The sequence below is a fragment of the Solanum dulcamara genome, chromosome 9, assembly GCF_947179165.1.
Source record: "Solanum dulcamara chromosome 9, daSolDulc1.2, whole genome shotgun sequence".
NCBI classification, from domain to species: Eukaryota; Viridiplantae; Streptophyta; class Magnoliopsida; order Solanales; family Solanaceae; genus Solanum; species Solanum dulcamara.
The window spans coordinates 61,421,319-61,493,407 of record NC_077245.1 but is presented as its reverse complement, the minus strand read 5'-3'; the positions used below and the strand labels follow the sequence as shown (position 1 = coordinate 61,493,407).

The 72,089-nt window shown below is 36.4% G+C and overlaps 1 protein-coding gene across 2 annotated transcripts; it reads right to left on the bottom strand.

Moving 5' to 3' along the window:
- Positions 1-29,626: 29,626 nt before the first annotated feature.
- LOC129904153 (probable glutamate carboxypeptidase AMP1) lies at positions 29,627-55,766 on the bottom strand. Of its 2 annotated transcripts, none has more exons than XM_055979696.1 (10): positions 54,660-55,766; positions 43,197-43,382; positions 42,570-42,722; positions 42,407-42,475; positions 41,490-41,577; positions 41,282-41,365; positions 40,960-41,048; positions 39,660-39,776; positions 30,550-30,684; positions 29,627-29,927 (listed from the first exon to the last, which is right to left on the bottom strand). In XM_055979696.1, exons 1-10 carry the CDS (start codon positions 55,575-55,577, stop codon positions 29,745-29,747), a joined length of 2,022 nt encoding a protein of 673 aa, XP_055835671.1. In that variant the 5' UTR covers positions 55,578-55,766; the 3' UTR covers positions 29,627-29,744. The 2 variants fall into 2 exon arrangements, with proteins under 2 accessions (XP_055835671.1, XP_055835670.1); XM_055979695.1 differs by having other exon boundaries at positions 43,197-43,439; positions 54,660-55,765.
- Positions 55,767-72,089: the final 16,323 nt, after the last annotated feature.

Below are 72,089 nucleotides of genomic sequence, written 5' to 3'. Positions count from 1 at the left end.
ACAACTCATAATAACAAATTAACCAGATAATTCAAGCAGTACAGATATCAATGCAATGCAATATGATGATGAACTGATGTGGTGATACAGTGGAATCAAGATTTTCGCACACCCTGTCGTATATACATGTCGATTTGTGCTACCAAGCAGGACCCATAGGGTTATCGCTGATCATATAACTCAATCATAATACCTCATCATCCTTTCCACCTCCTCATGCTCAAAGAATCACAGTGTATCCACTACCCTGCCGTAAAACTGGCTTGGCCAGGAACTCAAAATACAAAGGTTTAAAGGTGTTTCATTTTCTTTCTCAAAAAGAATTTCAATATTTCTCAACTTCCCATGTTTCATGACATGATGAATGAGTATGAATGCATCAAAACATGTATGGCATGGAAGTAATATTCAACTCACATGTAGTACAAGGTTCAAATTTCTCAAAACTTAACCTACATATGATATTCACCCTTAATAAATTGTAATGGAAAGGAAATACTTCAATTTAAATATTCACCCTTTTCTAAATAATATTTCAATAATCAGGAAGGCTCAAAAACCCCAACTTAACCCCTCAGGCAGGACTAACAGGTCAAATAATATACTCAAGCCTCTCTCATAAGCAAATCATGAATCATATGCTCTCAAAGCAAATAAGATAATAAATAAGCATCCACACGGGATATGTAATACAAATAAACTTCCCACACGGTAACACATTAATAAATAAGCCCCCACACGAGCATCACAATATATATAACATTCTCAACTCATAATAAAACCCCATCCCAAAGTCTATAATATATGAATAAATAATTACCCTATCTCAGTCTCAAAGAAGAATAGTAAAACCTACCTCATTTGCCAAAAACGCACCCGAATACCTCCGCAGAACAAGAAACTCTTGAATTCAACGCCTAGAATGACAATCCACTATCAATAATGAAACATATACATCATCAAGAGTCCAATGACATCCATATTGATAGGTTTTAGAACCGGGGGTAAAATGGATCAAAAATGAATTATTTCAGAAAAGGTTCAAATGTGGAAATTTATTAAACGATCACATTCTACTGGTAATAAGGAACTCATGGTAGAAAAACCCATAAAAATAGAGCTCAAAACGAGTTAGAAATTAATATTTTTCTTAAATTTGGATTAGAAAAGAAACAAATATTTTTGGGGTTTGAAACTAAGATTTAGGAGTTAAAATCATCAAATACTTAATGAAAAAAAGGAAGGTTTAGGTCAAAAATCACTTACCCAACACTTTACCTCAAAAATCTCTTCTCAAATCGCCTCAAGGAGTTCAAGAACTCAAACAAATGGTAAAAAAATATTGAAATGGAAAGAAAGGGGCATTTTTTGCCCAAAAAGTTACTATTCACGCATGTTGACTGTTGATCGTGCATTGATTGCGTTCAACTTACACCACCATCATTCAAAACATATTTTTGACCCTCAAAACTCATTCAGAACTCTATAAATATGAACCAATAGTGCAAATTGATCAAAAAACACATTTTGGAGCTAATGGAACTAGCAGAATCACCATCCGACACTTGCAACTCAATTTGTTGACCAAAGTGAAATAGTTTCTTAAAATCAAAATTTTTAACTCAAGACCTCAAATCCATTTATTAACCCCAAATGTGATTTCGAAAACTCTTTTAAACCAATTTCCACAATTTGGAGCTGATGCATCTGAAAAAACCCGTTTTGAGACCCGTAGCTCCGGTTGGTACCGAAAACCATATTTTAACACTTGAAGCTTATGAAAACTCAAAAATTCACACAATTCACAACCTATTAAAATTTTAATAAACAAAACAATACAAACCGATCAAATAACATCTGGGGGCACTAAAGATAGGGGTAAAATGGTAATTTTATAAAAATTTCCAAAAATGACCCTCAAGTTCATTACAATATCCACCACTAGCAAGGATGTTCTTCCTCAAACATAAGATAAAATAAAGTACCTGGTCTCAAAAAACTGAGGGTACAAGGTCTGCATCTCAGACTCTAACTCCCAAGTCGCCTCATCAACGGGTGGATGCTGCCACTACACCTTGACCAAAGCGACCTCCTTGGTCTTGAGTCTACGAAGCTACCTATCTAAGATAGTTGTCAGCTCCTCCTCATAAGTCAAATCCAGACCCAACTCTACTGTATCATAAGAAATCACATGAGACTCATTCGGTATGCACTTGGAAGCATAGAAACATGAAACACAGATGGACAGTTGACAATTTAGGGGGTAAGGCCAACTTATACGCCACCCCACCTACTCTCCTCAAGATTTCAAACAAGCCAACAAATCTCGGGCTAAGCTTGCCCTTCTTCCCGAACCTTATCACACCTTTCATGGACGATATTTTAAGCCATACACAATCATCCACCATAAACTCAAAGGGACGAACCCTCTTGTCAGCATTACTCTTCTAACGACTCTAAGTTGTCAACAATTGAACCTGAATTAAATGTACCGAGTCCATAGCATCCTTGAGTAAGTCAGTATCCAATGCATCAACCGGAATAAAATCAAACCACCTAATGGGTGATCTGCACCTATGACCATATAATGCCTCAAATGGTGCCATCGAAATGCTGGAGTGATAACTGTTATTATAGGCAAACTCCACTAATGGTAAGTGTTAGTCCCATCGGGCACCAAAATCAATCACACAGGCCCTAAATATATCCTCCAACACCTAAATAGTCTGCTCGGACTGACCATCGATTTGGGGATGAAATGCAGAACTTATCCCTAGCCGCGTACCCAAACCATGCTACAAGACCTCTCAAAAGTGATAGGTGAACACTAAACCTCAATCTGACAAAATAGAGATATACATCCCATGCAGCCTAACAATCTCATGAAGATAGATTCTAGCTAACTAATCCGCATTGTAGCTAGTCTTCACCAAAAGGAAATGGGCTAATTTTGTCATTCGATCCACAATCACCAAAATCGAGTCATACTTACCCAATTCCATGGGTAATTCATACACAAAGTCCATAGTGATACGCTCTCATTTCCACTCGAAAATGGGTATCCTTTGCATAGGACCACCCAATTTCTGATGCTCATACTTCACTTGTTAGAAATTTAGACACTTAGCCACAAAATCAACAATGTCTCCCTTCATGACACACCACCAATAGTTTTGTTTCAATTTATGAAACATCTTGCCCACTTCTGGGTGAATCAAATACTTGGAACAATGAGCCTCCTTTAATATCATATGTACCCATTCACCAACCTTGGGCCCACAAATGCGACCATTAATCCTCAAAACTCTTTTCGGATCAAGTGAGGCTAATTTTACTTCACCACTCAACACTTTGTCTCGAATAGCCCTCAACTTGTCATCTTTAAATTGGTGTGTGTGAATCTGGTCCATCAAAGTAGACCTAGCCTTCACAAAAGCCAAAATATCATGATGTGTAGAAATATCAAGTTGGACCAACTATATAGCCCAATGAATGAACCTCTATTGCCAAAGGCCTCTCATCAGCCTTAAGGAAGGCCAAACTACCCACACTAGATGCTTTGCAACTCAGGGAATCTGCTACCATATTAGCTTTGCTCGAATGATAAAGAATGGTGATGTCATAGTCTTTCAATAACTCTAACCATCTACACTACCGCATGTTCAGATTTAACTACGAAAAGATATACTTAAATCAACGGTGGTTAGGATAGACCTCACAATGCACTCCATAGAGAGAGTGCCTCCATAACTTCAGAACAAACACCACCACCGCCAACTCTAAGTCATGGGTAGGATAGTTCTTCTCATATACCTTTAACTATCAAGAAGCATAAGCTATAACTGTACCTCTTTGCATCAACACACCACCCAAGCCAACTCCCAAAGCATCACAAAATGCAATAAAGGCCATGCCCTCATCGGGTAAGGCTAGAATAGGTGTTGAAGTCAATAATTCCTTAAGCTTTTGAAAGCTCGCCTAACACTCATCACTCTACTAAAATGCCATAGTTTTTTGAGTTAGCCTAGTCAATGGGGATGCAATAGAAGAGAATCCCTGAACAAATCAACGATAATAGTCTGCCAACCCAATAAAACTCCAAATCTCGGTAATCGAAGTAGGCCTAACCCAATCATGAACCGCTGCAACTTTGGTCGAATCAACCATAATACCATCCTTGGTCACTATATGACCCAAGAATGTCACATACTCAAGCAAAACTTGTATTTGGAGAATTGTGCATACAACTTCTCTTCTCTCAATCTCTGAAGGACTGTCCTCAAGTGCCTAACATGATCCTCCTTTGGAATAAACCAAGATGTCATCAATAAACACATCACAAATGAGTCCAAATAAGGTCGAAATACATAGTTCATCAACTCCATAAAAATAGTCGGGGCATTAGTCAATCCGAAAGACATAAACACAAACTTATAATGCCCATAATGAGTCATGAATGAAGTCTTTGGAATATCAGATTCCCAAATCCTCAACTGATGGTAACCCAACCTCAAATCAATCTTTGAGAACACTGACGCACCCTGAAGCTAGTCAAATAAATCATCAATTCAAGGGAGAGAATACTTATTCTTAACGGTGACTTTATTCAACTATCGATAGTCAATACACATCTTCATAGTACCATTTTTCTTCTTTACAAATAAAATTGGTGCACCCCACGGTGATACACTAGGTCTAATAAACCCCTTTTTCAATAAATCTTCTAATTATTTGTTCAACTCCTTCAATTCTGTCGGTGCCATCCAATAAGTAAAAATAGAGATGGGTTTAGTTTCAGGCTCTAAATTAATCAAAAAATTGATATCACGGTCAAGAGTAACTCTAGGCAAGTCTGTAGGAAATACATCCATAAATTATCTCACCACCCTCGTAGTCTCTACAGAAGATGACTCCGTAGTGAGATCATGTACATGATCCAAATAAGATAAACAACCCGTATCCTTAAGAGACGAGCATGAATATAAGATATCACCTTCTTAGGATATGACCTCGGATTACCCTTCCACACCAAGCTAGGTAAACCGGATAAGCTAAGATCATGGTCTTTGCATAAAAATATAGTATAGCATGAGAAGGAGATAACCAGTCCATACCAAGTATCACCTCAAAATCAAGCATGTCTAATAAAATCAAGTATATAGGGGTCTCTCTACCCAAAAATATCACCAAACATCCCCTGTATACCCTATCCACCACTAAAGATTCACCTACCGGGGTAGAAAAAGTAATAGGCATAGCAAGGGACTCACTAACATAATCAGTACCCATATCGAAATAAGTCAACACATAAGAATAGGTAGACCCTGGGTCAAATAATACTGAAGCAGAACGATGGCAAACTGGAATAATACATGTAATAATTGCATCAGAGGACTCTGCCTCATATATACCTAGTATAGCATAGCATAAATGACAGTCACCCTTAGCCTGCGAACCACCACGAGCACTACCTCATGTTCCACCCTTACCACCATGGGTGCCATCTCCTATATTTTGCGAAGAGCCTCAAATACCTAGAGTATTTGTAGAATGAACAACTGGTGCTCTGGATCTCTAGTAGATTGAGCATGTTTGGGGCAATTTTGGGCCTTATGCCCAAACTCATCACATAGATAATAACCTCGAGGAACTAAACCCCATGAGGGATAACCAAAAGTGTTGACAAGGCCTCTAGAGACCAAAGAACCCTAAATAGCTATCTGGACTTGTCTACCCTGATAACTATGGGTTCCTGAACCCGAATATTCTTTTCCCTTAGAGGAATGACCATTGAACTGACCCTGCTGAGGGAACCTGTTGGCCTCGACCTGTCTAGCACATCAGATACTCTCTATCATCCTAGAATGATCAATAATACTTTGAAATATATCCCCAGATAATACAAGAGAGGTTGTAGCCTCTTGGAGATAACCGGCGAATCCCTTCACCAACTTGTGAATCCGCTCAAACTTGGTGGGAATACTTGACATAGCATAATGAGACAACTCATGAAAGTGAGCCTCGTACTTAGAAACAGATAGGGAGCCTTGCTCCAATCTGTCAAACTCATCCCTGCACTGATCACGGAGGCTATAAAGCATAAATCTCATAAAGAACACATCAATAAACTATTCCTAACTCATCATAGAAGAACTAATAGGTCTACGACCAAGAACCAACCTCCACCACTCCTTGGTGGCCACTCCCGCAAACTGATATGAAGTGTACGCTACTCCATGTGCCTCTAAAATACCTAGGTTGAACAACCTATCTTGGAACTCAGTCAAAAAGTCATAGGCTTTCTCTCCGACTGTACCATCAAACCTAGGAGGCTCCAATTGAAAAAACCTCTCAAAGCTCTTCTACTCATCTACAGACATGGAACCACTAGCAGAAACTAGTGGAGCTACAAATCTCGAAGGTGCAATAGAAGGAACTGAAGAAGAACCAGTAGTATAAAATCCTAAACTAGGCTCCTGAAATGGCGGTGTAGCATCAACTATGATAGGAGAACATATAGTACCTGGAAGAATACCAGGGGTAGGAGTACCATCCAGACTAGTCAATAATCGAACCAGTAGCTCCTAAAACATCAGAGCACTATCGAGAACCACAGGAGGTTGGGATGGCCTTTTCTCTTCAGTCTTCTACTCCAAGCCATCCTCATGCTCATACATAGGCTCGGGTGATGGCTCTCTAGCTCATCCATGAGCAGGTGCTTCTACCCTCACTCGGCCTAATCCCATGACTCCACCACTTTCTCTATCTTATCCGCATACTGGGCTCAGGAAGTAGGTAAAGCCTCACCCTCAATAACTATATCTCTAGTCCTCACCATCTGTGCAAAAGGAATAAGCAACTTAAGAGCCTTCCCAGAAACTTAAGAAGCTTAATAAGCATTCCAAGGTACAAAAGTACGTGGTGTAACATCTTTCCCCCCTTTAGAACATTCGTCTTCGAATGTGAAACAAAACCTTCCTCAAATCTTATACCGACTATATGTAGAGTTTCTTTATCCCGTTGCCATAACATATACTCTTATCGAGTAATCAATATTAGAGTTCCAAAGGTTAGGATTACTTGTAGACGTAGAAAATAGGTACGGATAGTTGTGTTTCATTTCCTCTTTCACTTCCCACGGGGTCACCCATACTAGTACTACTCTTGTCCAAGCATGCTTAACTTCAGAGTTCTGATAAGATCTGGTGTGTTAGTACTGGTATGATCGTGTCCATCCCTTAAGGTCTCCACCAATGGTTCCTCACACGATCTCAGATACCGCGGCTTATATATGTTTATTGCTGGCCTCGAGATCCATCCATTCCTTATGGGATCTCGTTTGAAGTTTAAGCATTCCCACATATGATAGTGTTAGTTGATTTTCCCTTACGCTTGTACTTCTCTTATCCACTTCCCTCCTTTTAGGGTGTACCCATGTCATTCTCTATTTATTTTCAACTATTCATGCACAAATGATTCTATTCCAACATATTTAACATGTTGCACCATGTCCACACCCTCTGTTAGATCATCCATACTTTAAGTTGCCCCATAAGAAACCCTAGTACAACCATAGGGTGCTTCGTATTCTCGATAGATAGTACATAATTTAGTCCAAGTACTGGTACTCAAGTCATACAACTTAATGTAGTAGTTTAGCCGAAACCACATTCCATTCATCTCAATCAGTACGTCACTAGTGCTTATAATCGTGTCCGATTCTCCATTCGGGGGCACTTATAATCTGATGACACGTATTTCACGTTTTGTTATCACCCTGTTTTATCCAAAGGATACCACTTGACCTTTTATTCTGAACCTTCCCTATAAATCTGTGTAAGTCTTTCTCATTCATTTTGCTTTCCTGTTCTCCACAAACCTCATCATATTCTTTAGTTACTTCCTTACTAGGCTTTGCTTATTTTCATAACAATCCTCATTATATTCACGTGATATCCTGTTCGCATTCAGTTCCATAGTATAACACTTCTTAACCTTTTTCACAATTCCTATTATGGGTTAATTAGGCTCGGTGAGGTAAATGTACTTAAACTTTGTCTAAATTATCCCTTAGTCTTACCAGTCTTTTCTAGATTCTTTTTTCATACCAATATTGACCTCCTCATTACTATTACCATCACTTCAGTCATTAACTTATTTCTCAAGGTCAGTCATACTCGTAGTTTTGTCACATCTCATTCTTATTATGGGCACGACCTTTCAAGACATATTACAACCCTATATCTCATTCTCTTTTTTTTTCTAGGAAAATTTAGGCAGAATTTCCTCTATATTCCTTACTATCCCAAACCTGCACTCAGAAAATACCAACAATGCCTCATAGAGCCAACATATATTTATTCATATCACAGCCACACAGGGCTTTCAATATCAATAACCGTATGAAAATAATGGACTTACCTCATGTGTCCAACTCAAACTGTATTTGTTACACTTTCCTGTCTACATTTCTTTCACCTTTCAACCTTACATGTCAATCGTATTTTCATACCTCACCTGATATATCTCCTTCGTGCCTTTGTTTACCTGTATGCCCTATAACCTCTAATATCGTCAGTTACTTTCTTCTATCGCTGTTTCTTTTCTGCTGAAAGCACAGGTTAGTATAAGAAATTTCATTCCCTATGATTCGACTCTATCGCATGATCTTAGATATGAAAAAAAGGTAACATCCTAAATGTCCTATCGCCTCATGTTTATAGATGTGGTGCACAACACACCGATAAACAAGACTCTACTAGATATGGTATATAGACACTCCAAGGACGAACTGCTCAGATACCACTTCTGTAACGAGCCAACCACATGGGTCACGACTAGAGTACGACCTGGACCCCCATATACATATCTATCAACTATAGTCAAATTGAACCGTGTGTGATGTGATACTATACACAAAAACCCCAATAGGTCAAAACTTTTTCAGGTACATATAGCCCCTTTCATTTGTATCATGTCATGAAAGGGCATGCAAGCCGACAAGGCTACTATAATATAAAAATATTTACAACGCGACATACAAGCATAGCTGAGACAAACTTATAAACCACCCACATACACATGTCTATAAACCTCTAACAGTTATGAACAGTGATATATGGAGGGACAGGGCCCCCACCATACACTTGAATAAACAAATGTCGACGTCAAATGACCAGCACCAAAAGCTAGGCTCCAGAACAGTGGAGCCCTTCCAGCATAGCTGAGCAGAAATCCTAAGCTGGCGGATCTCCAAAATGAATATTTGTACCTGCGAGCATGAAATGCAGCCCCCGAAGAAAGGGGGTCAGTACAGATAACATACCAAGTATGTAAAGCATGGACTGTAATAAGTAAATCCATTACTAGAACAGAAGGTGCAAAAATGAAAAAAAATCCAAAATACCAAAATGCTTTCCATAACCACAGATAATGTATGCAAAAAACTTATGCCATATCCATCCCTATTATGGGACTCGGTGAACAAATTTGGTCGTCGCCCCGTCACTAGCGCCACAGCACATCATAACTCCAAAGTAGGGAATATCTCTGTAACAGATCATATCATATCAAATGGTCATAACATATCATATGTGTACATGGCATATCATAACTCCACAAATCCCATGTACAGGTCGTACCTACCCCCTCATGTCGGGGCACGACGAATAATGAAAAGAAGTATGCATGATAACAAATCCTGTCCCGGGATCAATGAAAGAAGCATTAAGGCATTCATGAGTGGAGTAGTGAGAAACTAAATGCAATATAAAATACAAAACATTTCCAGAGACTCGATAGCGTAAATCTGATGCCAAGTCATATAGGAGAAATTGAGTGATAATCATAGTGCATGTCTTTCAGATGTCACGATGTTCTATGTCAAAATAGTCTTTCTGAAATCTTTTCCATATTTCAAAATATATTATGAGGCTCAATGGAATAATTAAAATAAGCTATTGTTCAAAATTAAGACAAGAATCATATCAAGTACCTTTTGAAAGTCACTATGGATTACATCAAAATGAAACTTCTGGAATTATATACTCGCATCAAAGCGTAATAAAATATCCTTTGGAAATCAAGAAATTGGTCATCCTAGTGGCTCTAGAAATAGGAACTTCCTTGGAACCATAAAAAATTCATTTATTTGTTTCATAAAGACCATGCCAAAAGAAAGATTAGCTTTTCATACTTATGTTAAAACATGCCAAGAGAAAGAATAAGCTTTACATACTTATGCCAAAAACATGCCAAAAGAACAAAATGTTAGCTTTACATACCTCTTACGGATTACTCTTAACACGTTCTCCTCGTCATCTCTTGAACCTATTTAACATGAAAGTAATTCTAAGGTTAGTGACTGTTACACCCCATACTTTTAAACTCGGAATGTCTCTTAAGTTCCTTAGACATTATCATGTGAGCCGGATAAGCTATGACACTATCAAACGACTCTAAGAAAGGGAGAATGTGATACCCCGTGAGAGGGAAGGTTAGAAATAGAGTCGTGAGAATCCAGAATGAGTTGGAGGCCAAGAAATGAATCATAGGACTTGATTTACCAACGTAAGCTACTAAGTTAGAAGTCTTATACACGTGAGTTACTTAAAGACGTACCAAGCTTATGTAGCATGGATTACACAGGTTCTTAAAGTAAGAGGAGATTATAAACACATGCGGAAGAGAGGAGAAGGACATGTGGCAGCTACTTAGGGATGGGCCCCACCAAGGACATGTGGCATCCCCTCATTGGTTGCATAGTTGAGGTGGCCCAATAAGGGCTTGACACGTGTCACCCTTAGGGGATGACATATGTCACTTCCTAAGGGAAAGTATATCTATTCTAGTTGATGACTAAATCATCATATTAAACATTTCCAATTAGAATATGAGAGAAAACCAAAGAGAGAAAACGTTAGAGCAAAAGGAGGCAGCCATGGTTTAAGAGAAAACTAAGGTAAGTTTCTAAGTTTCCTCCCGTGAATTACTTACCTACAGTGTTCCTTAACCACGTGGAGGTGTATATATGTATCTTAGGATGCCTACGGAATCATGTTTTCAGATTTACACTTGGAACAAACAAGAAAAAGTTGAAGGAAAGCTTAGAAAGCCAAAAAGAGAGGGTTACGAGTTTGTCCATAGAAAAGGTAAGGCCCAATTTCATTCCGTGAATTAATTATTTAAGGTATAGAACAGTTTTATAATGATGTTTTATAGCAATAAATTCTGATTTGGGGCAGCGGAGAAGTGGCACAAACAGTCCGCAACTTTCAGCACGTTAAGGGGGTTTCCAGAAGTTAATTTTCAGCAAGTTTGGTAAGTCGTTGGTTAAGGTATGGTTTGGTTCTATTCTCCCATGTTTTGGTAAGGGTTTGTACATTATATGAAGGTGTTAATAATTAAAAATCATGGCTTGGAGCAGCACCAAATGGATAACAAGCAGTCCGTGCGATTTCAGCAAGTTTGAAAAGTTTCCGAGTTGCAATTTGGCAGTTTGGCCAATTTCGGGTGAGGTAAGGTTTCTCCTTTCAATTTGGAGAAACTGCTGCAGGTGTGTGGGATTTGTTGCAGGGCCTAAATGTGTTCTAAAAGAGGTGTGGGTTCTACTAGTTTCAGCCACACGACCCCTCGTTTTATATAATTAACGGCCTTGTGAAATAAAGACTAGAAACCTATTTTGGTATTGTAATTTTCAGCAAGTTGGTTGGAGTTTATATTGTGTAATGTCGCCATGTTTTACTTGTAGATAAGCTGCAGGTTGTTGTTGTTGGTTGGCTGTAGTAATTAGGTATGTAATTGGGAATTCGGATAGGGCATATTACAGGGGAGATGTTGCCCGATTTTCGTTAACTCTTTAACTAGTTAAGGAACTAGTGGAGAAACAGAGCTAAGGGTTGAGTTCTATGAATACTTATGGGTAGCCTAAGGTGCTGGAAAGACAAGGGTTTTTAATACTCGTATTTCTTTTATGTTACTTAGGTTTAAAGGATGACGAGACGAACGGGATAAGAAGTAACCCGTAACAGGTATGTGAAGCTTCTCTTGGCATGTTTTTGGTATAGGTATGTAAATCCTATTCTTTCTCCTCTTCAGGCATGTCTTAGTTGTAAGTTAAATATGATATGAGTTTTGGGGTAACTCCATCCTTAAACATCTGTTATTTACTTTTGAACATCGAACTCTTATAATAGTTAAACTAGTTCCCTAAAAACTTATATATGTTAAAGAAATAATAACTATACAGGCTTCTAGTCTGAGAGACTAAATGACAACAAGTGCTTCTAAATTCATAAGCGGTTAGCATTACTGTAGTACATGTCTAGGATCCCTGAGATCCTAACTAATATAGCCCCGAGTGACAGTTAGAGGGCACTTGACAATTACATTCCTACCCTGATCTCCAGGTGATAGTTCACTTGATGACTTCATTGAGTCTCAGATAATGATTTAAATTGTGTTTCATTTTTTACTACTCTACTTGTGTATACTGTAACACTTCTTTCATCGCGCCCGGGTCGAGAATAGTAATCATGCACAATTCCACTGTATTGTTCATCGCGCCCTCACTAGAGGGCCAAGTACGTATATGTATGTATGATGGTGTGATGATGTATTGTAATAAGGAGGTGATGGTACTATAGATATGATTCACCGGATCCCTAATAGGGCTGGCTATATTGAAAATTTGATCATGCATGATTTTACTTTTCCAAGTATAGATTTCTGATTTGATATTTTATCCCCTGCTTCTCTATTTCAGATATGCCTCTAGTCGTATTGTGTTATGTTTTACATACTCAGTACATATATCGTACTGACCCCTCCTTTTCTCGGAGGGAGGAGGGAGGGGCTGCATTCATACCCACAAGTACAGATACAGGTTTTGGAGTTCGTCAGCTTAGAATTCTGCTCAGCTCAACTGGACGAGGCTCCATTGTATCGGAGCCTAGATTTTGGTACTGACCACTGATGTATAGAACTGTTTTATCTATTCAGGGGTACGGCGGGGGCCCTATCCCACCATATGTTGTCATTGATATTGTTAGAGGTCTGCAGATATGTATATGTGGGTTGTGTATGTCAGTTTGATTTAGTTTGGTCTACGTGATGTATGATATATGTTATTATGTTATGGCAGCTTTGTCGGCTTGCATGCCCTTTCATGAGGTGATACAAATGAAAGAGGCTACAGTTTATAAAAGTGTTATCGCCCAATAGGGCTCTGATGCATGGCATTGTGTTGTTTGTAGTCCGATTCAACTACACTTGATTTATATGCATTGCATGTCTATAGTTTGACTTGACCACAGCTGATAGACTTTTGTACAGGGGTTTAGATCGAACCCCAGTCGTAGCCTATGGGACTGGGTTGTGACAGTGACCTTCAACTTTACAGCTTGTAATTTTACCACCAATTACCCATAGGAACCAATCCCTTATCCATTCCCTTAGACTAGTTCATTACTAGTTCTGAAGTTAGCAGAAAGGCAGCATTTCTCCTATAACTTGCCATATCCAAACTTTCATTTTAACCTCCAAACCTTAGAAGCCAACCAAAAACAACAATCAGAAGCATATATACAAGTAATCCACTTCAACATTACACAACACAAACTCCAAACAACTCGCTTAAAACTACGATACCAAAATAGGGTTTTTAATCTCTATTTCGTAAAACCTTTAACCACACGAACCGGGGTATTATGTGGCTGAAACCAAAAGCATATACATTCATTTTTAGTAATTTTCCATCCCTCCAATACTACAAAACAATGCCCAACTCAATACCACAATAACAACGACTCTAGCCAAACTTTAACCCGTTAAAATTGTGTCAAACCAGCCACTACATGACCTGCAACGTTCTTTAGTCATAACATGTATATTTTCATGTTTTCAATCCGTATTTATACCTTCATAAAATTTCCAAACCCTTACCAAAACATGGGATAAGAGAGCCAAGCCATACCTTGCTAGAACTGGCTAAAACTTGCCTCGGAAGTTCTCTTAACATGCTGAAAATTGACGGGCTATTTGCGTCCCTTTTTAGCTGCCCCAAATAGTAATTTTACGTTATTAAACACCATCATGTATCCGTGGAATACCTTAAATAATTAATTCATGGAACGAAAGTCAGAGGCTTACCTCAAATTGGCCAAATTCGTGGATGTCTTCTCTCCTTTCTCATATTTTTTTCTCTTCTTTGTTGCTAATTTTTGGATGAAAATGACTTAATAGTCATATCAACATGTATATATATGTGTCCTTAAGAGGGGACGCATGTCATCCCCTAGGGGTGACATGTGGCAGTCTCCTAGGGCGCCACCTCATTCATGCCCCCACTCACATGCTGCCATATGGCAGTGTGGGGTCCAACCCAAGCAGGTGAGTCACCTACTTGGTCCAAGTAGGTACATCACCTACTTATTTCACATAGGCACGTGTTCTCCTTATTTCTCTTCTGTGGGTTTGTAATCTCATCTCACTTCAAGAGTCTATGTATTCCTTGTTACTTGAGCTCAACATGTACTCAAGTAGCTTAAGTACATAAGACATCCAAGTTGGTAGCTTACGCAAGTAAGTCGAGTCCCATGACTTGTTATTTTGCCCTCCCCACCCAACTCGTTTCAAATCATTATAACCCTATTTCCAATCTTCTCTCTTATGGAGTATCTCCTTCTCCTTTCCTTAGGATTATTTGATAGCATTATAGATTATCCGACTCACATGACGACTTCTAAGAAACTTAAGAGCCTTCCCAAAAACTTAAGAAGCATTACAAGGTACAAAAGTATGGGGTGTAACAGATTGCATGGGGTGCAAATATCTATCATTTAAGACCATCGTACTCAGTTCACTTCGTACTTCTAGGTCTATTCAGAAAGATTTAGGCATCTGAGTCTAGCTCAGCACAGCTTTCCACCCAGAATAATTGCCAGTTAGAAAGAACTATTCAGGTCTTGGAGGACATGCTATCGGCCTGTGTTATCGATTTTAGAGGTCAGTGGGATCATCCCTTGACCTTAGCAGAGTTTGCCTATAATAACAGCTACCATTCGAGCATCGAGATAGCACCTTTTGAGGCATTATATGGTAGAAAATCACGTTCCCTAGTTGGTTGGTTTGATGCCTTTGAGGTTAGGCCTTAGGGAACTAATTTGCTGCATGAGTCTATTGACAGAGTTTGTATAATTCAGGAGAGATTTCGTACATCACAGTGTAGGTAGAAGAGTTATACTGATCGAAGGGTGTGGCCTTTGAAATTCATGGTTGGAGATTAGGTAAACCTGCGAGTGTCACCCATAAAGGGCGTGATGAGATTCGAGATGAGGGGTAAGCTTAGCCCCAAGTTTATTAGCCTTTTTGAGATCTTGAGATGGGTAGGGGAGGTAGCTTATAAGATGGCCTTACCCCCAACACTATTAGTTGTTCACCTTGTATTCTATGTTTTTATGCTACGGCGGTACATCCTTGATGAGTCTCCCGTGCTTCAGTGGGATTCGATTCAGCTTGATGAGTCCTTGGCCTTTGAGGAGGAGCCTATAGCTATTTTTGACAGGCAGGTTAGGAAGTTAAGGTCTAAAGATATTCCACCAGTAAAAGTCCAGTGGAGGCATCGTTCGATCGAGGAGGCCACTTGGGAGACCGAGTAGGACATATGGACCCAATATCCTCACCTTTTTGAGGCACCAGGTACTTTTCTTCCTTGACTTTTGAGGATGAAAGTCCTTTTAGTAGTGGATGTTGTAATGATCTCCAAGGTCATTTTCGTACTTTTGGGATTTTGTTACCTTTTTATCCCTTCCCGTAGCTTCTTTATATCTTATATGTGATGTCAAGATGGGTGGATCACTTCCCAAGGTGTCCAGTTGAGTTTTGAGATGATTTGGCCATTTTTTAGGCTGAATGTTTGGAAGAGTTGACTTTAGTCAACATCTAAAGATTTGTCCATCGTATGAGAATTTCGATGGTTCCATCAGCTCCGAAAGGACCATTTTAGTCTAGTAGAAAGGTTGGTTTAGGTTTTGGAGTCTTCATTTTGAGTTTAGGTAGTTTTGCCGTTTTAACTTTAAGGTTTAGCCTAGTTTGACTTTGGACAACATTTTGAGTTAACGCACTTGAATGAAAATTTTGTTAGAGCGGTTAGCTTTGAAATGCCAAGTTTAGTGTAGAACAACCTTTGGTTCGGTTCCTAAGGTGAACGAAAAGAGTTTTTGGCCGTTTGTGCATTTTAAGTATTTTTCTTTGAAATTTTTTGAGTTTGGTGAACATTCAATCGAAACAACCTCCGTTTGGAAATCCATCAATTCTATTGAGTCCAAAATGTCATTTTCAATTGGGTAGCATAGTTCATTTGTGTCGATGGGATTTTAAACGAGTTCCGAGCCCCATTGAGTGACTTGTTTCCCTTGGTGAAAATGCACTAGCACAGTTGCTAGTGCACCTCAAATTTACTCTCCGCATTTCACAGGCCCCTGGCTGTGTTCACAGAGGTCTAACCTTTTTTTCCCCGCCTTCGCGGGCTTTAGGCTGCATTCGCAGAGGTATGGATGGTTGTATTTCGCGTTCGCGGAGAGTCAGCTTGCTGACTTCCGCATTCACAAAGAACATTGAGGGGCCTGGCAGTCAAATCTTTTAAGATCTGATGCCAGCCCTTTTCTCTCCATTTCCAACATTTCAAAACACGATTGTTGTAGCAAATCTTGATCATTTTTTATCATTCTTATTCTGGTGCATTAGGGATTATTGTGGAAATGTTTTGAGACCTTTTTCCATCCTAAAAGCCTTGTACGTTTCGCGTAAATTTCATTATTTCTTGCATTTTAATGTTATTCTAGGCTTGAAATTGGTTGGGTTGTTTGAGCTCTTCTGCTGCTCAGAATGTGCCCATTTTTGGGGTACAAGTTCCTTGAGTTATTTGGGACCTTATGACAGAGTTGGTTTTTTGTTTTTGTGTGCGGGTCCTAATGCCAAATTTTGATTCAATTTTAGTTCCGTTTGTAATTATAGCAATATGGGTATCATTGACATTTTTTATATATTCGATAATTTGATAGAGTGGCATCGTTTGGAGTAAATCTTGATCATTTTCGATCACTTTTATTCCGATGCATTGGGGATTCTTTTGGAAACGTTTCAAGACCTTTTTTCATCCTAAAAGCCTTGTAAGTTTCGCGTAAATTTTATTATATCATGCATTTTAACACTATTCTAGGGCTTGAAATTAATTGGGTTGTTTGAGCTCTTTTGATGTTCGAAATGTGCCTATTTTGGGGGCACAAGTTCCTTGAGTTATTTGGGACCTTGTAACGGAGTTGGTTTTTCAATTTCATGTGCGGGTCCCAATGCCAAATTTTGACCCGATTTTAGCTCCATTTGTAATTATAGCAATATAGGTATCGTTGGCCTTATTTTTTATGTTCTTCGATAATTTGATAGAGTGGCATCATTTGGAGGTGGACCTAAAAGGGAAGACTCAAATTTAGCAGTTCGGGTGCGGTTTCATCTTTGAGGTAGGCTATGGCTTACTCTTTTTAGACTTGTCTTGGCTAGAATTGATATATTTTGAGTAGTAATACATGATTAGGTTTGTGATTGAGGTATTGATAGTCCATTGAGAATTTTGGAGTCGATGATCATCGTTAGTGATTAGTTGGGGCTTTAGTCGTTGAACCTTATTCTAGGTGATTTCTTGGCTTGTTTATATCGCTTAAAATCCTTAGAAATTGCTCCTAGGTGATTTGAACATAGGATGCCATTTGTTTGACTTGTTTGATTTTGGTTGACGGTTGGTGTGATTTAGGTGTATGCCTATATCTTGCTAGCTTTTAATATTAAAATATTAGGCTTGAGGCCATAGTTTTGATACACTGGATTCTCAGGTTAGTGATTTAGCACCTCTGACGGAATTTTTACTCAACTCGAGTGACATATGATTTTGACTTACTACTTTTATTGATTTGTCTTGCCGGTGTTAAAAAACCTTTCTTTAAAAGAATAAAATAAAAATTTCAAGATTTTTGATTTATAAATAAGTGTAATGATTTAAAGGAAATATCGGTGATATTTTAATTATGGCAATCCTATTGAGAAGCTTGAGCCGTGAATTTTGGGCGATCCATTGATACATAATTTGGGTTGTTATTGTTATTGTTATTGTTGTTGTTGTTGTTGTTACTGTTGTTGTTGTTGCTGCTGGTGTTGCTGTTGTTGTTGTTGTTACTGTTGTTGTTGCTGCTGCTGTTGTTGTTGTTGCTGCTACTGGTACTACTGGTGGTGGTAGTGGTGTTGTTGTTGTTGTTGCTGTTGTTGGTGGTGTTATTACTGCTGCTGCTGTTGTTGCTGTTGTTGTTGTTGTTGTTGCTGGTGGTGGTGGTGGTGGTGTTATTGTTATTGTTGTTGTTGTTGTTGTTGTTATTATTATTACTATTATTATTGAGAAACTCAAGGTGGCCCGTTATTGAGAAACTCGAGGTGTGAATTTGGGGTGGCCCGTTGATACATATTTTGGGTTCTTATTATTACTACTATTATTAAGAAGCTCGAGGTGGAATTCTGGGCGGCCCATGATACAAATTTAGGTTACTATTACTATTATTATTATTCGGACGCTTCATGATATTTTTGAGGATATTGAGCCTTAGCTACCAGTTTACATTGAGTATTCTTTTGGTATTTTTAGCAAATGGGATTATTGATGTGCTTACTTGATTGGTCGAAATTGCTTGACTATTGTATGATTTTCCCATGCCCCTTTCCCCGTATTTATAGTTTGTATTCTTCTCTTATTGTTATTAATATCATCGTACTGCTTATTATATATTTTATTCTTTTTGACCTTGGTTGGCCTATGATGCCTACTGGGTACCCCATGTTTTGGTACTCATACTGCACTTCTGCATCTTTTTGATGTAGCTCCCAGTTCAAGCCACCCTTAGCACTCATCTGATCATTCATAGCGATGTCAATTCCGGATTGTGGTAAGATCTTGGCGTTCAGAGACTAGCTACATTCCCTCTTTTGCTCTGACTTGTATTTTATATTTTGGACAAACAAATTTGTATTGTATATATATACATTTTGTCAGCTTTTGTACTTAATAGCTCCTGTATGGATGACACCAGGTCCGGGGTTTGTCAGTTCGTCATTTCTTTTGGTCACTATCGGGCCTTTTGTATATTTTGTATCATATTTACATATCTATACCTTGGCCTGACTTTTCTTGGGTTATATTCTTTTGCTTCTGTCTTCTTATGTTATTAATTATTTAATTAGATTGAGCTTTGTCTTTCGCTTGTCTTGGGTTAGGCTTGCCTACTCGGGGATTATAGTAGGTCATCATGACCCGAATTCCAATCGTGACATTTATGCTGATAAAAATCACTTAATCCCACTTAGAATAGTCCAAAATAACGTAGTATATGGATTAAAAGATTGGGAAAAGACCAAAACAACCCTAATTAAAAACTGTTAGGGGTCATCTACGGACTATAGGCTCCTGTCCATACAAAGTCAGTGGAAATTCCTGGGTTTTTGAAGTTTTAACCACGAGACCAATTTATGGTCTGTAGTTCAAACTACGACTCGTACTGTTGGTTCATAAAAGTTAGGCTGGAATAGAGTTTCTGAGGTTTCAAGACTTTTATTTATGATACTCATCTATGATCCATAAAACCATCCACGATCCATAAATCTACTCATCTTGTTCAAGGTAAATTTCCAAGTTTTTGAGGTTTATGTACGAACCCTATTCATGACCCGTAAAAGGTTTTAGGAATTGTAGACTTGGCCCATAAATCTCAGACTACTTTTTTTGTGTCTGACATCTATGAATCACATCTATGGTTGGTAGTTTCATTTACAATCTGTAGATAGTGTTCATAAATGCCAAAACTCTACAGACTTAGATATTTTTTTGAACTTTCTTTGTGCTAATAAGCTAGGAACTTTTGGGGTGTTACAATAAACTACAATAATTTTATCTATATGTGTGAATTTCCACTAATTTTCTTTTTTTCATAGTTTCCAATCCATTAAATATAACCGACAGAGCTCAATAAATATTTGATAGAGACTAAAATATTAACTTTGGAAAAACATAAAAATCCAAAACTATTTTGTGCATATTTGATGGACCACTTTAAATTTAGAAGAAATAATATAAAGTACAATGTTATTACTATCCAGACCAGTAGTTTATAATTATACAATTTGTTCGAGATTCGTTCCTTATACAATGTATCTGACGCGCCGAATATAGTGTATCTTAGATACACTTATGCTTGATTTGGTGTATGTTTTGGCAGATTTAGATTTATTGCAACTAAATGTCATTAAATAAGGCGAAAATCAAGTATGTAACAAATTCTGAGGCTATCGCATATCCTTGAACTAAAAAAAGAGCAAAACAATCAAATTCTCGTTTATCAATTTCAAAGTCACTTTATTATTAAATTTCATCGAAATTAAATTCACTGTATCTGTTATTCAAAATGACTCTTTGTATATGTATTTTCGCAATGTATATGTATTTCAGAAGTTCATATTTCTGTTGGTATCGAATGCATCTGTATGAAGTATCAATTTCATCTAATGTATTTAGTATAAAGTTGATGTATCCAACATCAATTTTATTCAGTGTATTCAATATTAATTTGATGTGTCCAGTATCAATTTCATACTGTGTATTTGGATACATATATCTGATATCAAAAACACATGTAAGATAGCAAAGCTCTTATTCAATTATCTATATATAATTATTTTGATTCTGAAAAAACAAATATGATGACATTATTGTGTATTCACAGTGAAATTTTTTCTGTTCTTAAATGTTAGTCTAAGTTTATACTAACAGAATATAATTTGAGACCAACTCAAAAGAAGAAGAATGAAATTGGGATTCAACCTTGATAATGGAATTTCTAACCGTCATTAAGAGAGAGGTAAAATCTAAAAGGTTGAGCATGATAAGAAAGAATGGGCATGATTTGATGGGAGAGTTAGAAGGATAGATATAGTGCAAGAGATTTTAGGCTAAAATTAAGGGACATGTATCTAACCTATCATTTGCTAGGAAATTGATAAGTGTCGTATTGTTATGTAATTTCTATAAAGTATTGTGTGATTTAGCAGATAACCTCTAAAAACCTAGCCACCGCAGCTATCGTAAAACCTAGTCTAGCTCTTTTTCAATGGCAATGACCACCTGTTCATTAGGTCAGCCCCCACTAGGGTTGATGGGTATCAAAAGGAGGGAGATCCAGCATCTAAACTCAATGTTCTGAAGGTAATACGTCCTATAAAGAAAGTGAAACCAACGATGATGAAACCAATAACTTATTTACATGGAGAGCCAAGATTGTTTGGGAGGAAGACAAAGTGGAACAGATGATTATCAAGGAGAATTTGGACTTTACAGTGATAGGTAAATTTTCTTACAGGTGGTCAAAAATACAAGATCTACGAAAATTAATTCCTAAACAGAGTGAGTTGAAAGGGAAGTGCAACATTGGACTCCTAAGCAATAGGCATATACTGATTAGGGAGTTATGTCTATGTGAATTTTCTAGAAGAGCCAGTGTTTTACGTAGTTCATCGAGGATGGACATACCCAATAAGGACGTTGAAGTGGGAACCCATGTTTCATCCAGAGAAGGATACATCTATGACAATTGAATGGATTTTCTTTTCATCATTGCCACCAAATTTCTTTGTGAAAGAGGCAGTATTCTCATTGGCTGCTACAGTGGGAAAACCATTACAGGTTAACTTGAAAACTAGGAATCAAACACAATCAAATTGTGTTAGGGTCAAGGTAGAAGTTGACTTACTGAGGAAATTTCCAAAAAGATCAATGTGGGGATGAGAAGGCAATCAGGAGAGATAGTACAAAAATAGATTAAATTATATACGATCATGTTCCTAAATATAGTAAAACTTGCAAAATCCAGGGGTATGATAAGGAACAATGCTTTGTAATTCATCCAGAACTTTACCCAAAGCAAGAAAACAAAAAGGGGAAGGATATGTAGGGGAATAAAATGGGGAACAAAGGGAAGGAAAAGAGAAGGAGGGTAATCAAAAACTAAAAGAGCCAGAGGAGTTCAAAATGCAGACAAGAAAAAAGAGTGGATGGGGGGAAAATATGGGGAAGAGAAACCTGAACAAGTGTGGAACAAGAAAGCTACTCAGCAGGAAAAGGAGGGAGGAATTCAAGGGGTATGGCTTGCCAAAATGGAGTCCACGGATCAATCATCTATCATATATTGATGATACGATTTTGTTTTGTTTAGATGAGAAAAACCTAATTAGAAAAATGATGTCAGTGCTTAAGGAGTATGAGAAGATCTCAGGTCATATGATTAACCTTAATAAAAGCTTTTTCTATCTGCATGATAACATTCCCCTTTCCTTTTACATACTTTGGTTGTCCAGTGTTTTATGGAAGGAAAAAGGTGGAGTATTTTGAAGACTTGGTAAGAAAGGTGCATAGAATATTAATGTTATGGCATAAAAAGTGGCTTTCATATGGAGGAAAGTATAACTTAATTGTGAATGTGTTACAATCTATGCCTATTCACTTGTTATCGGCTATGAATCCTCCTAAAAAAGCCATCAATAAGTTTAGGATTTAGATCTTTACATGATGTTTCGAAAGCCCTTTTTTTGCAAATTATGGTGAAACTTTATGACTAATACCTCCTTATGAAACACAGTTATGTGGAACAAATATTGTAAAAAGTACACACTCTTATTGCAAAAGGTACAAGGGCTTCACATGCTTGGAGAAAAATGGTGGAGATAAAAGAAGAAGTAGAGCACAATATATAGTGGCAGATCAAAGAGGGTAATATGAGCTTTTGGTTTGACAACTGGACTAAGCTTGGGGATTTATACTATTTAGAGGAACAAGGGGAAATGAAGAGGAGATAAAAGTTAAGGAGTTTACTGAGGAAGGAGATTGGAATATTCAAAAATTGAAGGGGGTACTCTCAGAAGAAATGGTTGAATACATTGTTGAATGTATAAAGCCAAAACTAATTCAAGAGGTAGGGGATAAATCTTGGCCTGTATGTTTCAAATTTTTGCAGTATTTGAGGTATGCATCTTGGTAAGTTTTCCTGCTTTGTGTAGCTCATTCGAGTCAATTGATATGTAATCATGTTTATCTCATAAATTACTTTGTTGATGGACATCTTCCCTCCATGTAGCACTGTGTTCCTCCATTTCCATATCAGCCACATTATGACCATTGGGATAGCTTTAAAGCTAGTTCTTAAATTTGATGGAAACTCTAAATTCCACCATAGTTGAACTAGTTGCCTGAATTGTTGAAACTGTGTTGTGATGCCAACAGCCGCTTTAAGATACTTCCACACTGCTGTAGCCAATTTTCCTGTTACAAACAAGTGTTCCACTGATTCATGTTGTGGGGGATCACAGCAGTAGCATGTTGTCTCAGTTTCTATCCCAATGCTTCTTAATACATCTCCAAGTGGAATTTTGTTTTTCCACAATCTCCAGAAAAGAAGGATATCTTAAAAGGGATCCCTGATATCCATATATTGTTGTAAACATCTGACCTAACTGCTTTGCTCCTCAGTAATTCCCATGTTGTGCCTATTGTAAACTTGCCTGATGCTGTCATCATCCATCTTGGTATATCCCATTCTTCTTTTTGTTCATGAAAGTGTAAGTCTTCTTGGATATGTGCTACAATATCCCCAAGGAGCAGCTGTTGTAGTTTTGGTAAGTTCCAACCTTCATGCATCATTATTTCATTTACTTCTTGAACACCTTCATCTATTTGGAAATCTTCTGGTATGATGTGATATAGAGCTCCTAGCTTTGTCCAGTTGTCAAACCATAAATTTGTAGTTCCACTCCTTGGTTCCCACCATATTTCTTGCTCAATCTTATCTCTTACCTCTATCATAGTTTTCCATACTTGAGATCCTCCCTTCCACTGCACTGTCTGAGGATTGTGCCTTTTACAATACTTGATCCACATGTAATTTGCCCATATGGTGTTTGTTGTTCTGAATTTCCACCATAATTTTGCACTTAAGGCTTGTGATACATCAAACAAAGATCTAATTCCTATTCCTCTTTCTTCTTTTGGCTTGCACAGATTTAACCATGAAGACCAGTGTCTTCTTCTACCCTCCTCATAATTATTCCAGAAGAAAGCTGAAAATATTTTGTGCATATCATTGATAACACATTTTGGAGGTTTAATAGCTAACAGGAGATGGATAGGCATACTCATTAGTACATTATTGATCAGCACAGCTTTCCCTCCAAATGATAGCAATCTTCCTTTCCAAGTCTGCAACCTATTCTTCACTTTCTTGATTAGATCATTATAATCAGCCTTTCTTTTCCTTGAATGAGTGATAGGGCATCCCAGATATGTAAAAGGAAAATTGCCTCTATTAAAACCAGTAATAGTTTCCACCTGTTGTATCAAGTTAGCAGAAACCTTATTGTATACATAGAAAGCACTCTTGTCTTTGTTTATAAGTTGTCCAGAAACCTGCTCATATGTTTGTAGTACCTTCATAATTAGCTCCAAAGATCTCAAATCTGCTGATGAAAATATTATTATGTCATCTGCATATGCTAGGTGATTCATATTTGCTCTCCATTTGGGCATACCATAACTTCTAAAGTCTCTATTATAGAATAAAGAATTCAATGCTCTAGATAGAACTTCTACAGATAAAATGAATAAGGAAGGAGAGAGAGGATCTCCTTGTTTAACTCCCCTGGTGGAATGAAAAAATCCATGTGCTTGACCATTAAGGAGTATGGAATACCAGTTATTTGCTATCAGCCTCCAAAACATATATATGAAAATTTCTGCAAAACCCATCTTTCTTAAAACACTGATCAAAAAAAACCATGATACTCTGTCATATGTTTTAGCCATGTCAAGTTTAAGTACCACATTAGCTGGTTTTCCTCTTAGTCTGATGCCAGTCACTACTTCTTGAGTGAGTAGGACATTTTCAATGATGCTTTTGCCTCTAACAAAGCCAGACTGATTAGGAGATATTAGAGAAGGTAGGATGCCTTCCAACTTCTCCTGAACCACTCTAGAGATCACCTTGTTGATGAAATTGCTGAGACTGATTGGTCTCATATCAGCAAAGGTTTCTATGTTGTTTTTCTTTGGTATCAGTACAAGGTTGGTATGTGTGACTGCCTTTGGAAGAATTTGTCCATGAAAGAAAGATTTCACCAAATTATGTACACTAACACCAACAATATCCCAACATGTCTGATAAAAGATTCCACTTATCCCATCTGGCCCAGCAGCACTCTCTGCAGCCAAGGCAAAAACAGCCTTCTTCACTTCCTGTAATGTTGGTATTCTTATCAGTTGATCATTTGTATCCTGGTTCACCATATGAGGAACCCCATGTAGCATTTGGTAATCTAGAGCTGGAAGTTGTTGAGAGAACTGTTGTTGATAGAAAATACAAGCTTCTTCTGCCAACAGTGTGTCCCCTTCTAGCCAATGTCCTAGTTGATTTTGAATTCTTCTGATCTGCAATCTCTTCCTTCTACCATTCACAATACTATGAAAGAACCTTGTATTCCTATCACCCTCAGCAAAACTGGTCATATGTGTCTTTTGTCTCCAGAATTCTTCCTCATAATGAACATATTTTTTCAGAGCTGCTTGTGAGTGTTGTAGTACCATTTTATTCACATGAGTTGGATTTTCTTCAAAACATTGCTCCTTAATTTTCACTACCTCTTCCCTTACTGTTAGTTGTTTAAAAATATCACCAAAAGTGGCCTTACTCCAAACAGTCAAGACAGATTTCATATTTTTTAGTTTCAGCTTGAATTTGATAAACTCATCTTCTTCAAAGTCAGTGATCCATTCTTGTTTAACCACCTCCATAAATGATTCATGTTCTGTCCAGAACTTAAGGAATCTGAAAGGCTTTCTTATGTGATGTGAAGTTTCACAACAAGAAAGTAATAAAGGAGCATGGTCTGAGCCTGTTCTGGATAAGTGTTGAATCTCCATTTGTGGGAACTAGTCTTGCAATTTTGAGTTTGCAATCATTCTATCCAGTCTCTTGAAAATACAGTCACTTCCTGTCCTCCCATTCCACCAAGTAAACAGACTCCCTTTGTAGTTTATTTCATACAGCTCACATGAGTTGATATAGAAGGCAATATCCTCATATTCTGTGGGGAAAACAAGTAAGCCACCAAACTTCTCATCTTCATTCATAATGACATTGAAGTCACCTCCTACCAACCAAGGAATTTTCATTTGATCAGCCAAACCATACAGGTTATCCCATAAACTCATTCTTTCTAGATGATCACACTTTGCATAGACCATGGATACCATAAGAGACTTATCCCATTCTTGGAAGAAAAGCTTTATAGTAATTTGTTGTTCTTGATCTTGCAGTATCTCCACATCTACATGATCTTGTACAAAGAACCATACTTTACCATTACAGTTGTAATGGGCATATGCCATGCCTAATCTCCTCTTATATACATGAATCTGCCTGTAGTGTTGAAAAGGCTCTATTAAAGCTATAATGGAGAATTTGTGATGTCTGTGCAGCATTTGGACTCTGTGAAAAGCTTTTTGTGTGTTCACAGATCTGATATTCCAGAAGAGTGTCTTCATCATCATTTAAAAATAGGCTTACAACCTCTCCTTGGTACCACTCTTACAGGAAGAGTATCTGTATTTACTTGTTTCTTTTCTTTCTTGTAGATTTGCTGCTTTGATCTTGGTGAGATGTCTGCTTCTTTGACCATATTATTAAAAACCTGTTCCATAGAGGCCTCCTCTTCACATTCATTGAATTTGTTCTTACCCTCATCATTTTGCTCCTCAGCTCTCTCATCAATGTTATGAGAGATCACATCATGCAGTTCCTTCAAAGGAGATTATTTTCTCTGATGAATTTGTGGCTGTGCTCTGTCCATTTCTATTTGTATCTCTGACAACTTCTTGATCTCTTCCCTCTGAGGAGGAAATGAACCAATCCCTTTGTCATTAATAGAGATGCTCAAAACTCTCTCGTTCATTGTATTTTTAGAGCTGGATTCCTGGACATGATCTAGAGGTGGAGGATGTGATGTCTAGACTAGGTGATCTGTTGTTGAGATATCTGACTCCTTCTGAATTTCAGTCTCCAAATCCTTTTTGTGTGTTGTGGAGCTGCTACATCGTGGATCATGTTCATAGTTTGAAAGAGTGTACTCCTCAGCTACATTGATTCCCTTATCAATCACATATTCAGCATTTGTAGTTGTGTCTTGCATCACCTTTTCAGGATTATCATCTATGGTTGTTGTCTGGTCTTTGTATGCAAAGTCTAAATCCCCTTTATCTGTTGTCAAGTTGTCATCCTCCTTCTGTATTTCAAGCTCCATTTCCCTTTTGTCTGTTGTCAAGCTACTAGATCCTGAGTCTTGGTCATAGTTGGTGATAGTGTCCTCCTCAGCTTCACTGACACTTGCACCCTGAATAATTAGGGTCTTGTTAGGTTGTGATTCATCAACAGCAGAGGGACATTCTTCAATCATATCATTCTCACTTTCATGCACTTGTGTCTTAGTTTCCTTTGTTAGCTACTTGTCTTTGTCATCTGTTCCCTTGTCTTTGTCACTTTCTCCTTCTGTGAGCTTTCCTAATACATCAAAATGATTATGAGTAGAAGCTGCAAGATTGCAGTTTTTCCCAGTATCAAAAGGGGGCTTATTGTTATTTCTTATGTGTGGATAAGTAACAATCTTCCCACTTGATAGTACTTTAGGGATATATGTTTGGACTGGATATCTCCTTCCCTGATGTCTTCTTATTTTTCCTACAACATATGTTGTATCCCTCTTTGATAAATCTCCCTTCTCTTGTTCCTTCTCCTCTTTCTTTGCATCCTCGTTTCTGTTTGCCTCCAATTCAGGGTGCAGTACTCGATAGTCTTCATTTGCATGGCCTTGTAACCTACATTGTGTGCAATACTTTGGCAGGTGATCATAATGTATACGCACCTTTTCTTTCCTTATCTCCTTAGTCTTCTCATCTTCAATTTCCATCAGCACAAAATTAGGTAAATCTGATAGCAAATCTACTTAAACCTTTACCCTTGCGCAGTTAGGTCTTGTTTTATTTATGGTGGCCATGTCCAATCCTAAGGGCTTCCTAACTGCTGAAGCCAGGGTAAATAAGGATTCTTTCACAAAATACGTTGGAAGTAGATTTGGGAAGGAAATCCAAGCCATGGCTATTGAAGTTTCTTCCTCGACCTTGAAGGTAGAGTTGTAAATTAATGGCCTCATTTGGTACGCATGACCATCCTTCGATTTCAGCCAAAAGGAAAACTTTGAAGAAATATTGATGAAATCTTCCATTAGAGAAAATCTTATCAACAAATGTCTGTCCCTCAATAGACCGATATCACACTTTCCTTTCACTCCACACTGTTGAGGGATAATGCTTCTTAATTCTTGCAACTCTGGCCACCCATAAGCAAACTTACCAACAATAGCATGTTGTAGATTTTCAATCTGCTCCATTCTTTTTACTTCCGCATTTGTCCAACGCACCACTGGAATACCTTCAAAATACGACACTTCCTTCATTGGAAGGGGATGATATTTGGATTTGAGAGCTCCATTCTCAAGGATCTGGGCGTAGCTTGCTGTAGAAGAAGCAGTAGAAACTTGTTTAAACTCATGGGTCAGATGGGGGTTTTGTAGAGAGTTAGTCGATGATGAGGATAGAGGTAGTAGATTTTGTATGGGTAGGACAGCCGCCGTTGACGGCTGGCTGGGAGCCTTGGCTGCCATGGTTATAAGCTTTTATCTCTAGATATGATATCGTGCACCTTTTCTTATTTAACTATTTAAAATTTATTTATTTTAAATCAATAATAATGAATTTTACTAACCCTACAAATGAAATGATAAAAAAAACGTCAAATTTAGCTATATCTTGATATGTTATATTATTTATTGCAACTAGAACTCATCCCAAAATTTAGTCAATATAATAGTTTTGAAAGAAAACAGTATAATAATTATTTAATTGAAAAATTAATGCATATAATTAAACTTTATATGAAACATAAATTTGACATTACATAAAATTATCATTTAGAAAAATCAAATTAATCTCAGAACCTTCAATATAAGTGTTTGATAAAATCTTTACAATCAAAAGCAGGTGTCCCAAACTTCAAATGAAGGCAAAATTGTCCTATTTCAAATAATTCAAGAGCAAAACTAGACTATTTATTCTTGTTTTGGAGCAACCGTTAATAATAAATGCATTTTTGAGCAAAAACATAATGGCGAGGGCATTTTTGTGACAAAAATGTAACATAAAATATACACTCATTTTGAATAATTCAAGGGTATATTTGACTGATATCTCCAATTCAATTTGGTTATGTAAAACCACTTGAGAGCAGTTGTTTTTTCAAAAAATATTGATCTTCCAACATATCCCAGGTTACATTATTTTCAATCTTTTTTATCTCATGTATTGCTAATTAAGTTGCCTAATCTTGAGTTGTGAGTAGTACTAAATATTCAAAAGCAAAGAGAGAAAGTGGTCAACTCCATGGAGTGATGGAAAAAGAAAGAATCCTATAAAACTTTAATACTCCCTCCTATTACAAATTATAAAAAGGTGAAAAGAGTATGTACAAGTATGAGTTTATGCTTTGGAGTGTAAGCACCGTCTTTCAGGTAATTAGCTCCCCTTTAAGAGCATGAGCAGCTCTTTGTATGGCCCTTGCAGTTCTCCAAATCTCATGCTGAATTGCTGCATTCTGCTCTCCTCCGCTGCCTGAAGATCTAGATATTGCATTCGCTATTCCAGGAAAGAAATCTAACTCACTTTCACCATCATTACGAGGCCCATATACCTGCATTCCAAAAATCAAAACACTTACTACTATCATTAGAGGAAACAGATACACGACTTCTGCCATCTTCCCAGCCATTTTTGTGGTGGTTGTAAATCATCTTAAATGTCTATTTTATCATTTCACAATTCATGAAATCTTGAAATACTAGGTACTAAATCTTGAAATTATTCCTCTTTTAGCAGGGATTAGCTTCATTCTCATAATACATTTTCTCAGTCAAGGCCAATGGCTGTGGAGACGAGAAATACATAATGTGCTCTTCTACATGTCCATTTAGTTAATTGCTCTTGGCAAAGGGGTGTAAGCCTACATTGCAACATTTGGAGCAGATCAATTCGATGAAAATCATCCTAAAACAAAGTCACTCAAAGCTGGCTTTCTTTAGCTATTAAATTACAACAGTCGAAATTATTAGGATGTATTTGGTACTTTTTCATTGGCCTGCAAAGCTCTACAGTTATCATAGTTTTCATGGAGCATAGTGAATGAAGATTTCCTATGGGATTCCACACATATCCAAGGGTGAGATGAGAGGAGATCTGAATTTTGTGAGGTACTGAACAGTAAAGGAACCCAATGATGATTTGTGAAATCTCAACTATAGGGAAAAAGACTTTACCATATGCTTGAACCATGGTCTTCCCTGAAGCCCTTCTGCATCCAAAAAGCCCCTCTCAGCAAACATGAGCCGGTCATTTAATATTCGTCGCTTCAGTGCTGTGTGCTCATCTGTGGCTTCATCCTCTTTCAGTTTCTAGGTTTACAAATACAAATAGAGGAGCCGAGTGAATATGAATTCATGAGTAATGATTAAAGAAAATATCCTAAAATAAGAAGCAAGCAAAACATAAAATATAATTGAAAATTTTTTATGTCCATCCCACACATAAAATAAAAGCACGAGTAGTGGGAAAAAGGCGTCAATCCTTGGCCCTTGTTCCTTATTTTTACTAAAATCACCCACTGAATATTTGTTTTACGAGGAAAACATGCCGAAGGTCATCTCATGTTATAAACTTATGCTAACAGCAATGCAGGTGATAGAATAGAAAGCCATCATGTATTGTTTCTCCTTTTTTACCTTCAGTTTTTATTCAGAGGATACTCTTGTGTTTCCTCTCTATGTTCCACAAAGTACAACTGTTAAAGTAGGATAAGTACAGAATACCATGATGCACAAACAGTGAGTTCGACTAATCCAGGAGAAAAAATATCGAGGAAGATGAATGCCAAGTTCAGGGACTTAGAGCCTGTTTGGATTAGCGTTTGGCTTATGACTTATAAGTCAACAGTCAAAAGTTAAATTTCAAGTGCTTAAAAGCACTTAAAATAAGCCAACCCAAACAAGCTCTAACTTATGGCTTTTGGCTTATTTTTGTTATATTGACTTAAAAACAAGTGCTTATAAGCACATTTTTTATTTTACCCAAACATTACAAAAGTGCTTAAAAGCTATTTTGACTTTAAAACACTTAAAATAAGCCAATCCAAACAAGCTCTTAGTCCGAGAAGATCAGCTAAGAATTTGTATTAAGAAAAGAGAGAAAAGTGTTGAAATTTGCTTTTAGTTACTGCAGTAATTTTAGTAAAATAAGTTGTCTAGTTTAAGATAAATTTGAATTTTGAATTTTAGTTAAGTTGTTTGAGTTGTTGAGATATTTTAGGTTATTTTGAATTTCAAATTATGCATAGTATTTTATGTTGGCTATTTAAAGCCACTCAATGTTTAATAAAATTATTGAAAGCAACTGAAAGACATTTCAATCGATTGAGAGTCATTTTTAACCCCTTTTTTGCTGCCCCATCAATTAAAAAAAACAAAGAGTTTATTTAATCCAACAATAAATTAAAATTCCATCTACAACTGGTATATAATTGTAAAGCTAAATTGAATCAATCGAGTAACTGCTTTTTAACTAGCTGCACTGAAGCATACTGTAGCAACTAATTCCTAACAGTGCTAACAGAATTTTGCCAACTCAGCAATTCCTAAATATATCTTTTGCCACTTCAGCTTATCTCGTCACTTGGATGATTTACTTGCAACAATACCCTTGCTGAAGAACACCCTCGACCTCAAGGGTGAAAGGAAGGAAATATGTGCTGCAATTCAGTGACAGTCCCATGTAGCTTGGTCCTAAAATATGCCAGTCCACTTCACCAGAACCTGGTCAACAGCCCTGTTGCCCCTCTTCACCAACCTCCTCTCCAGAATAGCCTCAGGAGTAGGACAATAAGGACTTGACAAGTGAAACATAGACTAAAGGCAATTCATGACATTTCTTAAGCTGAGATACACGGAAGGTAGGATAAATTAGAACATCAGCAGGCATTAGCCTATAGGCCACAGCACCAATCTTAGCATCAATAGGATAGGGACTGAAGTACTTAACTGCAAGCTTATTAAAGAGCCTAACAACTACTGAAACCTGCCTATAAGGATGGAGTTTCAGATACACATAATCCCCAACAGCAAAAGCCCTGTCTGATCTATGTTTGTCTGCTAAATCCCTCATTCTCAGTTGTGCCTCTCTTGCAGCCAAAGATTTGTCCACCATGCTACATTAGACTCACCAACCAGATAAGGAAGATGCAGAGGTGGTTTTTGGTGATAGAGCACCTCATAAGGAGTACATTTAATGGAAGTTGATGAGTAGTGCTATACCGCCACTCAGCCAAGGACAAGTAAGCAGACCACTCCTTGGGACAATCTGAACAAAAGCACCTTAAGTCTCCAAGGTTCTATTCAACACTTCTGTCTGACCATTAGTTTCTGGATGATAAGCAGTGGGTCTCTGAAGTTGTACCCCCTGAAGATGAATAATTCCTGCCAGAATAAGCTCATGAACACTGGATCTCTATCACTTGTCATAGTAATTGGCACGCCATGCAACTTAAACAGAGTGTCTAAGAAACATTGAGCAACAGACTGAGCAGTGTAAAGATGTTGCAAGCTGAGGAAGTATTCATACATGATATGTCTGTCCAAACCCACCAAAATAATTTCCCTTCCATTGGATTTAGGAAGGCCTTCAATAAAATCAAGACATATATCAGACCAAACACCCTCAGGGACCAGAAGAGGCTATTAATAAACCAGGTGAATTATGTCTCTGACAGATATCACATCTATTAATAAAGTCCCTACTCCCTGGTGTGTTGAAAAAGGCTTTTCCAATGGAATAGTGACGGTAATCTCCTGATGGTGGCACCCGTACCTGAATGTCCCCCTTGAGGTGTACTATGCCAGAACTCCAAGATAGTCCTCAGGGTACCACAAGTCTGCCTTTCCACCTCAACTGCTCATTACACCAAGTATAAGACCTGAAGGGATCCACTTGTAACTTAGCAATGATTTCCTCCAACGCCGGATCAGACACCCAAGTAGCCTTAATCTGCTGGAATAATGCATTCATTGGAAGTGAGAAAGGAAAATAACCAGAAGTTCAGCATCAGGTTTTCTAGATAAGGCATCAACACCTTTGTTTTCAGACCCCCTCTTATAATCAAAAGTCAAAAGCCATTAACTTTGAAGTACCAGCAATCTGGGAATCTGTATGGATGTGTTGGCCTAACAAATGCTTCAAAACCTTCTGGTCAGTCTTGACCACAAAGTGTGCTCCCAGCAGGTAATGTAACCACTTGGTCACAACAAATATAAGCGCTAGTAACTCCGTATCATACACTGACATAGCCTGGTGCTTAGGAGCCAAGGACTTGCTAATATAAGCAATTGGATATCCTTGCTGCATCAATACTGCCCCAACCCCTTTGCCACTTGCATCAGTTTCAACCAACAATGATTGGTAGTAGTCTGGCATAGCCATCACAAAAGCAAAAACCAGTGCTTGCTCCAGAGTGTAGAAGGCTGCAGTAGACTTATTTGATCAAACAAATCCCTTCTTCTTGAGCAGATCATGTAATGGTCTACAAATAGAGCCAAAACCTTGGATGAACCTTCTATAATAATCTGCTAACCCCAAAAATCCTCTCAACTGTTAAATGTTAAATCAGGCTGGACAGCCACAATCTTCTTGGAATCAGTTAAGACCCCTTCAGCACTAATAAAATGCCCTAAGTACTCCACTTTAGCTATACACCACAAGCACATTTAGACATCTTAGCATACAACTGAAACTGTTTCATCAATTCAAACACAGCTTCCACTTGAACAAGATGAGCATTCATACTCTTACTGAAGATCAGTATGTCATCAAAGAACACCATTATTGACTTCCTTAGGAGAGGTTTAAACACAACAATCATGAGGCTCTGGAAGGATGATGGTGCATTGGTCAAGCCAAAAGGCATGACTAAAAACTCATAGTGGCCTTCATGAGTCTTGAAAGCAGTTTTATGAGTATCACCTTCAGGCATTCTTAACTGGTGGTACCCTACTCTCAGTTCAATTTTAGAAAACACTTCAGCACCGCTCCCCGCCCCCCAATTCATCTAACAGATCCTCTATTATGGGAATTGGGAACTTGTCCTTAATGGTCATCTGATTTAGGTCCATGTAATCAACATAGGGTAATTGTATGTTTCTTTCTTGGCATTTAGGTTTCTATAATCAATAACCATTCTACTTTTTCCTCTTTTTTCTTCACTGTGTTTTTTAACTATGAAAGCTGGGCTACTATGTTTTCTGTATATATATCCTGCTTCTGTTAATTCAGTAATATGCATTTTAAATTCTTCTAGGTCTTCAAAATTGTATCTTAAAGGTTTCTGAGTGACTATGCTGTTTTCATTTTCTAATTTTATTGTAGCTAATGTCTTATGTTTTCCCAATTTTGGTAAGGGTTTTCTGAATATAAGGTTTCTAATTTTTTTTTAATAGCTTCTTCTCTATCTATTGCTAGTATTATGAGTTCTAGCTTAATATTTTCTCTTGGTTTTGTCTCCACTTTTTGGGTTATTTTACTATCTCCTTTTATCCAATCTGCTGGTTTTGTTTCTTTGTTGATAACTATTTTTGCTCCTACCTTATGCTTACATGGTGTTGTCATGTACCAATAATCTTTTGTAATTGTATGTGGATAATAGTCTTGTATAAATGGTAATCCTAAGATCACATCTTTTCCTTTCATATCATAGCTGTATATTTCTCTTATTTTGAGTATCTTATCCCAAATTCGTACATCTATATCTGTTGCTTTATAACTTATCATACTCCCTTCATTGTTAATTCCTTTACCAACAAAGTCTGTTTTCATTTTCTTCCATTTTGTGGGTGGTAAACAGTTATATTTGCATATACCAATTTCAGCTCCTGTATCTAACATGGGTGTATAATATCTATTATAATATTCTTCTACAATTATCTTAATTAGTATGTGTATCTTCATTTAACCATACTCTTTTCTTAGCTCATGTATTTTTCTTAATTCTCGTAATACTATGATTCTTTCATTATTATAAGTAAATATTAACTTATCATGGTGAAGTTCATAGGGTTTTACACTTGCTAACCAATGTGTTCCTAAGATGATTTCTTTGCTATGGTCTTCCGTTTCTTTTTTATTTCAAATTGTATATTAATGGCTTTATTGGCTAATTTTATATCTTTATTTACTTTTCCTAGGCTCTTGTAACTATTCTTTTGTAAGTCTAAATACCTAAAATCACTAGGTTGTATTTCTTCATTTTTTACTAAATCTGGGGTATTGAAATTCTTCCCTGCACCTGTATCTATCAATATTGGTAATATTCTTGTGTTTTCTTCTCCTAGTATGTAAAATTGTCCTAAGGGTTCTTCTTTTCGGGGTTTTTCTTTTATTACTATCCCTGATGGTCTTCTAAAACTCTCTATTCTATCAGTTATGATACTTAACTGTGATGTATCTGTATCATTATATGTATTATCTTCATAATCTATTACTCTCAATATTTCATTAAATGGGTTTCCTATTTTTACCTTGTCTATTTTGTTTTTCCCTGTAATCTTATGTTTGGTGGTCAATACGTATAGGTTTTTGTATCTTGCTGTACATATTCTACTACCTGGTGTTAGTTGTATTCCTCCTATTTTCCAGTATAATACAAAAGCTTTGTCTATGTTCCTGTCTGTTAATGCTACTGAATAATTTCCATTAACTATAAACTTAAACTTTTGGTAACATAAATTTCCTCTAACTGATACTACTATACTTTTTTCTATAGGTTCTATTATCCTATCATCTGCTATATATAGTTCTATGGGTATATCTATTCCTTCCTTAAACAAGCTTTTACTAATATTTCTGTTGCTCCAAAGAATACATATCTTATTGGGTTCTTACTTTGTATCTTAGCTTTTTCTTCAGAATAAATCTGTTGGTTTATTAAGGGTATTTTAGCTTTTCCTTCTGCATATCTACAGTCTATTATATGTTCCCTTTTACTTACTACATAATATTCTTCTTTCTGTGTTGTAAAATAATTTCTTATTATAGGAAATTTAAATATTTTATCTACCGTCAGATCTAACTCTTTTCCTTGTATTTTTTCAAATAGTTTTTTATCACAGATATGTATATGTTGACTAGATTCTTCTGTTTCTATGTGGTCTTGGCTAATTATTTCTTTTATTTCAGTTTCACTCATCTTCTTCTATATCATTATTATCTGTACTTGTATCTGAGTAACTTTCACTTTCCTCTCCTTTATCTACTAATTCATATATAGAATCTGTATCACTTAACTCATACTCCAAATAGTCTGTATTAACTAATTCCAAATCATCATATTTTTATATTATGTCATTTAGCTCTTTTTGTTTAGGTAACTTACAATCCCTAGCCATATGTCCTAACTTACCACAATTGTAGCATTTACATGTTTTTGAGTCTCTAGCGTATATTTGTTCTACAAAATATCTTTTTCTCGGCTTCCTATATTTGTATTTTGTTCTCCTAGGTTTGTATCTTTTGTAATATTTCTTTTTCTTTTTGCTACTTTTTCTCTGGGTATTTCTTTGAACATCCGAATTTTGGTGCTCTAACTGATGTACAACATCTCATATTTTCTTTAACTGATTTTTCCATCTTATATTCTAGTATATATTTTTCACATAATATTGCATTCCAATTTTCTAAAAATTGTATTCTACTTCCTAACGTATCTGTTCTTGCTGCCTTATTCCATTCTTTTTCAACTTTTGAACCAAATGGTTCTGGTAGCTTAGTGAATATTAACTTTCTCTTTTCTTTACCTTCTTCGTCATTAAATCCATTATTGTAATAATATTCTCTAAATGCACAAATATATTCTTTTAAATAACACATATCACATATAACTAAGTTATTTAATCCTGTCCTATATTGGTCTTGTTCTTTTGCTCTTTGTTGTAATTCTGTGTCAGCACTAGCAAATTCATTTCTAATCAATAATTCATAATTTTCTAAAATTGTCATTGGGTCTGTTCCCGTTCTTACTTTTTCTTTTATACCTGGTGCTATATTTAAGTACCATGATTTAACTATTCCAATGAAAGTTCTTTCTATGTATCCTGGTGTGTCTCTTATTGTTATCTTGTTGTCTATTAATTGTTTAGATATGTATGCTATCCATCTTTGGATTTCTTCATTCATATCTTCTGGGCAATCTAGATTTAAGAATTCTGGCATTGTATTCTTGCGTGGTGTAAATTTTTAATTCCTACGACTTTCCCACATTCTTTTTTGTCTTTCTCCTCTTCCTTCGTTTTGTTCTTTTCCGAATATATCTTTTTCATAAGAGGTGAATCCTCGTTTATATTCTCTTTTACCTGAGGTGCCTTCTCTTGAAGCTTGGTTTCATTTCTACATCTTCAGCATTAATTTCTATATCTGAATCCTCTTCTAAATTATCTATCTGCAAGGTTTTTGTTTTTTCTATTAATTCTGTATAAGTCTCACTTATCTCACTCTGGTTATCTTGTGATTCCTTTTCTGTCGTTTCTATGACATATTCTTCTAATTTTGTCGCTAGCTCATTTTCTACATTTTGTTGATTTTTTACATCTTCAAACCTAAATTCATCCATTTCTTTTATCATTTTATCTTTTTCAGCTTTTAATTGTTTTCTTCTTTCTAATTCTCTTCTTAATTCTTCATTATTTCTTTTCATTCTACTTATCTGTTCATCCATTATAGCTATTCTATCTAATCTTTCCTCTACAGTTAATACTCTTTCTTCTATTAGGCTTATTGGAGTTTGGTTCATAGGGTTTCTTGAACGTGGAAGTTTGGATAGTGGAGTTTGGAAAGGAAGGCTTTGGGGAATACGGCTTAAGACCCCAAGATTGTGCTTGTGACTCAAACACTTCTTCCTGCAACCGCGCAATCTTAGAGGCTTGTAGTAGTGTTCTTGGTGACTGAATTCTGACAGCTTTATCCATTTCTGGTTTCAGACATCCCGAGAAACAGCTAATATCATTCTCATTTGATAAGTTAATTCCTGTCAACAGTCTATCAAACTCAGCCTGATACTCCCTAACACTGCCAGTTTGATGCAGATTTTTCAAGGCTTCCATAGAATCTTCAAAGCCTTCACCAAATATTTCATTCAGTGCCATACATACTCAGTCCAGGTAGGATCCAAAACTGACACTCTAGATCTCAAGTAAGACATATGCAAGCTATAGCTTCCCCTTCAAGGTGTATAGCAGCCACCCTCACCCTTTGTTCAAAGGGTACTTCATCCATGGAGAACAGCAGATCGACTTTATACAACCAAATTCGCTAATCTTGGCCAGAAAATCGAGGAAATTCTAATCTGGAGTAACGAATGAAAGAATTACCACCATTGTAAGCAGCAGCATTTGGTGTTTCTCTGTGTCGATTCTCACGTTGGCATTCTATCAAACACTCTCTTGCATTCGAAGATTCTACTCTTCCAAGCTCTTTCTCCTTTCTCTTGCAATCGAAGATTCTACTCTTCCAAGCTCTTTCTCCTTTCCCTTCATACTCATATACCAAATTGCTTCCTTGATCGCACCCAATTCCTTTTCTGTTTGAGTATTGCATCCATGAATACTAGACATGCCCTCCAATTTCTGCAATTGCTCCTGAATCTGCAGAAATCTATCCTCCATTTCTTCTACTGGTCTTTCTTGATTCTTGCTTCGTGTCGTCATAGCCATGCCAGGGATTGATGACTCTGATACCAAGTGATGCACAAACAGTAAATGCGACTAATGCAGGAGGTAAAATCTCGAGGAAGATGAATGCCAAGTTCAGGGACTTCATCCGAGAAGACTAGTTAAGAATTTGTATTAAGAAAAGAGAGAGGAAGAGCTTATTTCATTCAACAATGAATTACAATTCCATCTACAACTGGTATATAAGCTAAAGCTAAATTGAATCAATCGACTAACTGTTTTGTAACTAACTGCACTGTGGCTTACTGTAGCAACTAACTCCTAACAGAGCTAACAGAATTTTGCCAACTCAGCAATTCCTAACTAACTTTTGCCACCTCAGCTGTTCTCGTTACTTTGCTGATTTACTTGAAACATACTATGTATCAGGGAGATAGGAATCTGGGTTCCGAGGAAAACTCCAATAACTATCTCGTTAAGACTTGCAGTACTTGTTTAAGATTATAATTACAATTACAAGAGGAAAAAGTAGCAGTAAAAGTAACCTTCATGTATTTTGGGACCCCATTCCATTTTTTTTTCTCCATCACTTCCCGATGCTCAGTATCTGATCACAACTACTTTGGAAGAAAGAAAGTAAAATTGTGCAACAGAGTTTAATATCTAACCTTAGCTTCTTCTAGAGTTTCTTTAGCTGCAGCTGCAAGTTCTTGAATGGCAGCAGTAATAGGACGCAACGAAATGTTGCTTCCTTCCAACAACTTACTCAGGATACGGGTATAGTCCTGTAAATTGGTAGACATTAACCCATAGACAAGGATGTGTTAGGGAGAAGTAGAGTGTGTGTGGTGTTCATTGAAAACAAGACCACAGCAGATAAGTCTGTGACTACAAAAGAGGATGTAGTTTATGATCTTCAATAAAGCAAGCATTAATATTGTTGTATTCATCTCCTAATCTTAATATATCTTGCATTTTTTAGGGTCAATCACATAGTATAAAGAAAGTTTTTGTTTGAATGTGTTCGTGTTAAATTCATGACCGTAGACATATAGGCTTGAATGGTGATACGAATCAGCGATTAAGAAATCGAAAGATTCTAATTGCACTATTACCCCGTTAATCAATAGCTCGGTAGATTACACAGTCAGTTCAAGTGATTACTCACATGATTATTAGTGGATCTATAATGCTTGAATCTTATCTTTTATTGTGTTAAAACCCAACGTTCTGACTCTTGATATTGATACGTAATAAAATAGTTACTTGGATGTGTTTGGTAGGAGGGAAAATGTTTTCTTAGAAAATAAGTGGGTCTCTTACTAATTTTCAATAAGTGGGTCTTACTAATTTTCTACTGGTAAGTAAGTAAAAGAATATTATCCCATGAGCATTTATATGTTATCTAACAAAACGTTATGGAGGCGGGTAGGGATGGAGAGTGGGATTCAGGGGTGGCAGGGGATGGGATGGTCAAGGGGTGAGGGTTGGGTGGGTGGGGAGGAGACAATATACTTGGAACCTCACTTATGCAACTTGGTTTCCCTACTTCCATTAGGGAAGTCATTTTCCTCATTAGGAGCTTGTTTTCCTAGAGAAAATGTTTGGAAAACATTTTGATCAACCAAACATAATGAAAATTGGAAAATATTTTCTGGAATGTTTTCCTCCATACCAAACACACCCTAATTAGCTTATTTTGTGCAGTAGATTAAAATCAACAAAAATCAACTTGTAGTGAAAACACTTGTGTAATTAACTAGTAGAAGCAAATCTAATAAACTGAAAAAGCAAGTCATTGTGGTACGATATCCGACTTTTGAGTCATTGTATTACTTGGCGACCACGTGTGTTTGCGTTTGGGAGCAACAAATCACTCCAACATATTCATCTTAATGGTAGTTCAGAGGTATTAACAATAGCTTATGCTTCCAAAAGTGAAACCCTCAAAATTTAAACTCTCTTTACCTGCAGCTCAGCAGCATATGGGAGATAGTTAAAAGGTAAAATCGGATCCTCAGCCAGGTAAAGCGCAAGAAGTCCCCACACTCCTGTCACTGTGAAGGAAGGGAGGAGAAACAAAGAAAAGGCTGTCATCTCCATAGCAGACATCAAAAGCCAAACATAAAAAATAAAACCCTAAAAACTTGTATCAATGTAGATCAAACATATGCAATTTTAGATGTTAAGAAATACCTTTAAGTCATATAGATGCATCCAACATATATACAAAGTCAGTAACTTCGAATAGCTACAGAAACATTTAAAGCTACATAAAATAAGTAACTACCTGCCACATGCCGCTGAAACAATGGATCCCCAAAGTTTACCATCCAGTTGTAGGAATCAAATGCTGTGTGATATACTGGAAAATCTGCAAGAGAACAACGAAATTATTAAAGAATATATGGGGCACAATGTACCTTGGATGCACTGAAATCCCATTTTTTGGATGATTTGGGTTTGGTCTGGTTTAGCTAAGAATGGAAGCACTATACCTCTGCCATAGTACAGATCAACAGAAGGAACACCTGCATGGTGCAAAAATGAGGCAAAGTCTGAATCTACACCACTAAGCCGTTGAATCTGCATATGCAAAGACCATCACACTTGCACGCAGCTTAGAAGAGTACAGAAGAAAAGATAAACAGGACAATAAATCACGGAAACAAATGGATGCAAGGGACCCCCTCATTTGCTCATGCCAGATACCAAGGAGAAACAGAATTTTAGCAACATTTGGAACTGGTTACAGAAGGGATCTTATTATTGAAGATAGGTACCATACATTTCAGTCTCCTAGAAAATGCTTTTACGGAGGATAAAGAACTCTTTCCAAATGCAAAGACTTGCAATGAGGGGCACTTGCTCAACCAACTTACAATTTCAAAATGCTTCACACTTAGTGGTGGAAAACAGGGGGAAGCCACCTCATAGGAAACGGTAAATACTGATACGAGAAATGATGAGTTTATGAGTCAACACATTATACTTATGGAAGTTTTGTCTCATATGCTACAACTCTCAGAATATATATGAAAAAACAACTTGTATGCAAAACCCAAAAGAAAAGATGAATTTTCCTTTTTTCTGTTTTCTTTGATTAGTTTAGAAGTTCTGTTTTTGGTTATAACATTCATATGTGCATAAAATTCTGCATCCAAAACAGCCCTTTAGATGTAGGTAATTTTGACCATTTTCTTTTATAATATTCTAATCGATCGGGAAGTATCTTCGTAGTTCTCGTTTAATGGTAAATCAATTATCTTTTTCAACAAAATCTCAGTATTCAGTATTCCTATTTGATAGATAAGACATGACGAATTCTAATTCAACGAGTATTTACTACACCTATAATTTGCTTGAGGAAAGATTGTGTAAAGAAATAAAGAAAAACAGAGCATGAGAACCTTACCTTGATACCTCTATTAGCAGTTGTCCATCTTTCATAAAGAGTCGTGCCCTCTGAGTCTGGATCATTAACCTTATCCAGCAAATCAAATACAATTAGCTAAAACATCAGATTAAAAGGCATCATTGTCTAAAACTTCCATCGAATGATAGCAAAGCAGGCTTACCTTCTTGGTGATTTCGGTAAGCAGATTGTCAAACTGAGGAGTCGTACTGGGAAAAAACCCAGGGCCTTGAACTGCACAATCCACATTTAGATAGGCCACAGATTTAGATCCAAGGTTGACAAGATTCTGCTCAACCCACTCAGTTGATCCAATCTGAATCCATGAAGAGAGAATAAGATGAGTGCAAAACAAAAGTAAAGATCATTACAATAACCCTGGTAGCTTTGAGGAAGCAGTCTAATATTACATTAGCCCAGAATCAGGTTCCAGAATATCTGTGATGGGCTATTCTGCACTCTCTCTGTTAAATAGCGTCCAAGCCATAAAACATGCATAAAGGCCTATACACTATAGCCACTCAAATAACTTTCCTACTTTATGGTCAATCCTACTGTTTAATTATCCAGCCAGATTCACAGGTTGCGTCCACATGATATTCTTGTTCAATAGCATAACAAGAAGTGATTAAATCACAAGTCTATTTCATTGAATTAGCATACATATTTCCAAAAAAGGGGGTTAAACAAGTTGGACAGAATAATCTCAGTCAATTCTAGATATTGCATCTGATCCTACCATTAGACAGCAGAACATGCTGGTGACTTCTGGAGATAGAACATTACCTACCATCCCAAACTCCTCTGCATCCCAACTGCAGAGAATGATTGTTCTTCGAGGATTCCAACCCAATCGCATGAGAAGAGCATATCTACGAGCAATGTCAAGCAGGGCAGCGGTTCCACTATTAGGGTCAACTGCTCCATAAGTCCATGCATCTCTATGGTTTCCAAGAAGTACAAAACGATCAGGCTCCTGTGATCCCCGTATGACAGCAAAAACATTATGAACTGTTGCCATCTTTTTCTCACCCTGGAATCAGAAATAATGCAGAAACACTTTAATAAATTTCTGAGCTAACCTGCTTTTGAGCCATCCGTATGTACACCATTTTGCTGGGTAACTTTATTCGTTAAATTGAAAAGAATCAACTAAATCTAATGGTTACATGAATTCACACGCTGTAAAATTAGGTTAGATATCTCGAGAGAATTAGCAGGTGAAAATTGCAAAAGATCTATTTCTTTGATGAAACTGATGAACTGCATATTTCTTCAAAGATGGGATCAAACAACTGAGACCAGGAGATGTCTCAATATAAGAGAAAGTTCCTTTGACCAATATGACTTTCCTAATATGTATTTGACTCATGCATGTTTGTCTTGGGGGAGCCTAAAAAAGCCTTTTAAAATGCTGATCCAAATAACCATTGTGTGACAATGAAGTAATAACTATTAGGAGCAACTTTTACTTTCTATCAACCAAAGAACATATTTAACCTTTTAAGGAACATTCATGGAAATGCTAGAATCTTAGAGAAATCACATAATTATGAGTTTGGCAATAAATATTTTTTTGATAACTATGGTGTCGAGGACCGCAGGAGGGCACCTCAACTAATTTCATGGGGTACCACCAGTGTTGTGAAAGGCGATCGCCTCGTCGCCGATGGCGAGAGGCGAGGCGAGGCAAGGCGACCCTTCATCACCTATTAGCTTTGTGGCGACGCGATCTTCAAAAGGCAACGCCATGGCAACAATGGCGACAAAGGCGAGAGGCAACAAAAGCAAGAAAGGCGTCGCCTTTTGTATTTTCTTTAAAAAAAGGCGACCAATTTAGGGTTTTAAAGTTAAAAGGTAGTAAAGGTAGTTTTAGGGTTTTCTTTCCAAATTTGCACAGTTGCACTCTTAGACTGTAACTCCAACCAGTCGACTCGACTAAACTTCTCCGGCAACCAGCTAGACTTTTCCAGTGACTCCAAAGTCTCACCAATCCGTATTTCTTTTTTTTCTCCCTCTGTTTCTTTTTCCTTCTTCTTCAGACTTCAGAGTTACTTCTACCTCTGTTTCTTTCTAACTGTTGACTTGTGTTCGGTTTTTTCCTAATTCAAGTTCTAGACTTTTAGTATGTACTATCTATTTTCAGTTTTTAAATTGAAATATTGCTAATATGTTATTGCTATTGAGATTTTGGTCATTTATATATGCAATTAAATATTTTAATTTTTTGGTATTAATTGGTGCCGCACTTCAAAAAGGCAAGCGCCTCGCCTCACCTTGTGGCAAGCAGACCCTTGTCGCCTTTTGTCGTCAAAAACATTGGTACTTGCTACCTTCCACCAGCACAAGTATTGGGTAACTCTATCCACTAAGGCTTGGACATATAGGAAGAAAACACACTGTGTTTTTGCCTCTGCTAGAAATTGAACCTGAGACCTCATGGTTCTCAACCCACTGAATCCACCACTAAGCTACACTTGCAAACTTGGCAATAACTATTATGACCATTTGTATTGATAATGGAAGTAGTAGCAGTGACAAAATAGTTAAGAGGCAACTTTAACAAGTAACTCGCTCCTAGCAGAATCTGACAATAAATCATCCACTTCTTTTGGTAAGAAATAGATATGCCTCGGCATAATTGGAGACTATTATGACCAAATTTGAACAAAAACATCTATTTAAACAAGAATTGAAATCCATACTATTTAAATGAGTATCCAAAGGGAAGCATGAACTCCTTGAGAAATGTGAACTTCTATAAAGTATAAAGTGGATCCTACTATACTTAATTAGTACATGACATTGGAAAAGGGAAGGTTATTAGGAGATGGAATCTGAAGGACCATTTTGCAGAGTTCTATTGCTCTCTTAAATACAATGAAAATGGCAGATATGTCAGTTTTATTGCTATTCAAGGACAGAACAAATCTGTAATTATTACACCGGAATCTACATACAAAGGGGGATGGAGATTGGAAAAGAGGAGAGAGAATGGAACTATACGACCGCTGGGGAATAAGGGTCTGGTCTCCAAGTTTAGTGAAGAAACCAAAGGTTTATACACCACAACACGTGGGTACATCGACAACTGAAGGAATTTTGAATGGGAAGTCACGTGCCCAGGCATGTGTGCAAAATTGTAAAGGGAAAGAGCCTTTATATGCAATAGGAGGCCATATAAGTGAAGAGACAAGCAGGGGCCCAACAAAAGCTTTAGGCACAGCAAAATCTAAAAACAGAGAGAGAACAACTATGAAGCCCAAAGATTGGACTTAGTAAATATCGAGATACTGGCTAATCTCTCTCAAACCAATAATCAAAGTAGACGTGATAAGCTGGAAAATTTGGATGTGGGGAAGAAAAATTCTTTGTCGCGCGAGCAAGAGGGGGAGATACAAGAGGTGGGGGAGACTGCAGTCATCGTAACCAAAGCAACAAACATGGAGAGACAAGTAGCGGAAATAACACAACTGAATGATCAGAATGATAGTAGCATGGAGATCACAGAGGATGCAGTACCACTGATGTGTCAACTACCAACAGAAGGCCAAGCTAATCCAGTAAATCCTCCACACTGGATTAAGCAATACATACTCAGATTGAGTGCAGAATTTGGAGTAGACTTTAGAGGATGTGAGGAGAAAGCAGAGGAGCTCTTCATGAAAATCGATAATAACAAGCAAGGCAACAAGGGGGGACAGGGGGAAGTTATGTCCATTAAAAAAAAGGGGTGAAGGAATTGATAGGTCTTGAATTGGACACAAAATTTATGAGCTTTGGTACTAGAAGTAGAGGGGGATACCTGGCGATAGAACAATGATGAAGCTAAAAATAGTTTCATGGAACATAAGGCGGATGAACTGTGCTAGAAAGAGGGGAGTGATTAAGAACATTATGAAGTGTTGGAAGGCTGATGTAGTTTACTTTCAGGAAACAAAGATGGAAGGGGAAATTGCTAGTATTGTTAAGGAAGTATGGGGGAATAAATGGGTGAATTATGCTCAGTTAGAAGCCAGTGGAACCAAGGGAGGTATTGTTATTATGTGTGGCAAAAGGGAGTGGGAAGGAAAAATCAGTAGTGTGGGGAAGTACTCCGTCACCTGTAGCTTCACAGGGTTATGTCAAGATTTTAGCTGGCATTTCACAGGAATATATTCTCCAAATGATAGAGAAAAAAGGGAAGAGACTTGGTGGGAAATTGGTGCTGCCAGGGGTCTGATTTCTAGTCCCTGGGTTCTTTGTGGGGATTTCAACACTGTGAGGTACCCGTCAAAAAAGAAAAATTGCAACAGAATCAACAAAGGAATGACAGACTTTTCAGACTTCATAGAAGACATGGAGCTAGTTGATCCTGAATTATATGGGGGAAAGTACACCTGGAAGAAAGGAGACATGCATACAACAGCAGCCAGACTGGACAGAATCTTGTTCTCTGAAGAGTGGGAAACAAATTTCAGAAATATAAGATAAAATATACTTCACAGAGTGACCTCTGATCACTCTCCCATAATGCTACAATGTGGTGATTGAGAAAACACAAAGTCATACTTTAAATTTGAGAACTGGTGTTTGGACATAGAGGGTTTCAATGATAAAGTAAGAGGATGGTGGAATTCTTTCAACTTTAGAGGGAAACCTGATTATGTACTGGTTGCAAAGCTCAAAGCACTAAAAGAGAAGCTAAAAGAATGGAGCAAAACTGCACAAGGGAACTTGTGAACTCAAAAGGAAAATGTTCTGAAACAACTAGCTGAATTAGACGAGATACAGGAGCACAGATCCCTGGGGACAGAAGAGATAACCTCTAAAATAGCTTAGAACATGGAGTTTGAAAACATAGCTAAAAGGGAGGAAATAGCTTGGAGACAAACATCCAAGGTAGTGTGGCTAAAGCAAGGGGACAGAAACACTGCTTTCTTTCATAGAACTGCAAATGTACATAGGAGAAAGAACACAATTTCAAAGTTGAAAGTGAGAGTAGAAATTTTGAATAGACTGGAGGAGATACAAAAGGAGATAGTTACTTATTATGAGGAACTATACTCTGAGCCAGAAGACTGGAGACCCTATCTGCAGATGAGAGATTGCCCTATAATTCATAAAGAAGAGAACAATTTACTTCTGGCACCTTTTGAGCAGCAGGAAATACTAGAGGGCATAAGAGCATGTGCGGGGGACAAAGCACCAGGGCCAGATGGTTACTCCATGGCTTTCTTCAGTCAGTGCTGGGACATCATTAAAACTGATCTGGTGGCTACAGTGCAGAATTTTCATGAGGCAGAAATGTTTGAGAAGAGCATTAATGCCACCTTTGTGGCCTTAATTCTTAAGAAAGTGGGAGCTATGGAACTGACAGACTTTAGACCTATTAGTCTAATAGGTGGGGTTTATAAGATCATAGCTAAACTTTTGGCAGAAAGGCTGAAGAAGGTGCTACACAGACTTGTAGACGGACAACAAATGGCATTCATAAAAAGTAGACAAATTATGGATGCAGTCCTAATAGCAAATGAATGTGTAGAATCTAGACAGAGAAGTCAATGCCCTGGAATTTTATGCAAGTTTGATATTCAGAAGGCCTATGACCACTTAAACTGGAATTTCTTACTACTTATGATGCAAAGTATGGGTTTTGGAGGCAAGTGGATTAGATGGGTGAAATACTACACAAGTACAGTCAAGTTCTCTGTTCTAGTCAACAGAACTCCCAGTGGCTTCTTTCCATCTCAGAGGGGACTGAAACAGGGTGACCCCCTGTCACCCTTCCTATTCATTCTAGCCATTGAAGGATTGAGTAATCTGACTAAGACAGCAAGGATGAAGGGTTGGGTAAGGGGCTTCCAGGTGAACAACATTACACAAAATGACTTAGAGATCACTCATCTACAATATGCAGATGATACTCTTGTTTTTTGTGAAGCAGTGCGAGAGCAAATAGTGATTCTAAGAGTAATATTCACCATCTTTGAAGCAGTTTCTGGATTACACATAAACTGGGGAAAGAGCTTCATACCCCATTAATGAAGTGGTTAAGGTGGATAGTTTGGCAGACATTTTGGGTGGAAGAGTAGGGAAGCTACCAGCTATATACCTAGGTATGCCATTGGGGGCAAAGAGCAAATCAAAGGGGATCTGGAATGGGGTGATAAAGAAGTGTGAGAAGAAGTTGACCAATTGGAAGAGACAATATTTGTCTAGGGGAGGTAGACTCACTATGGTTAACAGTGTGCTTGATGCATTACCAGCTTACATGATGTCTGTGTTCCCAGCACCAAACAATGTCATAAAGAGGATAGATGCTTCGAGAAGAAACTTCTTATGGCAGGGAAATGAAGATAAAAAGAAGTTCCATTTAGTCAAGTGGGAAGAGGTCATAAAAACAAGAAAGAAGGGGTAATGGGGATCAGAATCATGAAAAGGCAAAACAAAAGCCTTATGTTAAAATGGTTGTGGAAGTTTATGACAGAAGAGAATATGCTATGGAAAGATGTGGTCAAGGAAAAATATGAGATGGAGAATAGGTGGATGAAAAAGATGGTGACTACACCATATGGATGTGGTATCTGGAGATCAGTAAGAAATCTCTGGCCTTTGCTTCTATCTAGAATCAGATTCCAGGTGGGTAATGGCATGAAGGTGTTATTTTGGGAGGACAAATGGATAACCCAAAGACCCTTGAAACAATTATTTCCAGACTTGTACGCACTAAGCACTCAACAAAATGCAACAGTCTCTGGAATGTGGACAGGAGAGGGGTGGAACTTCCATCTTAGGAGGAGCTTAAATGACTGGGAAGATGGGAAAAATAGAGGCTTTTCAAGACACAATGGCACAATTTAGCAATGTGGCTGATGGGGAAGATAAGGTTGTTTGGAAGATTAGCAGCAAAGGGGTTTTCAGTGTCAATTCAGCTTACAAAGACCTCAATCTTTTAAATGACAGGATGGAGCACTGGCCATGGCAGATGATCTGGAGAATTAAAATCCCATACAAGGTAAATTGCTTCACATGGCTGCTAGCCAAGGAAGCAGTGTTGACACGAGAAAATTTGAGGAAAAAAAAGTTCCAACTATGTCCAAGGTGCTACTTATGTGAGGAACAGACAGAGACAGTCAACCATCTCTTTTTGTATTGCAAATGGACAGATCAATTATGGAGAATATTCAGCAGTCTTAGAAAGATCACTTGGGTGAAACCAAGAAACATAGCACAATTTCTAAGTTGCTGGATAAACGTGGGCAACAGTACACTAAAGGAAGAGATATGGAGGATTGTCCCAGCTTGCATATGGTGGATAGCGTGGAAAGAAAGGAATCAAAGGTGTTTTGAGAGCAAGAAGAATAAATTACAGACTTTTAAGATGAATTGGTTAGCTCTTTATTATTTCTGGTGTAAACAAGTAATATTAGTACAGGCAGAAGACCTCTTTGATGTTTTAGACTATTTGTGACAAAAAGCACAAATAGAGTCTGCTAGGTTGTACTATGTTTTAAAAGGGGGACTACATTGATGTAGTATACATGTGGTTATATAGAAGAAAAAGTTACCATTATCAAAAAAAAAAGTGACACGACTTGTTTGAAAAGAGTGTTAACAGTAAGTTTATTTCCATAAGAGAATAGATAATTACACCCTCCAACTATGACATTATTTACAAACAAGACACTTTAACTAGGCGGGGGTCCTAATACCCCCTTATTCTTGTTCAAGGTGAATTTATTACCCCCTTATGACCCCATGTGACGTGAAGAGTGTACTTCACTCTCCAATAGAGCGTGAGATAAGTAAACATTAAGATTTTTTAATTTTTTGAGCATCTGTTACATTGAAAATATTTTTTTGTTACTTTATTTATTTTAATTTATTTTTCCTCTTATCTTCTTCATCGAACTGTTCACCCATTTTCATTTTTTCCAAGTATCTTCTTGCTTCTCTTTTTTCTCTCATATTCTTTATCCTCATTTATTCAAGCTCTTTCTCCTTGAGCCTATAACCTGATAAATCACTGTTCTTGTTAGGATCGAGAACTCGGGTAGTGTGGAATTTAGCCAAACAATGTTATAATGACAATAGTAAAGGCAATAGTAAGTTGATAATAACGAAAGTAAAGCAAATAAAGAAGACACATATTTAACGTGGTTCGGTCAGTGTGACCTTGAAACACCCCGCAACTTTTAAGCAAAGATTCAAACCATTATCCGTATGTGTATAGGTCCGAACTTGATAATTTCTAAGTTGCAAATATATTTAAGGTCATTTATTAAGTGCAGTAAGTGTATAGGATGTGTTTTAGGGTCGTAAGGTACCTCAAACACCAAGCCAAGTCAAACCATTTCTATCGGCTAAGTATTCACATGAGTTCATATAAGGGTCAACTTCAAACGACCATATCTCTCAGCATATAAAGAGTTAGGTGGCTCATGACCTATCAAATTAAAGGTCTATGAGTCTTCTTTCTAATGCCACCAATTTACATCAGTTGGAGTTTGGAATAGAAAGTTATGGTTATTTTACAGGAACATGTCCATTCAGCAAATTGCGGAATAGTTTGGCAGTCGTAAATGTTAAGATTTGGCAGTTGTATATGTTGAGATTTGGTAGCCGTAAAAGTTGAGATTTGGCAGCCATAAAAGTTGATATATTAAGATTGAAATGCTAAAGTTTGTATCTTCTATTGACAGCACTGATGACATCAACAAGTGCATTTCATCCCTATAAACATGAAAGTTGCTCATCAGTTGTTACACATCTTGAAGCACATGAAAACATTTCATTGCTCTCTTTCTTTGTCTTTCCTTTAGAGCAAGGGACAACACTTGTGTAAACTCTTTCTTTGAAGTGATCTTGTGAGGTTATTCTCTTGGGGTATTTGGGATCAATTAGAGTATTTACTCTAATTTTGTACTCTCTTTTGTACCCTTGTTGATATAGTGAAATAGCTCCTCTCCGCCAGTGGACTAGATCACACTAACCGAATCACGTTAAATTTGTCTTCTTTATTTGCTCTATTTTTGTTATTATCAACATACTATTGTCATTATAACATTGTTTGGATAAATTCCACATTGCCTGAGTTCTCTATCCTAACAGTTCTTTGTCTACTACTTTTTCTTTTAATTTTGTTATGAAGTTATTATCCATCATTTTTTTGGTTAACGGAATTACAAAGCTCCAATTTAATAGTGCTTCCCTTCATCATAACTGTTATGATTTTGATTTTCAAAATGTTAATTTGATGACAATTTAACAGTGATTTGGCAGTGACTTTGGTGGTGGGGGTGGTTATGGCAGCAGCAATACAAGAAAAAATTTACAGCCTCAATCATATATCTCAACCCACTTGATCCTCTTATCTAAAATAAAAAATAAAACAATTAATAATAGAGGGTTAGAGCTATTTAGGAGAGATGAAACAAATGAAATAGTGATGGCTATGTCGAGGGTTGGCCGGACCTGAAGGGATGGATCAATGGCGAGGAATAGAGGGTATAGGGATTTAAGTGCAGAAAAATGAAGGGAGAGAGGGAAAAAAAGGAAAAGGAATAGAAATAAAGTAAGAAAAAACATAATAAAAATATAAAATTAATGAATTTGACACTTGGCAAATAATAATTGGTGTGTGATTTACTCCTTACTGATAACTGAGGTTGAGGGGAAAAGGTTATATTTATATCATTTTGAAATTGTTCAAGGGGGTATTAGCACCCTGCAAAGTTATAGTGTCTATTTAAAAATGGTGTCATAGTTGGAGGACGTAACTATGCATTCTCTCTTTCCATAAACTGTAGTTTTCTCATCTAGAGGACCATGCTCTCCAAAGGCTACTCCTCTCTCATTAAAAGCAACTCTCATAACATGGTAAAGAGTCAACTGAAAAATTGGAAAAGCTAGTGGCTTATGGTGACAAATATATGTAATGTTCGATTATAGAAAATCAGACATCGTTCTGCTCAGTCTTCCTTTCACCTAATCAAGAAGACACGGGAAAGCTAAGCACCGATGGATGTGTCGCATTCAAGTTATTCATGCAAGTATCTTGTTTGTACTGACTACATTATTAATATGATATTTGATGATTTGGGGTATCAAAACTCTGAAATCTAAATCTCTGAGATTTGAATATTTCAACGTCTATAGCTGATGATACATTACGTACTTAAGATGTCTCATCACATCACAGTTATTTTATCGTTGCTTCATGAAAACAGGCCTGGGATCAGGTATAGCACTGTATACCAAGTTCATGTTAACCCTTTATAAATTAAGAGATGCGTATGAATCACTCACATATTATGAGACTAGTACAACTAGGATTTGGCCATCATGTTTACGCGAACCATGAAGCAACTAAATATAATCAGCAACCTTGCATCTAGTTTTAGACAACTTAAAGGATCCAGACTCTAGAAATTTATGTTCTGTTTTCTAAAGTCAACCTTGGATCAGCTTGACAAGCCAGCTAACGTTTGACAGCAATGAGCAACCAAATGATGGTATTTGTGGAGAACTGCAAAATCATATGGATACGAGTCTCATTTTGTATCTTGATTGATTGGATCATTACTTATAGTGATAAAAGGAAACATAGCAAACACTGAAAGACAATTAGCTACAGTATTTTTGTTTGGCCTATTAAAAGAAGGTTATATTCTCTTTTTTTATGTAGATAGTGAACCAAACATTCTATATATTCTGGACATGGTGAAAATTATCAAGTCCACCTTGCAGCTGGTCAATGCCCCGGGAATAGCATGCATTATGTTACACCTTCTCAAAGAATAAATCATGAAGAGCTACTTGGCAGGTATTTTTACTGCTCAACTCAACTTTCATCCTGCGTTTGTAAAAATGGAAGAAGGCAAACTCAAACAGGAAGAACCCCAAAAGAAGAAGTTAATAAATATGTTTACACAGGATAGCATCCATATGATAAAATGTAATCTGCTCTCTTTTCGCCCCGAACCATTGTGAATCATATTTAAATTTTCTTTTTATTCTGTCTTAAAAACAGCCTCTGGCAGAAATGCAAGGTAAGGCTGCGTACAATAGACCCTTGTGGTCAGGCCCTTTCCCGTACCCCGCGCATAGCGGGAGCTTTTAGTGCACCGGGCTGCCCTTTTTTTATTCTGCTGCTGCTGTCTTTTTTTATTGTTATCATACTCCCTCCATTCCAAAAAAGTGGTGTTTTTAGCTTGGGCACAAAAGTACTCATTCCTAGAAAATAAAATGTAGTTTTACTAAACTACCCTAAATAAATACCTTGATAAACACCTTGAAAAAGATGTAGCACTTTAGTAGTTTCTTGGTTATGTAAGGACTTCCTTTATTTGAACAAGTGTAAAATTGGAAGAACATCATTAATGCCTTCTTGATTATGTAAAACACCATTTATTTTGAAACAAAATAAAAAGCTAAAAACACCACTTATTTTGGAACGGAGGGAGTAGTGTTTATGAGATTTTCTATTTCGTAGCATCATGACCACACCTTATGATAAATCAGCAGAAGCAGAGTTGTTATATTTGCTAATTGTAAAAGCCTGTTTTGAGAATATTACCATTGCATGCCCAATTGATCAAAACCTCGATGGCTCGATCAAACCACAAACTGTAATAGCTAAAGCTAAGCATCTTTTTTTGTTGTTTGATTGGCAATGGGTATTGCTTAAAACAGCAGCAAAACTGTCAAGTATTTACAGAGGGAAGCCTCATTACAAGTTGTGTAATGAACTCAAAAAGTCAACCATGGCCTGAAGTTAATCATCTTTAGGCCAACTTATCTATGTAATATTCAGGTTCATCTTTCTATTATAAGACATCCCAGATCCTCCAACATCCCTCTTTCCCAACCAGCTACCTCCCGATAGATAAAGATAACTTTAAGGTGAGTTTGAAATATCCTACTCAAACTAACCTACCACCCCACAATCAAGAACGGCGTAAGCCAATACCAGCCACCCCCACATTCAAGATGTTTTCTAATTGTTAAATATCATTTCATTACTTCACCAAAAGATGCTTAGGCAATATTTGGAAATGTAATCTTTCTTTACCAAAAGCAGACATGAGAACAAAGAAGTAATCTTTAACCATCCTCTATCAAAAAATTCACTAAAACAACGGATCATTCCAGAAACTTCCAAAAAATATAGTAGTCATAATCAACATATACGACAAAATGAATGAAGACATTCAACACAAGAAGTTGAAGGAAAAAAAAAAAGGAGCATGACAAAGAGGGGTGAACTAACCTGGTAGGTAAAGTTGAGCATAATGGGTCCGGGACCAAGTCTTCCACTATTACTATATCTCATACTCTTTCTCCATTCATAAGGCATCTCAGGTCCCTCAAGTGATTTCAATATAATCTCAGCTGACCTTATCGATATAGGCAATGAATGTATACTAGGAAACCTTTGCATCACCAAAGGGTCATCTATTCTCAACTTCTCACCATTCTCAACCCCACCCCACCCAGGACTTAATGGGTCCCCTAAACCACTCATCACTGTCCCTCTTTCAACCCCTTGTTTAAACTCACCCTCCGTAAACATCAACACCGCTTTCACCCCTCTGGCCGCCGCCTTCTCCACCACCTCATTCCTCGACAACCCACCACCCCTCCTCACAATCCCCACACATCCCTTAAACTTCACCCCATGCGCACTAAGGGCAATATAGTCCTTTTCCCTCCCATAATTCAAAAAACACGGGTTACCGTACGCCGACCCAGATGGTGAATAAGCGTGATAAGGCGTTACAACGCCGGTTGAAGAAGAGAAACCCGGCTCAGACAAGGTTAAAGAAAGTATAGAACCGTTAGGGAAATGGAGAGTAACTGAAGAGAATAAAGGGTATGAGAGAAGAACAGAGTAGTTAGTGACATGGGTTTGAAGGTTTAAGGATTGGAAATGGGACTTAACGTAAAGAGCAGTGTGGAGGGAAGGGGTTGTACCAGCAAGATGAGGGTGGAGAGTGAGGTGACGGAGGTAGGTGGAGATGGTGGAGTTAGTGGCGGAAGAGAGGAAAGTGTCGAAGTAGAAAAGGGAAGTTAGTGGTGGTTTTTGGTGATGGTGAAGGGTTGTAAAGAAGAAAGCTAGAATGAAGAAAATGAAGAAGAAACTCAAAGTTTTGATAGAAAAATGGAGGGGAGAGCATAGATGAAGCATTTCTTCTTCTTCTATGTTTTTTTAGGTGAATGAAATGGAAATGGGTGTGTATAACTATTTGGAAATGTTCACATCATTTTTATGTTTTTTGGCGTTATGCAGTCGAACGAATTGAGTTGAGTTGGTTTCATTTCATTGCTCCTTTTGCTTTTTGGTTGAAACGAAGAGACTAAATTCTCTCACGCGGGCCCATCTATGTATTATTTTCTAGCCAGAAGAGTTCGGCACCATTTTTCACTTGCGGGTTTTTTCAAGTCTTTTTGACTCTCTACTGGTCAACATTTAGTTAACTAAGGTAGACCCATAAATCATGGTTAAACCTTCTAATTATCTGATTTAAAGAATGTTTCCATTGTTAGAAAGTTAGTGGATGTTGCTTTATAGGTGGGGCCTACTCAAAAGTGGCAATCCACTAGTTTCCTCACTTTCTAGCCTATCTTTTTTTCCTATATATTGTCATTCTTGGCATGTAAAATGAGAAAAAGATACGCACAGATACAAAACTTATTCTCTTCTCTTCTTCTCATTTTCGTTTATTCTCTCTTTGTAAATTGCTAAGCTAGTTCTTATTTAATTCATAACACGTTATCAGCACGAGGTTTCGGGTTTTTTTTTTTCAAGATAACAAAAAGTGGTAAAAGTTTTATTTAATTTTATTTTCATAAAATGACAAATATTTCAAAACTTGAATTTGTGGCTCTAGATATTTCTTGAAATTCATGGGCACTAGATGTCGAAATTCATCTAGAATCGATGGATCTGGCAGACACCACCAAAGATGATAACACGGCATCTAGTCAAGACCGTGGAAAAGCTATGATTTTCCTCCGCCACCATCTTGCCGAGGGGCTCAAATTACAATATCTTACATTAAAGGATCTCCTGAAATTGTGGAAAAATTTAAAAGAAAGATATGACCACCTGAAGTTGGTCATGCTTTCACAAGCACGTCATGACTGGTTAAATCTGAGACTAATGGACTTCAAAAATATAACTGAATATAATTCTGTCTTATTTAGAATTATAGCTCAGTTAAATTTATGCGGAGATAAAATCACTGAGCAAGATAAACTCAAAAAAATATACTCTACATTTCCACCCGCGAATATGCTCCTCCAGTAGCAATATCGCGAAAAACATTTTACAAAATATTCTGAATTATTATCTCACATTCTTATTGCTGAAAGACATAATGAATTATTAATGAAAAATGGTTCTTTGTCACTCCTAGAAGTGAATCAGGCAAATTATAACCAACGAGAAAGAGGTCATGGCCCAGTCGTGGTCGTGGTCATGGACGAAAAAGAAATTATAATCATGATACTCGACTAGCACCGAGAAATGATCAGCAATATAAAAGGCAGGGTAAAAAGCCAGAAGCTTTACTGAAGAAAAATTCAGAAAGTGTATGTCATAGATGTGGAGGTGTGGGGCACTGATCGCGGACTTGCCGATCGTCAAAACGCTTTGTTCAGCTATATCAGGCATCTTTGAAAAGGGCAAAAAATAATCTAGAGATAAATTTTATCTCTGAAGATAATATTGAGCCCATGCATTTGGATGTAGCTGATTTCTTTAATTTTCCAGACGAAAATATGAATATTGATAGGACTAATAATATGTAAATATTTTTCTTTTTATCTATATTAAATATTATGTTTATATTTTTCTAGTCAATGTAAATATATAAAATTTGTGTAATATACCATGTGTTAATACTTATTTTATTTCTTAGTGAAAAAAATATAGAAATGCCTCAAATCTTGTTTGGATCAATGATCAATCAAGAGGATATTTATGTAATTGATAGTGAAACAACTCATGCTATTTTTAAAGACGAGAAATATTTTTCAAATTTGTTTAGAAGAAAAGCTAATGTTACTACAATATCTGGTAATTCAAAAATGATTGAAAGCTCCGAAAGAGCTACTATAATTCTGCCTAAGGGGACAAAAATTGTTATAGAAGATGCACTATTTTCTTCTAAATCTCTAAGAAACTTGTTAAGTTTTAAAGATATTCGCAGAAATGAATATCATGTTGAGACACTAAATGAAATGAATATTAAATATTTTGGTATAACCAAGAATGTCTCAAGCTAGAAATATATTTTGGAAAAATTATCAACTTTGTCCTCTGGCCTATATTATGCAAAAAATAGTGCAATTGAAGTACATATGATCGTAAACCAGAAGTTTACCGATCTAAATACATTTGTGCTATGGCATGATCGAATAGGTCATTCTGGATCAATAATGATGAGACGAACCCTTGAAAATTCAACTGGACATCCGTTAAAGAACCAGAAGATTCTTACGAATGATGAATTTTCATGTTGCTTGTTATCAAGGCAAATTAATTGCCAGACCATCGACTCTGAAGGTTGGCATCGAATCTCCTGGCTTTTTAGAGCGTATACACGGAGATATATGTGGATCTATTCATCCACCTAGTGGATTGTTTAGATATTTTATGGCCCTAATAGATGCATTATCTAGATGGTCTCATGTGTGTATGTTATCATCTCGCAACCTAGCGTTTGTGTAACAACCCCTAAAATGTTGTATGTTGGTATTTTAATTCGCGATGAAAATAATACAGCCTCTGTATTTTGGGCATAACTTTTCATAGGTTGGTCCAAATTAGGTGATTCAAATTTCTGGATAACTACAACATCCTCACCTACAACTTTCATGAATAACATATCTTAAGATTCGGAGTATAAGTAGGTCAAATAAATTAATCTTTGCAAGATATAGTATTGTGACGGAATTGAGTATTTATAGAAGAAAATTCATATCTCACTTTCGGTTGCTCCAAATTGGTTAATTATTAAACGATATGAAACTAGACTTCCATATCTACAATTCTTATGAAGACACCAAATCCTAATAAGGAATTTATCTTATTCAAACGCAGCTTCGAAAAATAGTATTCTGTTAAAAAGAACTCATCTTACCTACCATGGAAACATCTAGATACATTTGACATCATTCATGACATAAATTGTCCTCCATTTAACATCATCCATGACATCAATATATTCCATTAAATTTTCAGATTTTTCTTTATAATTATTTTATTTATTGTTAGATCACTCTTTCCCACCTATAAATACCCACCTTATTTCCTCATTTTATTCATCAAGCTTTCTTAAGCATTTCTTCTCTCTATATACTTCTTCTCAAATATAGTTTTAGTTTTAGTTTTAGTAGTATAAAAATACTACTCCGGTTATTCTTATACTCCGGGTAGTATACAAAACGCTCCGGCGAGAAGAAAAGGCTAGGGGTCCAAGAGTGTTCAAATTCGGAGTAAACCTTCGGATTTAAGGTATGTAAGGCTTTCATAGTATTGGATTGAGTTCGTCCATGCGCTCAATATTTAAAAAAATTTATAATTGAGTTATAGTTGAGTTTTATCCAAATCTTGAATTCTAAATGAAATAATTCTTCTTCTATTGAGTTTGATATATTTATGCATTAATATTATTATTATTATTATTATTATCTCTCATATTATTGAAATTATTATTCATGGCTACTTTCCCATTAATCTTAATTGATTTGATGTTCATAAATATTTTTACACATGTTTTGAGTAAAGATGTTAGATTTTTATTATTTTCATTGATAAAAAGAAAGTTATATGAATTAATACTATATATGTATTTTATTGAGTTTTGAAAGAGAAAAAGAGTTGAGTTTGAATGAATTTGAGAAAATAATATTTTGAGCAAGATGTTTTGATGAGATGTAAATAATGTTTTTGGAAGTATAATGATTAATGAACATAAAATGAGATGAGTTTGATGATTTAAATTAAAGTCCAACGAGACTAGATGATGAGTTTAATATGAGCACATATTTTGGGAGTAGTATTGAGCACCGAGTTGGGTAAGAGTTTAATTGACTCAAACCCCAGAACTACGTAGCCAGCGTAGGATGGAGGCTATGCCTCTTAAGTCCCAAAAAGAGGACTTTGATGAGTGGATCCAAGATGGTGATGTCATTTACCCTGACAAGGTATTGGATGGATGTGGCAATGACATCGCTTCGTTGTATCATCGCTAGCTCATAAGTGATGGTTGTCGGTTAGAGAAACTCCCAACTGAGTAAGCATTGCTTATTACTATTATTTTTATTATTATATTTTAAACTTGCATTACATATTGATGTTGAGATGATGTTGAGTTCTGAGCTGAGTTTTATTGAGAGGAGTTTCTTGATATCTGTCCTTACCTTCCTGCTATTTTACATACTCGTACATTCCACGTACTGATGTCATTCGACCTGCATCGTTTTATGATGCAGATACAGGTATTAGAGATCCTCAACAGGTGCATCGTTGAAGATCATTTCTTTTCGGCTATTTGGTGAGTCCTTCTTGTATTTGAAGGAACTCCTTATCCTTTTATTATTGTTGAGTGTGATGTTTCTTTTGAGGTAGCCATGGACATGTCATTGGCACCATCTAAGAAGTATTAGAGGCTTCATAGACAGAGTCTGATGATGTAATCGGAGTAGTTCTCCTTAGAAACTACTTCTTATAAGAATTATCTATTTTTCCTTTGATTATGACAAGCCCACATTAGTATTCTTAAGTCTTCCGCTGATGAAAAAATAAGAAATGAGACCAAGTGGTTCTCTCGGAAGCCAGAAATGGTTTCTGAGTGCCGGTCATGCCTAGGGTACCTTCTCGGGGCGTGACAGTTTGAGAAGTTATAAGTCTCGGAAAATATACTCAATGAAATTGCAAAGATTATTATATAGTCTGAAATAATCAGGGTGTATGTGGTATAATCGCCTAAGTGAGTACTTAATAAATGAAGGTTATATTAATAATGTTATTTATTCATGTATTTTTATTAAGAAAACGGAATCAAAGTTCATTATACTCGCTGTTTATGTTGATGACATAAATCTCATTGGAACCCCTGAAGAGGTCCAAAAGGCAATTGGATATCTAAAGAAAGAATTTAAAATGAAAGACCTTGGAAATACAAAACTTTGTCTAGGTCTGCAAATTAAATATTTAGCAGACAGAATTTTTGTTCATCAATCTGCCTACACTGAAAAAATTTTAAAAAGATTTTACATGGACAAAGCACATCTATTAGGTACTCCAATGGTTGTTCGATCACTTGAAGTGGAAAAAGATCAATTTCGACCTCCAAAAGAGGATGAAGAAATTCTTGGCCCTGAAGTACCATATCTCAGTGTTATTGGTGCACTTATTACCTTGCTAACGCAACCAGGCCTGATATAACATTCTCTGTTAATTTATTAGCAAGATATAATTCATCTCCAACGCGAAGGCATTGGAACGATATCAAACATATTTTGCGATACCTGAAGGGTACTATTGATATGGGTTTGTTTTATACTAACAAAGGTTGCGCAGACCTTATTGGTTATGCATATGCAAGTTATTTATCAGACCCACATAAAGCTCAATTTCAGATAGGCTATCTGTTTACACACGGAGGAACTGCTATATCATGACGATCTACAAAGCAGTCTATTGTTGTTACTTTTTCAAATCATGCTGAAATAATACAATTCATGAAGCAAGTAGAGAATGTGTGTGGTTGAGATCGATAATGCAGTTCATCAAAGAAAGATGTGGTCTGGAAAATGATGTTAAAGTACCTATAATTATATTTGAAGACAATGTCGCGTGCATAGCTCAATTAAAAGATGACTTCATAAAAGGAGAAAGAACGAAACATATTTCACTAAAATTATTCTTCACATATGATCTTCAAAAGAACTGTGATATTGATGTACAACAAGTTCGTTCAAATGATAATTTTGAAGATTTATTCACAAAGGCATTACCAAAATCAACTTTTGAGAAGCTGAGATATAAGGTTGGAATGCGTCGTCTCCAAAATATCAAATGAAGTTTTCATCAAGGAGAGTAAAATACGCGCTGCACTCTTTTTCCCTTAACCAAGATTTTGTTCCATTGGGTTTTCCTGGTAAGGTTTTTAATGAGGCAATACTCAAGGCGTATTATCAGATATGTGTACTCTTTTTACTTCACTAGGCTTTTTTCTACTGAGTTTTTCCTAGTAAGATTTTAACGAGACACAATATCTATGGTTGTTCAAAATAACTATGCACATTATTTCTTGTAAAATGTTTTTATGGAGGCACATTACACGTGGACATTCAAGGGGGAGTGTTAAAAAGTTAGTGGATGTTGCTTTATAAGTGGGCAACCCACTAGTTTCCTCACTTTCTAGTCTATCTTTTGCCTATATATTGCCATCCTTGGCATGTAAAATGAGAAAAAGATACGCACAAATACAATTTAACTTATTCTCTTCTCTTTTTCTCATTTTCATTTATTCTCTGCTTGTAAATTGCTAAGCTAATTCTCATTTACTTCATAACATCCATTGATTTTTTAAAAGGATAATTATTGTTATATCCCCAAAAAAGAGACTATTTATCATTGGATACCCCATTACTTTCATACCCCTTATTTTTTACTATCTCGCGTATTTGATACCAATATACTCTAATGGTATCAAGCCATTTAGCTGAAGCACTATCTCATTCTTCTTGATACCATCAAAGTATATTACACTCTGATGGTATCAAGAAGAAATTGCTTGATGGTATCAAAGAGGCACAAAGGAAGGGGCACTGACGTAAGTATACGTTTGATACCATGAGAGTATATATATATTCAGATGGTATCAAAAAGGAAAAAACAATGTTTCAACAAAACTGCTTGATACCATCAGAGTATAATATACTCTGATGGTATCAAAGAGAAACAGTGATGCTGACATCAATATGATATCATGCGCGAAATTAAAAGGGAGAAAGTGGATAAGAAGATAAATAGTTTGGATAATGAGTCTATTAAGGGTAAATAGTTTGGATTGGGTTCCATTTAGATAAATAGTTTCACAATTGATCTATTTTGTGTAGTTTTTTTTTAAAAAAATAATTTATAAGTAAAAGTTGAAAATATATAATTTTTGCCTCCTAACTTATTTTTATACTTTTTTGGCTTAAAAGCATTTTTATCTTTTCCAAAATATCATAAAAGTAGAAAAGGAGTTTAAAAAACTTCTTAATCCTCTTCGAGGAATTGACCTAAATTGGCACAAAATAACCTAAAAGTATTTGAAAAAAGGTCTTAAAAACAATTGGTTGACACAAAATAACCTAAAAGTATTTGAAAATATGTCTTAAAAGGGGATAATTATTGTAATACCCTCCAAAAGGAAATTATTTACTATTGGATACCCCATTACTTTCATACCCCTTGTTTTTAACTGCGAGTATATATATACTCTGATGATATCAAGAAGGATGAGACAGTGCTTCAGCGAAATTGCTTGATACCATCAAAGTATAATATACTCTGATGGTATCACGAAAATTCTGTTAGATATCATCAAAGTATAATATACTTTGATGGTATCAAAGAGGAGCAGTGATGCTAACGTCAGCATGATGTCATGCGCGAAATTTAAAGGGAAAAAGTGGAGTAAGAGGGTAAATAGTTGGAAAATTTATGCGGTATGAAAAACCTTTCTACTATATTATGTGGTATATGTATAGTTTAAAATAATTACGGCTCGCAACAAACATATTTACTCGGTATGGCAAATCTCACTTCCAGATATACAATATATATGTATATCGGTTATCATTATACAATTTCTTTTTGATAAATATACTTATATAATTCGACAGATATACATATAAAATTCGCCTTTCTCCTCCCTCTCTTGATCTTGCTCGCCTCTCTCCTCCCTCTCTCAATCTCGTTTGTCATATATACAAATACATATGTATATCAGTTACATATATATAATTTTTTGACAAATATACATATACAATTCGCCTCTCGCTCGCCTCTCCCCTCCATTTCTCGATCTCGCTCACCTCTCTCCTCCTCTCTCTCAATCTCTCTTGCCAGATATACAAATACATATGTATACTAGTGTTTGTATATTTCAATTACAAATAATTCGTGTGTATAGCGATTGTATAATTCGCTACAACATTTTTATAATAACAAATTTATAATTAGAGAAACTATACCATATGGAGTAATTATACTTAAAAAGTTTGCTGTATCTAAAATTTCTCCTAAATAGTTTGGATCATGAGTCTATTAAGAATAAATAATTTGTGTTGGGTCCAATTTGAATAAATAGTTTCCCAATTAATCTATTTTATATAGTTTTCTCTAAAAACAATTGGCACAAAGTAGCCAGAATAATGTCTAATTTTAAGGATTGATTTTTTTACAAACCGACACTAATTAGTTCATTAGCATATTGTCTCTAATTAGTCTATTAAAAAAACTGCTGCTACTCTTAAGGAATGAAAAAATATATTTCTTAATTAATCCATTAAAAAGGGCTACACCAACTTTTAAGGAACGAAAAAAATATTTTTTTATCCTTTAATTAACTCTTTAAAAGATTATGATTACTTTTAAGGCATACAAATATATTTTTAATCTTCAATTAACTGCACTAATTATCAGATAATTGACAATAATTAGTCAAATAATAAAAAAAAATGATTTTTATCAGAAATTGTCATACGTATACATAAATTATGTTTAGGGATAATTATTGTTATATTCCAAAAAAGAAAACTATTTACCATTGGATACCTCATTACTTTTATATCATTTGTTTTTAACTATCTCGCGCATTTGATACCATGTGATTATATAATATACTCTGATGGTATCAAGCAGTTTCGCTGAAACACTGTCTCTTCCATTTTGATGCCATCAAAGTATATTATACTCTGATAGTTTCAAGAAGAAATTGTTTGATACTAATTTACTCTGATGGTTTCAAAGAGGAACAAGGGAAGGGGCACTGGCGTAAATACACGTTTGATATCATAAGAGTATATATATACTGTGATGGTATCAAGAAGGAAGAGACAGTGTTTCAGCGAAACTGCTTGATACCATCAGAGTGTAATATACTCTTATGGTATTGGTATCAAAGAGGAGCAGTGATGCTAACGTCAACATGACGTCAGGTGCGAAATTAAAAAGGAAAACGTGGGGTAAGAGGGTAAATAGTTTGGGCCATGAGTCTATTAAAAGTAAGTAATTTGAGTAGGGTCCAATTTGAATAAATAGTTTCATAATTGGTCTATGTTGTGTAGTTTTCCCTTATATTTATTTGTATACAGAAGAATACTAACAACAATTATGGTTGCAATTACATAATGTATACATAAAAAAAATAATATATTATATGTATACATAAAATTTTATTCATAAAATTGATGTATAAATTTAGTTGATGTATACGGTAACTGTAGCATGTATACATAAACTATATTTGTTTACATACATAAGAATATTAATAACAATTATAGTTGTAACTATATAAAGAGATTAGTATGATACATGTATAGATAAATTTTATTCATAAATTTTACATGTAATTTTATTTATGTATATGGTAACTGTAGTATATACACATTGGTCAGTATTTATCTTTGTATTCGTTGGTCCGTATTCACCTTACAAATTTGTAAACACTCATTTACATTGAGATTAATATTCATTGGTTTGTATTCATAGAAATTATCATCCGATTTTTATGAGAATCTTATTGGAACCTTTCTTATCCATGTTTTTTTTTAAAAAAAAATCTCAAATACTAGAATTTGAATTTTCGCCAATTTTTTAAATAAAAACTTTAATTTACAATCACAAATCTTAGAATTAATTGGTCAAGGAAACATTACAGAATTATATATGAAAGAAGGTTTTTTAGGAGGATCAATGGATAAACATACAATTATATTTGTTGTGCATAAACAGAGCGAATTAAGGAGAAGAAGAGAAATTTGGGAGAGAATCAAATATACATATGAAAAAGATTTTAGAAAGAGAAAAAAGAAAGAAAAAAAAAAAGGTAAGAATAACCTGAATTTTCTCCAAAAAAAAAAGTTAAATAAACTTTCCACAAATCACAAAATCTCATAATTAATTGGGCAAAAAATCCCAACAAAATTATATATGAAAGAGAATTTTTATGAGGATCAATGAATAAACATATTGTTATATCTTATTTGCATAAATAGAAATGAATTAAGGAGAAAGGAGAAAAATTGGGAGACGGATACGTATGAAAAAAAGAGACAAAATAGAGAACTTTATTTTAAAACGGTTAACTAATAAAAAAGAGATTGGAAAAAAAATATATTTCCTTTTCAAGAAAAAAGAAAAGGACCAACGTGTCTAGAAAATAAAGAAGAAAAATAAGGAAAAAACACTTTTCAAGAAAAAAAACGTGGCTATTGAATGCCAATTAAATAAAATAATAAAAATTGTCAAAAATTGAAAATGGGCTATTTATTGCTAATTTATTCCGCAGATTGTCATGTTGTGCAGATTTTTCTAGTCCTTTCTTTGGCGGTTTCGACGACAAAAACGATAGCTTCTGAACTAGAAGAGAAAGACGGGAATAAGAAATTGTTCAAGCTAGCCAGGCCGCGGGAGCGAAGGGCACGCGATGTGGATCAAGTGAAGTGCATTAAGGACGAACATGAAAAAGTATTGGTATAGGAGACCCTCATTAAAGAGAGATGACAATCGTACTTTCATAAACTCTTGAACGAACAAGGGGACAAATAGATTGTGTTAGGAGATTTGGTACATACAAGGAGGCTTCACAATTTTGGGTGTTGCAGGAGTATTTCGATCGAAGAGGTTAAGGGAGTTGTGCATAGAATGCGCTGGGGAAGAGCGATCGGACCTAACGAGATTTCTGGGGAATTTTGGAAGAGCGTGAGCTCGGTAGGTTTGGAGTGGCTGACTAGGTTATTCAATGTCATCTTTAAGGCAACAACGATGCCCAAAGAATGGAGGTCGAGCATAATGATCCCTCTATACAAAAACAAGGGGGATATCCAGAGCTGCAATAACTATAGAAGTATCAAGCTTCTAAGCCATACTATGAAAGTGTAGAAAAGAGTGGTGGAGATGAGGGTTAGGAGAGGCGCGTCTATTTCAGAGAATCAGTTTGAATTTATGCCGGGACGTTCAACTACAAAAGTCATCTATCTTATGAGGAGACTGGTGGAGAAGTATATGGAGAGGAAGAGGGATTTGCATATGGTATTCATCGATCTAGAAAGGGCTTACGATAAAGTTCCACGAGAGATACTATGGAGATGTTTGGAGGCTAAAGATGTACCTGTGGCGTACATTAGGATGATTAAGGATATGTATGAGGGTGCCAAAACCAGGGTAAGGACAGTAGGAGGGGACTTAGAGCACTTTCCAATTGTGATGGGGTTGCATAAGGATCAACCCTTATTCCATTTTTATTTACCTTGGTGATGGATGGATTGACACGACAAATTCAAGGTGAGGTGCCATGGTGTATGCTTTTTGCGGATGACATAGTCCTGATCGATGAGACTCGTAGAGGAGTTAACGCTAAGCTGGAGGATTAGAGACATACCTTAGAGTCTAAAGGGTTTAACCTGAGTAGGACCAAGACAGATTACCTAGAGTGCAAGTTCAGTGAGACACCTCAGGAGGTTGGCATGGAAGTTAGGCTTGGTGACCAGGCCATCCAAAAGAAAAGTAGTTTCAAGTACCTTGGGTCTATCATGCAAGGCAGCGGAGAGATTGACGATGATGTCACATATCATATTGGGGCAGGGTGGATGAAATGGAGGCTCGCTTCTGGTGTGCTATGTGATAAGAAGGTGCCACCACAACTTAAGGACAATTTCTACAAAGTGGTGGTTAGACCGGCTGTGTTATATGGGGCAGAGTGTTGACTAGTTAAGGTTACTCACGTTCAAAAGATGAAAGTAGTTGAGATGAGAATGTTGAGATGGATGTGTGGTCATACCAGGAGCGACAGGATTAGAAATGAGGCTATTTGGGACAAGATAGGAGTGGCCTCGGTGGAAGACAAGATGCGGGGAATGCGACTGAGATGGTTTGGGCATGTGAAGAGGAGAGACACAAATGCTCCAGTGAGAAGGTGTGAGATGTTGACCATGGATGATTTCAGAAGAGGTAGGGGTAGGTTGAAGAAATATTGGGGAGATGTGATTAGACAAGACATGGCGCAGTTACAGTTTACCGAGGACATGACCTTAGATAGAAGGGTGTGGAGGACCCACATTAGGGTAGAAGGCTAGTACATAGTCTTGTTATTCTTCCCTATTAGTAGGTGCATTAGCGCACTATAATTTCTTTTGTGGAGGACTCAGATTAGGATAAAAGGCTAGGTGACTTATCCTTACACCATAGTAGTTGTAGTTCTGCTCATTGTTTATTGCCATTTGATTTTTGCATTGTATTGCTGTTTATAGGTGTGGGGCCATTGTACTTTGATTATCTTTTTTATTTATAGTAGTTAATGCCTTTTTTTATCCGTACTATTCTACCACGACTTTCTCACTTTTGCTATTCCTTGTTTTCTTCTTATTTTCGATATGTTTATCCCTATCTGACCTTTTATCTTGTTTTTCTCTCTTGAGCCGAGGGTCTTTCGAAAACAGTTACCCTACCTTTCAAGGTGGGGGTTAGGTCTGTGTACACTCTACTCTCCTCATATCCCACATGGTGGGATTATGCTGGATTTGTTGTTGTTGTTGTTGTTTCCTTATTGTCAACAACAAACTAAGATGAAAAACTTGCTAAATAAATATGTAATATACATGAGTATACGAGTCTTTAGACACTTATATTGTATATAAAATTTTAGTTTGAAAATCGGGTAAAACATAAACCCTAAGCTCTAATATTAAATCTAAAATTCATTTCAAAATTAGTTTACCCATAAGGTAAAAAATCTAAACCCCAGAAATTAGCTAAAACAGAACATTAATCAATCCCCAAAATGATTTTTTTTCTTATATCTCAAATTTGGGACAAAAAAACCAATCCTTAATCACAACACCGATTAAATCACTAATTAAAAAATAAATTAGCACCAAAAAGGTCATTATATAAAATCTTACTCAAACAGAAATATAGCAAAATCTCATTAAAATTGCCCAAAATTGAGCTCCCAATCTATCAAAATCGAGTTTAAAACAATGAAATCGAAACTAAGGAAATATTAGTATCCAAATAAATTGATCTTAGCTTTATCTCGTGAGGAACAATTCAAGAGAAAGTAGACACGTGAAAATCGAACAACAATCTCGAACTATACACAAGCTGCTTGTCCTCTCTCTACATCCTTCATAAGGCGAAGACATTATCAATAACACAAACTATGCATCACTACGATAAACAATACCCATATTACAATAATTGCAATCGGGTCCAAAATTGGGTCAAAGATGGCAAACGAGGATCCATGCGAGGAATCACAAAATCAAACTGTCAATAGCTCTCAATCATCTCAAGGAACTTGTGTCCAAAGGTTGGGCACAATTCGAGCTCAAACAAGGCTCAAAACAACCCAAAATAAAAGTAGCAAAGAACACCCAATTTCAAGAATTAGACAAGAGATTAACGATAACTTATGGGTTAGAAGTGAGAAATACGACTCTAACAACTCTTACACGCCAATTCTAGCTCAATCCCCAAAATTCTCCGAGAAATCACCCTAATCCCAAGCACTCAAACTCTTCTTCTCACTTATGAAAAATAAAGAAAAAGAGAAAGATATAACTGCTAGTACCAGTGGCCCAAGATCCACAGAAACGGCGTCGTGCTAATAAAAATGCTCTGCAAGAGAGATGGTCAATAGGATCGGTCAGCTTTGCTAGTGCAAGCCCGCAGAAGCGGAGGCCTGCTTACATGGTCAGCTCTGTAGGCGCAGCCAAATCTCTGCAGGGGTGGCTTCACAGGTGCGAGCCTAGCTCCGCAGGAGCAGCCACCTCAGAACAGTGCACCAATAAACTTGAGATAAAAATCTCAAGTTTTAATCAGACCCTCGAAATCTGTTTGGGGTCCTACTAATGAAAATCGAAAATGCTACTCAATTAAAAATGACATTTTAAACTTAACGGAGTTGTCAAAACTTTTAATAGAGGTCATCTCGATAAAAAGTGGGTTCCACACTCAAACTCCATTTTTGGCCATAAGCCACAATGTTGCTCAAACTGAGTTTGAAAGCCTAGGAACCCGAACCAAAGGTCTTTCTAGACCAAAATCGACGTTCCGAAGCTAATGGGATCATCTTAATTGCATTCCAAATCCATTTGCCTGAAGTTTTAACCGAAGCCAACCATTCAAACTTCAAAAGCTCCAAAAATGAAAACTTGCATAAAAATTCAAGGAGCTACCCGATGATTGTACTACCAGTCCTAGCAAGTCATAAATGACTTATGATAGCTACAAAAAAGCTCTAAATGTTAAAAGTACTGAAAATGAAGATGAAAATGAAGAAAACTTTAAGGGTCATTACAATATTACTTAAATTTTCAAATGTGTTGGTAGATGGAAAATGGAATATTTCATTTGTAGCTCATTTTCTTGACATGTCTCAAATAGATAGTATTTGATCTCTTATAATTTTATTGTTGCAGACAAAATCCCTTAGAGTGGAACAGGTACCGGAAGATTTAGTACTGAACTGGCATATAAGTTTGTCTTTAGTCATGTAACTACCCCACATGACAGGCCATGGAATAATATGAGGAAGTTTTGCATTCCAGAGAAGTTAAAATATTTTATATGGCTTGTCATACATAATAGACTCATGTCAAATGAGCTTAGATTTATCCAGAAATTAATTGAGTCATCTAAGTGTGAGTGGTGTGACTATAGTGTAGAGGACTTCTCATATATTATCAGGATCTGTCCAAATTTTAGACAAATATGGAGTGAATTTATATCGCAGATGGAGATTGATGTTATGAATACTTGAATGACTCGATGATATTTTAAACAATACCTAGCAACCCTCTACTAGTGCTACTTTTTGTTACTCCTTCTGCATTAAGGTTAGCAAACCAGAAACAATAAAGATAAAAATAAAAAATAGTATCCAAGTTCACAGAATTCACTGTGTGACTTTTAGGAATTTAATCCCCTCAGTGTACCCAAGGTTATAGATTATTTCCTCCCAAGATAAAATGGATAAACAATTAAAGAAGTAGCGGTACCTCAAACTTCAATAATTTCAGCGAACTCAAAAGGCAGCAACAAAATCACACAAAGAATCAACTTTGTTTGAAAGAAAATATATATGCAGAAGAAAGAGAAATTTAATATTTAAAAATGAGAAAAAAATCCTCTATTTATAGACAACAAAGGGTAATGTGAAAATGTGCTTATTGTGGTGTATCAAAAAATTCACAACCCTTCACAAAATTCACAATCTTTCAGAAAAGCCGCAACTCTTCAAAAAAGTCACAATTTTTATTGAAAAAGTCAGAACCTTTTAAAAAGTTACAACCTTTCGGAACGGTCACAATCCTTCGTAAAGGTCACAACCTTTCATTTCCTATTCACACCTTTAAAACCCAATAATCCCCCACATGAATAGAAAATGACTAGGGATGCTTATTAGGCAGATCAGATGGATTATTATGCTTAACGGTTTGACTTAACGGTTATCGACTTTTAAAAGTACTAATTCGCTAGCCAACCTATAAGATATCGGTTGGTTCGGTATTGGATTAGCAATTATCGAACGGTTATCGGACGGTGTATCGATGGTATAGTAACATGTAAAATTCTGCCACTTACTTCAATTCCCCTCCTGAAGTGGTGCAAAAGATCATTATCTATTGGAAATTTTCATCAGAAATGTATTAAAGACAACTTCAGTCATAAAACCACTACACTATGTATTCAGCATCTACTCAATGTCAATGTCATGCAAATAAGGATTATCCATCAAGGTAAACCAGTGTAAAGTATGCTAACTCAAGCGAGATGAATCATACACAATCCAAATAGAACCAGCTAAACAAATAGTACAACACAATGTGGGGGCTTCAAATTAAAAAAGTTCCTTCAATGAGGTCATTTAAATCAAAACCATTTCTTTCTTCAATTTGACCTTGTCTGAAGATTCATAGATGCCATCGGAATTTCATACCTTTCAAAGTTTTATCGTCCTGTCATTTGCTGTAAGAAGAAATAATGATCTATTGAGTTTCGTACACCATTTGATTTTATTAATCTTCTCTTCAATTTCTACACTCTTCAAATAATCAAACTGAAGAACTCGCGGTGGAGGAGAATAAAAGGTGGCGCAAGTCGCAACTGCGCAAGAGAGAATGAGAGATGAGAATTTGAGAGAGAGACTTAGACAGAGGCAGAACCGCGGAAGACGGAAGTAGTCTAGCTAAACCTAAAGAGTAAAGAGTAAAGACAGTCGACAGAGGCGGAAGTAGAGTAGTAGACACAATAGTTGTGACTTGTGTAGAACTCTGTAGAAGAGTCATGAGTAGAAGTGGGGTTTCTAGTTTCTACTTTAAATGGGCTTGCCTATTTAATTAAATTGATTTGGCCTCTTTAATTAAATGGGCTTGTCTATTTAATTAAATTAGTTTGGCCTCTTTAATT

Excerpts from the sequence above, each read along its gene's own strand:
- LOC129904153 (XM_055979695.1), bottom strand. The coding sequence starts at position 55,577 with ATGCTTCATCTATGCTCTCCCCTCCATTTTTCTATCAAAACTTTGAGT. Across the intron at positions 41,366-41,489 it reads TGATCTGTACTATGGCAGAG|ATTTTCCAGTATATCACACA; the intron begins GTATAGTGCTTC and ends GTTCTCTTGCAG. Across the intron at positions 41,049-41,281 it reads GTTTCAGCGGCATGTGGCAG|TGACAGGAGTGTGGGGACTT; the intron begins GTAGTTACTTAT and ends CTTCCTTCACAG.